Source organism: Henckelia pumila, chromosome 4 (assembly GCF_033568475.1).
Source record: "Henckelia pumila isolate YLH828 chromosome 4, ASM3356847v2, whole genome shotgun sequence".
NCBI lineage: Eukaryota > Viridiplantae > Streptophyta > Magnoliopsida > Lamiales > Gesneriaceae > Henckelia > Henckelia pumila.
Window position 1 is genome coordinate 147112887 of NC_133123.1, and position 72089 is coordinate 147184975.

The window sequence follows — 72089 nt, forward strand, 5'->3', positions numbered from 1 at the left end:
AATTTTTTTTAAAAATATTTCATTGTAAACTTTTACTTATCCAAAATAGTCTTCTATATTTTCATAAATCTCCGTAATGTCTTCCATTTTATAAAAAATTAAATATTTTAAAAATTAAATTTCCAAAGAATACTAATTTTTTTAATTAATATATGAAATATTTTTTTATTTTTTGTAATATAATTTAATAATTATGATAAAATTTTAAATTATTTTTAAATAAAATTCATATTATTATAATTTTTTTTGATAATTTTGACAATAAAAAAATCTTATGATATCAAACACATCAATGTTTTTAACGCGTTTAAAATAAGTTCATCCAAACACTTTAACAGTTATTTTTGTAAATAAGTCATGAAATCTTATAAGCCTTTACACTGCTTTAATAAGTTATTTTTAATAAGATTAATCAAACACCTCTTAGATCAAAACTTTTATCCAAAAATCTATTATTATTATAATAATAATAATAATAATAATAATAATAATGATGATGATGATGATAATAATAATAATCATCATCATGATAATAGTAATAATAATTAATAATAATTCGAACAGTTTATTAATATATATATAAATATAGATATATAATAATTATAATAATAATCATAATAATAATAAAATATATATATATATATATAAAATAAGTAATTTAACGTAAAATGATTAGATCTTTTACCTTACACGTACGTCTTCAATAGAATCTCGTGCGAATTTATTATGAATTAAAAGCCATATTAACAAAAATGTTGAAAAGTGTCGGTCACCGTATTTTGTTAATTTTTTCCACCAAAAAATAATATCATTTTGTGTAATCTTAAAATTCAATTATAGCTTCGATCATATAAATTATAATATCATCACTTTTCATATACATTATCGGTGTGGCACACTATATATATATATATATATATATATATATATATATATATATATATATATATATATTATTTGTTGTTTAAATGCGTTTTCCAAATAATTGTTTTAAATATAATTATTTATTTTGATAATAATTATATATATTTTAAAAAATATGTACTAAAAGTCGAGAGAAAGATATCAGTAAATATATAAATTGAATTTTTTTTATTTATATATAGAATGTTGGAGACAAAATTAGACAAATTACAATGTTATATATGGAATTCGATATTAACTTGTTATGGATTATGCCGGAGTGAACATGACGATAATAGAAATTGCGGAATAAGATAATCAATAAGGACACCAAAGATTTACGTGGTTCACCCAAAATAGGCTACGTCCACGGAGCTGCTGTCAATATTTATAATCGAAGAAATATTACAAGTGTATACAAACATTATATCTCTCACCCGATCCCAACACCCCAGTATTACCGAGAAAAAATATTTCTCTAACTCACACAAGAGAACACTCAAGAAAACCCAAGAAACTCTTTTTTTTAACTCTCTTTTCTTTTGCTCTCTCGCTCTGGGATATCTAAAACTGAGGGGGGAGGAGCTCTATTTATAGAGATCCCCGATACACGTGAATTAAATGCATCCAAACACTATATCTCTCACCCGATCCCAACATCCCAGTATTATCGAGAAAAAATATTTCTCTAACTCACACAAGATAACACTCAAGAAAACCCAAGAAACTCTTTTTCTTAACTCTCTTTTCTTTTGCTCTCTCGCTCTGGGATATCTAAAACTGAGGGGGGAGGAGCTCTATTTATAGAGCTCCCCGATACGCGTGATGCATTTAATTCACTCTCCCATCCTCCACCTGCCATCATCCCATCAGTCTGTCACCTAACAATTCTCCCACTTGAAGACTTGATTTCAAACATGGCTTCACACAGTCAAAGCAGCAGCTCATTCCTCCTCTCTTATGCTTGCAGTCCAACTGAAGTCGAGCATAACTTCAGTTTGTCAATGGTCACCGCCTTTGTGAACACATCAGCCGGATTTTTGCTTCCATGAATCTTCTCAAGCATTAAGATTCCATCTTCCAAAACTGATATGATGAAATGGTACCGAACCTGTATATGCTTCGTCCTAGCATGATAAACAGGATTCTTTGCCAAATGAATAGCACTCTGACTGTCACAGTATAACGTGATATCTTCAAGCTTCTGACCCAACTCCTCAAGGAATGATCTCAACCATATCATCTCCTTGCTAGCTTCTGTCACTGCAACATATTCAGCTTCAGTAGTCGAAAGTGCAACAATCTTTTGCAACTTGGATACCCAGCTTACTGCCGTACCACCCAATGTGAACACATATCCAGTAGTACTCTTCCTGCCGTCTAGGTCACCACCCATGTCGGCATCTACAAAACCTTGTAAGCCTGAATTTGACTTTCTGAAGCACAGAGATGAACTAATAGTACCTTTCAAATATCTGAGAATCCACTTCACTGCTTCCCAGTGTTGTTTCCCTAGATTGCTCATAAATCTGCTCACAACTCCCACTGCATGTGCTATGTCTGGTCTGGTGCACACCATTGCATACATGAGGCTTCCGACAGCAGAGGCATAAGGAACCTTATTCATATAAGCATGCTCCTGCTCCGTCGATGGTGATTGGGCTTTGGTTAGTTTGAAATGACTAGCCAAAGGAGTACTAACCGGTTTAGCTTCATCCATGTTGAATCTGCTAAGCACATTTTTCACGTACTCTGCCTGAGATAACTTCAAAACTCCGTTCACCCTATCTCTTAAGATCCTCATACCAAGAATTTGTTTTGCAGCTCCCAAATCCTTCATTGCAAATTCTTTTGATAACTCTCTCTGAGTTTATCAATATCCTCCAGACACGATCCTGCTATCAACATGTCATCCACATATAGCAGTAGAATGATATAAGAACCATCAATATTTTTCACATAACAACAGTGATCCGCCTGGCACCTCAGGAAACCGTTGTTATTCATGAATCCATCAAACTTCTTGTACCACTGTTTTGGAGCTTGTTTGAGACCGTACAAACTCTTCTGAAGTTTGCATACCATTTTCTCCTTTCCTCGTACTTCAAATACTTGTGACTGCTTCATATAAATTTCTTCATCTAGGTCACCATGAAGAAATGCCATTTTTACATCCAACTGCTCCAGATGTAAGTTTTCATTCGCCACTAATCCAAGTACAGTTCTGATAGTGGTCAGCTTCACCACTGGAGAGAAAATCTCGGTATAATCAATGCCTTCCCGCTGTTGAAAACCTTTCACAACAAGTCTTGCCTTGTACCTCTTGCTACCGTCAACTTCTTCTTTGATCTGGTACACCCACTTGTTGTGTAATGCCTTCTTGCCTTCCGGAAGTTCCGTCAACTTCCACGTCTGATTGGATGACAGTGAATCCATCTCATCTCCCATGGCTAACTCCCACTTGATTGAATCATCATTTTGCATCGCTTCTTCAAAGGTCTCCGGTTCACCTTTATCAGTCAGAAAAAATATAGTGAAGTGCAGGGGAGTATTTCTGAGGTGGTCTGATTGTTCTAGAAGATCTCCTGAGTTCAATTTCCGGAGTTTGTGGGTCATCATCTTGTGCAACAGTTTTTTTATCTTTCAGGTTACTGGTTTCCAACTCATTCACAGGAATATCCATCAATGGTACTTCAACCGTCTTCTTGACTTCAGGACATTTATCTTCGGCTGGAATTTCAGATTTGTCCTTGTACAAAACTTGCTCATTGAAAATGACATCTCTACTCCGAATGATCTTTCGATTTTGTTCATCCCAAAACCGATAACCAAACTCATTTTCTCCATAACCAATAAAGAAACACTTCTTTGATTTCGGATCAAGTTTTGTTCTACTGGCTGAATCAATATGAACATATGAAAGACAACCAAACACTTTCAAGAACAAAAGGTTTACTCCTTTGCCGCTCCAGACCTCCTCCGGTATTCTGCAATCAAGTGGTACCGAAGGTCCTCTGTTGATCAGATACACTGCAGTGTTACCTACATCAGTCCAGAATGATTTCGGCAGTCCAACGTGCAATCTCATGCTCCTGGCTCGCTTATTCAGGGTTCTGTTCATTCTTTCAGCCACACCATTCTGTTGAGGTGTACCAGGAATGGTTTTCTCCATTTTGATCCTGTTCTATACACAATACTTCTTGAACTCAACATCTTCATATTCTCCACCATTGTCAGACCATAAACACTTCACTTTCAATTTGGTCTCATTTTTCACCATGGATTTCCACCTTTTAAAGTTTTCGTAAACATCAGATTTATTTTTCAAAAAATAAACCCAAACCTTTCTGCTCGAATCATCGATGAATGTGACGTAGTATCTTGAGCCTCCAAGGGATGTCACAGGAGATGGTCCCCATACATCAGTATGAATCAACTCCAACTTTGCTGCTTTTGGTTATCTACCACCTTTAAAAAAGCTCACCCTTTTCTGTTTTCCAAGAACACAACTTTCACACAATTTGTGTTCGACAGTTTTTAACTCCGGTAGCTTTCATTTTGATATCAGCATCTTCATTCCCTTCTCACTCATATGTCCAAGTCTACAATGCCATAGACTTGAGTTGGATCCAGCATCCACAGCTGCTAACATGTCTCTGCAACTAGAAGTCATGTAGAGGATTCCAGTTTTCATTCCTCGAGCAATAATCATGGCTCCTTTGCGCACTTTCCAAGAGCCATCACCAAAGGTCACTTTATGGCCTTCGTCATCGAGCTGTCCCACTGAGATCAGATTTCGGGTCAAATTTGGTACATGCCTCACTTTGTTGAGCTTCCAGATGGATCCGTTTGACATTTTCAAACTGATATCACCCATACCAGCTATTTCCAACGGTTTTCCATCTGCCAGGAAAACTTTTCCGTAATTACCAGCATTGTAATTACTGAATACCTCACGATCACCGGTGGTATGAAATGAAGCTCCTGAATCCATAACCCATGAATCAATCGGGCTTTCTGTAGTGACCCGCAATTAATCAAGGTAATTAAGAAAATTAATTAGTAAATTTTGCCTAAAATTATCCGAAGTGGATCGGAAGCTCCGAAGCACAGATCGGAAGCTCCGATCGGGATCGAACGTTCCGTTGGAGGATCGGACGTTCTGATCTGGATAGGGCTGGCGTCATCACCAACGTTAGCAAGATGACGTCACTGCTTATGCATCACGATCGAATGCTCCGTTCACGATCGGACGTTCCGATGAGGGATATTCCAGGCGCCATGAGTAAAGTGATTTAACCCTGATTTTTAAAGTCATGTGCATGCTCATATTTGTATTTATATCATTGCTTCCGTATTGAGCGTAGTCGCTCACGCCCTTTATGTTTCGTGTTTTGGGACACCTTGTGACGAGTCAGGTCTGAGGCTGGACGGTCCCGGTGGTTCTCAGCAGGGTTGAGGTTGCTACCTTGCAGAGGTAGTTTGTTAGGAATTCTGATACCCTAATTTCGATTTGGTTGTATGAAGAATTATACACTGTTTCTATCATCGGTTGTATTCTGCCGATTGGATTTGTTGTACTTTGGAATTATCCGCTATTTAACGCTTTAATTATTGTTGCTTGCGCTAATCGCTCTGATTAGGTAGTGGATCCGGGTAGGGTCACTACATTTATTGGTATCAGAGCGCATTGCAACTGGAAATTAGTAAAGCGGATTTTAAGAGTTGTCTGTTGTTATTGACAGATGGCAGATGATGATTACGAGAGTCAGGCTAGCGGTGGTCGTTGGGGTGATCCACCAAGGAGACATCACCATAGATATCATCATGAAGATCATAGGCATTTTAGTATGAACCGTTTTCTTCAGATGGCTCCTAAGCCATTGGTGGGTGGCGAGGCTCCTGCAGTTGCTGAGGACTGGTTGAAGCGTATGGAGAGTTGTTTTCGGGAGTATCAGTGTACTGAAGCCCAGAAGATGGAGACTTTAGCTTTTGTTCTAGAGGGAAATGCGAAGAGGTGGTGGAGAGCTACTTCTACTCCGTTTATTGCCGCCAGGGGTACCGCTACTTGAGCTGAGTTTAAGTCTTCCTTCGAGAAGAATTACTTTCCTCCAGCTTTGCGTCAGACGAAGGCGAGCGAGTTGCTGAGTTTGCGACAGGGTACTATGACCATTGATGAGTACCAGCAGAAATTCTTTGAGCTTCTTTCTTTCAGTCCCCATATTGCGAGTAGCTCAGAGACGATGCACGATCTATTTCTTCAAGGTCTTAACCCTGACATTCATCAGTTGGTTGTCGTGGACAGAGAGAGGAACTTTGAGAATTTGGTGAACAATTGTCACCAGGCAGAGGACAGTCTGCAGAGGAACAGGACTTTCGGATCTTCTGCATCCAGACCATCTAGCTCTTTGGGTCCAAGGGCCCAGTCTTTTAAGAGACAGGGTGGTACTTCTTCTTCTTCTTCTGGATCTGGCGGTGTTCATCATTTTGGTGATTCACGACGTTGTCGTCAGTGCAAACGGAAGCATCACCCAGGACCGCGTCCTCATATCACTGGTGTTTGTTTTCAGTGCGGCCAGGAGGGTCACATGAAGAGAGATTGTCCCACTTTGGCCGGTACAGTGAGTGGTTCGGGGAGTGTTGGTGGTTCTCAGACCACTATCTATCAGCCACCGCAGTATCAGCAGCATCCTTTGCAGCAGCAGTGTCAGCAGTCGCAGCCATCGCAGCGACATCATTCTCAGTCTTCTTCGAGAGGACAGTCATCGCGCCCGCGTGCTCAGGGGCAGGTGTTTGCGCTGAACCAGGAGCAGGCTCAGGAAGACAGTGAGAACATGATTGCAGGTAGTTTTAGTTTGTGCAGTTTTCCTGCTTATTTTTTGATCGATACCGGTGCTTCGCATTCATTCATATCGGCTCGATTTGTTAAGAGGCATAGATTACCTTTTGTTTCCTTAGACGTCTTGTTAGCGGTTTTGACTCCGATGGGTCAGGAAGTCTTAGCTAAGCGTCTTGTTTTGGGTTGTATTTTGGAATTTGAGGGACATCTGTTGAGCGCTAACCTGATGGTTTTAGCGATGGATGACTTTGATGGTATCATCGGGATTGATCTTCTGACTTCGTATCGAGCGGTAGTGGATTGCTACCAGAGATTTGTCCAGTTTCGCCCCGAGGCTGAGGATGCTTGGTATTTCTATGGTGAGGGAGCGCGACCCCCGATGCCAGTGGTTTCTGCTCTGAAAGCCCGACGTGCTTTAGAGTCTGGCGGGGAAGGCTACCTGATCTATGCGATTGATGCATCCTTAGAGGGTCCGGACATGGAAGAGATACCAGTAGTCAGTGAGTTCCCGGATGTGTTTCCCGACGAGATTCCAGGGTTATCACCTGTGCGAGAGATCGAGTTTGGCATTGACTTGTTGCCAGGGACAGCGCCGATGTCCCAAGCACCATACCGATTAGCTCCATCTGAGATGCGAGAGTTGCAGCAGCAGTTGCAGGATATTCTTGATAAGGGCTACATTCGACCCAGTGTTTCACCTTGGGGAGCCCCGGTTCTATTCGTCAAGAAGAAGGATGGTTCGATGCGTTTGTGCATTGACTATCGTCAGTTGAACAAAGTGACAGTAAAGAACAAGTATCCTCTCCCGCGGATTGACGATCTGTTTGATCAATTGCAGGGTACTTCTGTCTATTCCAAGATCGACTTGCGTTCTGGGTATCATCAGTTGCGAGTTAGAGACGAGGATGTTTCGAAGACAGCATTTCGTACTCGATATGGGCACTATGAGTTCTTAGTGATGTCATTTGGTCTGACGAATGCTCCAGCTGTTTTCATGGATTTGATGAACAGGATTTTCCGAGATCTCTTGGATAAGTTCGTTGTAGTGTTCATCGATGACATCCTTGTGTATTCTCGTAGCATGGATGAGCATGTATTTCATCTTCGTACTGTTTTACAGACCTTGCGAGAGCATCAGTTGTATGCTAAGCTCAGCAAGTGTGACTTCTGGATTGACCGAGTTATGTTCCTTGGTCATGTCATTTCTAGAGATGGAGTATCAGTGGATCCTAGCAAGACAGAGGCTATTCTTAATTGGTCGCGCCCGACGACAGCATCTGAGATTCGTAGTTTCTTGGGTTTGGCCGGATACTACCGTCGATTTGTGGAGAATTTCTCTCAGATAGCCAGGCCTTTGACACAGTTGACGCGAAAGGATGTTTCTTTTGAGTGGTCTTCCGCATGCGAAGACAGTTTTCGTGAGTTGAGACGTCGATTGATGACTGCTCCAGTACTATCCTTGCCAACTGGATCTGGTGGTTTCATAGTCCACACCGATGCTTCTCTTCAGGGTTTGGGGTGTGTGTTGACTCAAAATGGGCATTTGCCTATGCCTCCAGGCAACTAAAGACTCACGAGGGGAATTATCCCGTACATGATCTAGAGCTTGCAGCCATTGTCTTTGCTCTGAAGATATGGCGTCATTATTTGTACGGTGAACGATTCAAGATTTTTACTGATCATAAGAGTTTGAAGTACCCTGTTCACTCAGGCAGAGTTGAACATGCGACAACGCCGTTGGATGGACTTGCTGAAGGAATATGATTGCGAAATCAATTACCATCCAGGATCTTCTAATCCGGTTTCTGATGCGCTTAGTCGCAAGATTTATTTGAGTTCCCTTCGTACCAGTGCAGTGTCACGAATGGTCGAAGAGTGTTGTTCCTTGGGTTTCACTTTCCATCATAAGAAGGAACAACAGGGAGTTCATGTTGCGTCTGTGCTTGCCGAGCCAGCCTTGTATAGACGTATTCGTGAGGCACAGGGTGTTGATCCCAAGATGCAGAGATTAGCCCGATTCACTGAGGGTGAGAATTCAGCTGGTTTCCATTTTCAGGCGGATGGTTTGTTGTGTCTTTCTGGCCGTATGGTTGTGCCTGATGATTCCACACTTAGAGACGAGATCTTATCGCAAGCTCATCATAGTAGGTTCTCAGTACATCCTGGCAGCATGAGGATGTACAAGGATCTACGTACTCGATTTTGGTGGAAAGGAATGAAGCGCAGCGTTTATCAGTTCGTGTCCCGATGTCTTGTGTGTCAGCAGGTCAAGGCAGAGTATCGTCGACCCGGAGGTCTACTTCACAATCTCGATATTCCTGAGTGGAAGTGGGAGCATGTGACGATGGACTTTGTCACCCACTTGCCTATGTCTTCCAGGAATTGCGATGCGATTTGGGTTGTTGTTGACCGATTGTCGAAATCCGCGCATTTCTTACCATATAATCGGGATTTCACCTTCGACAGGATGACACGGCTGTATGTGCAAGAAATTGTCCGTTTTCATGGTATTCCACTGAGTATTGTGAGCGACAGAGATCCTCGTTTCACCTCAAGATTTTGGGGGAGTTTTCAGCGTGCTCTTGGTACCACTTTGAGTTTGAGCACAGCGTATCATCCAGAGACTGATGGACAATCGGAGAGGACTATCCGTACTCTCGAGGACATGCTTCGAACTACCGTAATGGATTTTGGCCCAGCATGGCACGATCATTTGCCATTGGTGGAGTTCGCTTATAACAATAGCTACCATAGCAGCATTGGCATGGCACCATTTGAGGCTCTTTATGGACGTCGTTGTCGTACACCTTTGTTTTAGGACGAGGTTGGTGAGCGGCAGGTGGAGGGTCCTCAGATGATTCAGTAGATTACTGATGCAGTAGAATTGATCCGACGCAGGATTAAGGCATCCCAGGATCGATAGGCTAGCTACGCGAACACTCACCGCAGGCCACTTCATTTTGAAGAAGGAGAGTATGTATTCTTACGTGTATCACCTTTCCGGAAGGTGATGAGGTTTGGTCTCAAGGGTAAGTTGTCACCAAGATTTATTGGTCCATTCAAGATTCTCGAGAAAGTTGGAGACGTGGCTTATCGTCTAGCCTTGCCACCAAATCTTTCGGAGATCCACGATGTGTTCCACGTGTCCTTGTTGAGGCAGTATGTGGCGGACGAGTCGTATATTTTGCATCCGACCGAGGTAAAGGTAGATCGGGATCTATTGTATGTGGAGAAACCCCTGCGGATTCTTGACAGAAAGGACAAGGTACTTCGTAACAAGCGAATACCATTGGTTATGGTACAGTGGCAACGCAGAGGTACAGAGGAAGCTACTTGGGAGTTGGAGAGTCGGATGTTAGCCGAGCACCCCGAGTTGTTTTAAGATTTTGTACTCTGTTGTATCGAATGTATATTGTTCAGTTGTAATAAGAGCATTGATTTTGCGTACTATGTTTTCCTTAAGATGTAATTTCGAGGACGAAATTTCTTAAGTGGGAGAGAATGTAGTGACCCGCAATTAATCAAGGTAATTAAGGAAATTAATTACTAAATTTTTCCTAAAATTATTCGAAGTGGATCGGAAGCTCCGAAGCACAGATCGGAAGCTCCGATCGGGATCGGACGTTCCGTTGGAGGATCGGACGTTCCGATCTGGATAGGGCTGGCGTCATCACCAACGTCAGCAAGATGACGTCACTGCTTACGCACATGAGGTAACATCGGAAGTTCCGATGTCACGATCGGACGCTCCGTTCACGATCGGACATTCCGATGAGGGATCGGACGTTCCGATCGCCGTCTATAAATAAGGGGTCCGAGCCCTCATTCTGTGCACCGATTTCCCCTCCTCTCCTCTAGTTTTCGAATCTTCTTACTTAGATCTACGGAGTTCTAGGCATCCTATTGGGAATTCGGAAGTTGCCTAGCGATCCCGGCGTCGTAGCGGATGTGTGCCTAAGTTTTGAGGCGATTCTACACCAGCGGGCTGACGACGGACGAAGGTATAATTTGGCTTTCTAAAAATATTTTAGAGTATGAAATAGCTTAGTTAAGGCTTTTAGAGCGTTTATTGTAATGCATGGACTTTTGCATGTGTAGACGCAGTAGAGCAGACTTGTAGGCTTTGGACCTAGATGGGTGTGCTAGGAGTTGACCTGCAGTGTTAGAGGTACGTAAGTACTGACCGAGATAGCCGACATGATATTTATACATATGTGTGTGATGCATGATGTATGTGCTGTATTGGCTATGTTTTACTGTTTTTAGCACATGCATATGTTTTTACGGAGACTGCATCGGGTATGATGTGAGTCATGATAGTTTCCATCAATCGAGGCGATTCTTTCTGAGGATTCGTGTCTTGGGAATATATGAGTACCACACGGAGTCGCTCTCTTGCCCGGTACTGTGTATTCCAGGCACCATGAGTAAAGTGATTTAACCCTGATTTTTAAAGTCATGTGCATGCTTATATTTGTATTTATATCATTGCTTCCGTATTGAGCGTAGTCGCTCACGCCCTTTATGTTTCGTGTTTTGGGACACCTTGTGGCGAGTCAGGTCTGAGGCTGGACGGTCCCGGTGGTTCTCAGCAGGGTTGAGGTTGCTACCTTGCAGAGGTAGTTTGTTAGGGATTCTGATACCCTAATTTCGATTTGGTTGTATGAAGAATTATACACTGTTTCTATCATCGGTTGTATTCTGCCGATTGGATTTGTTGTACTTTGGAATTATCCGCTATTTAAAGCTTTAATTATTGTTGCTTGCGCTAATCGCTCTGATTAGATAGTGGATCCGGGTAGGGTCACTACACTTTCCATGGATAGTACTAAGGCATCATGTACATCCTCAGTAACAGCATTTACATTATTCTTGGGTGCTCTGCAGTCCTTTTTTATGTGACCAGTTTCACCATAGCTCCAGCACTTCATTTTCTTTTCAAAGAAATTTTGTCTTTTCCATTCCTTGACTTGGATCTGCCACGCCATCGGTTAGAATTCTTTTCAGCACTTCGGCCCCTACTTCTGTTTTCGAGATTTAGGGCAGATCTCGATGATGTTGCTTCTCCCGAATCCTTCCTGCGAACTTCTTCACCAAGGATTCGATCTCTGACATCATTGAATTGTAACTTTCCCTTTCCAGCAGAATTGCTAACCGTTGCCCGCATCGGCTCCCAAACATTTGGTAAAGACGCCAAAAGAATAAGTGCACGGATCTCATCATCAAATTTGATTTCAACCGATGTTAGCTGTGAAACAATCGTGTTGAATTCATTGATGTGTGCCGCCACCGAAGCACCTTCCTCCATCTTCAAGTTGAATAACTTTTTCATGAGGAACACTTTATTATTTGCTGATGGCTTCTCGTATATGTCCGACAAAATGGACATCATCTCTTCCGTGGTTTTTGCCTCCGCCACGTTGTGTGTCACGTTCTTTGTTAGGGTCAATCGTATTACCCCTGAAAGGATAATTATTCCTTGATATGTTTCCATGTTTTGAAAGATTGTATTAATGTGTTTTGCCTTTCTAGGATTGTTAATTAATATTGTGTTTTCTATCTATATGTTTGATATATTTTAAACTAGGAATTACTTTGATTTGAATTGAGATAATATAATATTCCTAGATTTAAAATATGGTTGATTGGGTTAATTATTTTGTAGGAGATATTATGCACTTATCATAATATATATTTATCTCCTAACTTATCTTTGTTTCCTTATCAATGTAGATTCAAGTTTGAATTAAGGAAACAAGATCAAGCCCTTTTTGGAGATAAAATTGGAAGACATTCACGTTGAATAAATAGGAGAGTAGATCAAAAAGCGTGGTGTGCAGAACGTAGTGCAGAATAGAGCGAGCGAGAGCAGAGAAACACATATACTGCACAAGAGAGAGTTTCACGTCGAAAATTCAGAGACTCATTCATGAGAAATCAAGAGCTCTGAATTACATAAGAAGATTGGAGTTTTCTGTATTGCCGTAAAGCTTTTCGAGAACACTTGAAGATTACACTTGCAAGAGTGTTGATCGAAAGACCTTTTGTGGTTCTCGAATTTTGGCAATCAGGATCAATTCCTTTTGGTTTTATCGTTTTGCTTTTCGTGATTTCCGTTTATGCCTTGAAGGTTTGAGAGCACTGAAGATTGGTGATCGAAGTTGTGTTGCTCTCGTATTTTGGCATCAAGGATCAACTCCTATCTTGGGTTTTCTTGTTCTACTTTCAGTAGACTTTTAAGGGAGTTGTTTTTATTTATTCTTTATTTTCTCACATGATTGAGAAAATTGATTTTTGAAATAATTCACTAGTTTTAGGGTGTGTAAAACTCTTTGATTATTTTCTAGTGAAAGTTTTGCCCTGAGGCGCTGCAAGAGTATTTTATACTCTTGCTTAAATATTTGAGTCTGATTTGTTTGGTTGCTTATCTATTTTATTCATGCTTTCAAAAATTCGGATGCATGTTAATCAAGGTGTTATTGAAAATGTTGTCAACACCTAGTGACAACATCTGAATCTGTTTTATGTGCAGACTTTTATTACTTTAGTACTTGTGCATATTTACTCTTGAGTATTTTTATTGTTGGTTTGCTGTTACTATTCACGTTTTAATATTTCCGCTGCATGTTGTGTAGGATGTTGTCAAGACCTAGTGACAACATCTGATTTTGATAATTTTTATGAACTATGATATCCCTTACAAGTGGTATCAGAGCCTACTCTTGATACACTAAGAGCTGATTCTGGATTATTTTTTCAGGAATATTATGGATTCAACAACAGCAAACTCATTCTTCAAACCTCAAGAAGTATTTGAATCAGATTTGGGATATGACTCGATGTCACTCATCACAAAGAAGTTTGATGATTATCTGAAGAAGATGAGGGAGACAAAGAACATCGATCAGAAACTCAAAGCTCCACTTTTTTCGGCTGCTAACAAAACTCTGAAAATAGGCAGGCCTGATCAATCATCAAGGAAGTTTCCTGATCCTCAAAAGCCTCTACTTATGCTGGAAGGAAAGAAAAAGCCTACTGCAAAGAAGATTGACACGGTGCAATATCATGAATGTCAAGGCTATGGTCATTTTGCCAATGAATGTGCAAACAGGTTTCAGAAATGGATGAACACATCTTTGACTGGTGAATATTCTGAAGAAGGTAAAGAACAGAATGAAGAAGAAAGCCACACATCCCTGACAGCATTGATGGAAAGAAAGAAGCTGATGCAAGTCAATCCTTTAGGTGTTGCCACACCTGGCCGCAACATCACCCAAAGGTCAGTATGTTTAAATTCTTTTACTGCTGATAATGTGAATAATTCTGATGCAGGTGATGAAAGAATGTCTCTGGAAGATGAGCGAATGCAATATGAAGAGTTATATGCTGACTGGGTTGAACGAAATAAGAAGAACACTTTTCTTTCAAGAAAAAATTCTGATTTGAAGGCTGATATATCAAGACTTGAAGTTATGCTGAGTAAGAAGGATCTGGAATTAAGTCAGGTTAAGGATGAACTCATGAAAGCTAAGGCTACACTGACTAAATTCAACTCAAGCACAACCAAGCTTGATTCTTTACTCATGATGAGAAGAGATGGACTAAGTTTTGAAAACAGTAAATTTGAGGTTGGTGAATGTTCAAAAGCTCCTGTGTTTGTCAAAGAAAATAGTTGTCCAGGAAGCTTAACAGAAAAGGTCACAACAACCGATCCTCCAAAACCAAAGCCACAACCTACTGTTCCTATAAAGTCTGGGAGAAAGCGTAAGTTTGTATGTCATTACTGTCATAGACCTGGTCATATCAAACCATACTGTTTTAAGTTGCAGGAAGATTATTGGCAGAGGTCTGCATCTAAGGTGTTGCCTAAGGTGTTGCCAACACCCTCCCACAACATCCCTAAGAACATATCCACCGAAAGAAAGGTTTGGGTACCAAAAGCTGATATTAACTATTATATGATTTATACTGCTTTGAGAACTAATGTTTCAGGTGTTTGGCATTTTGATAGTGGAAGTTCACGTCATATGACAGGTTCAAGACAATTTCTCACAGATTATGTTGAACTGAAAAGTGGGAAAGTGACTTATGAAGGAGGTTCGCAAGGAAATATCGTTGGAAAAGGCACACTGGATGTTGCTGGTTTGCCTAAACTTTGCAATGTGCAAAATGTTGAAGGACTAACTGCAAATTTAATAAGCATTAGCCAGCTTTGTGATGATAATTTGCATGTGCAATTTAATAAGAAATTATGCAAAGTTTTTGATAGCTCTAACATGTGTTTGATGACAGGTACGAGGTCGTTTGATAATTTCTATCAACTTGGAGAGGAGATGACATGTAGACATTCAAAGGTGGATGAATTTAACCTATGGCATCAAAAGTTGAGACATGCAAACTTCAAGAATTTGAAGAACTTAAGTAAGTTTGATGTTGTTAGAGGTATGCCTAATCTAAAATCTGGAATTCCATTTATTTGTGAGACATGTCAAAAAGAAGCAGACCAGGGTCTCACATCAGATGTTGCCAACATCTGAGACAACACTCTGTCTTCAGCTTGTATATATGGACTCGATGGGTTCAATGGATGTGAAAAGCTGTGGAGGTAAGAAATATTCTGTTGTTTGTAGATGATTTTTCACTATATACTTGGATAAGATTTGTGAGAGAAAAATCAGATATATTTGATGTTTTTAAGAAATCGCTCACAAGGATTGTGAATCTTCACAACTTGAAGGTGACCAGAATTCTCACTGATTATGGTAAGGAGTTCGAAAACTTTTTTTTTGAGAATTTATGTGATAAAAAAGGTATTTCTCATGAATTCTCTGCTCCTAAAACTCCACAATAGAATGAAATTGTTGAAAAGAAAAATATAACTTTGCAAGAGATGGCTAGAGTGATGTTAAGTTCTGAAAATATCTCAAAACATTTTTGTGCAGAAGCCTTAATCACAGCACGTCACATTTCAAATAGAGTATATTTGAGGAATGGTTCTACTATGACTTCTTATGAAACATTCATGGGAAAGAGGCCGAACCTTAAGTACTTTCATGTTTTTGGCTGTGTATGTTACGTTTTGAATGATATTGATCATTTTGCAAAGTTTGATGATAAAAGTGACAAGTGTTTGTTCTTAGGTTATTCTTCGGATATTCAAGATTACATGATGTTTAACTTAAGAACTCGGACAATTTTTAAGTCTATCAATGTTGTTTTTGATGACTTTGCAGATCTGAAGAAGAAAACTGTCGAAGATGAAATGTATGATCTGTTTGAAAATTCTGGAAATTTAGATGTTGTCCAAGGTGTTACAACACCTGTGACAACACCTCATACAGAATCTCCAGAAACAAAAATTTGAACAATCCACTGCTGAAAATAAGGATGAAGACAATGAGGTCATTGTAGATGTGCATGGAGATATACAAACCCGAAGGAAAGAAAATGTGGATTATCGAAAGATGTCTGAACTAATTTGCATGAGCTCCACGTTTTCACAGGTAAGATTTTCATGCTTTGTGTCAAACAGTGAACCAAAAAGGTTGGGATTGTATGGATTGTAGCAAGCACCACGTACATGGTATGGAAGATTAACCAAATACTTGCTCAATCTTGGATTCAAAAGATGTGAGATTGATAAGACATTGTTTGTGCAAAAGTCTCAAGGTAATATTCTTATTTGCCAAGTTTATATGGATGACATAATCTTTTGTGCTTCTTGTGAAAAACTTGTTGATGAATTTGTGAAGTGCATGTCGTCTACTTTTGAGATGATTATGGTTGGTGAATTGAATTATTTCTTGGAGTTGCAAGTGAAACAAATGCATGGTGGAATTTTTGTATCTCAAATACAGTATGCTAGAAATCTTATGAAAAAGTATTTGAATGAAAATTGTAAACACATGCGTACACCAATAAGGTCAAGTGAAAAACCGTCGAGGGAAGATGTTGTCGAAGGTATTGACAACACCCTCTACAAAATCATAATTGGAAGTATCTTGTTTTTTGTGCTACTAGGCTAGATATCATGCTTAGTTGAATGTGTACTGTGATAATTCAAGCGTTATTGATATATGCAAAAATCCAGTACAACACTCTCGAACCAAACACATAGATATTTGACATCACTTCATTAGAGATTTGGTCGAGAAAGGCATGATCTGTATTGAGTTTATTAGAACGGATAACCAATTAGCTGATATTTTCACCAAAGCATTGGATTTCGAGAGATTTTTCAGTCGAAGGAAGTCTCTCAGTTTGTGTGCATTATAGACAGAACTGAGATGTTGTCTGGAGTGTTGCCAACACCCTGCGACAACACCTTTTCATGCATGTGCATCTTTAGGTTCATTAGGCATGTTGCATTCATGCATTCATTCTGTTTTGTGATGTGTTGGATACTTTGTAACCATTGACCAGTTTTCACTCAGGATTCTTTGCAAATTGTTTTACAGTTTAATGAGATTTAATTGAAGAAGAGTTCTGACTAAATCACGAAGTAGTGGAGGGATGTTCGTGTATTCCATGATCCTGCCCAAGTGAAAAGTGATTTCGCAAATTCAGAAACTCAAAATAACAAAATGGTTAAAAGAGATAATCTCAATCATCAAATTTGATTGAAAATCAGAAGCAAATGGAAAAAGCTACCTAAAGGGGTCCGTTGAAGATCGTTCCTTTAGTGTGCAAGCTACCACTTCTGTAATAATGAATTTAATGGCTGTCTGATAATAAAATTTTTGAGAATCTTAGGATGTTGCTGGAAGATGTTGCCAACATCGTGGACAACACCTCATTTGTCAACATATTTTTTTTGCATGTGATTGCATTTTATTGCATTGTTACACTCTGTTTTTAGACATAATTAGGACATGCATATTTATTTTATGGTGAATATATATTGCTGAGAAGTTTGAAGTTCGAAATAAGCAAAATTTAGTGATTTGCTCAATCCACTAATATTTTGAATTGATTTTTGATTGAAAGTGTTTTTAGTGGAGTTTATTTCGATGTGGAGTTTCTTTATGGAAATCTTGTGAAAATCAATTGGCTTGAGTTATTGCCTTAATTCGAAAATTTATTGCTATAATGATTTCAAACTCCATTTTAACGTTGGCAATTGTTACTGTTAGGGAACATTAACTGCGACCGAGTGTTAAGAGGTAAAGGGTTTGTGTTTAGATTTGATCTTATCATCAGAATATTTTATGGAAAGAATTTTGATTCACTGATTTTGAAACAGAGATGGGCTACAAATAAGATGTTGAGCCAGATGTTGACAACACCTCTGACAACATCTTAGAGGATGATTTTTTTTGAGATATTTGATGGTCATTGTTACTGCTGTTGATTCATCTTTGATGGTCATTTTTACTGCTGCTGATCCATCCCTTGCATTCTCTGATGAAGGCTCTGAGGAATCTTCCTCAGAAGCAGATGTTTCATCAGATGCTGCTGACATTCTTGCTGATATCTTAGATGAGGAGTATTTGAATATTGTAGAATTTTTTAGAATTCGGAATTTGCTGGCTACTGTCACTGTTATTACACCTTTCTGTAGGAACCCGATGTTGCTGTTTCTGCGGAAGATATTTTTGCAGGTGTTGCTGACACCCTGACAACACCTTAGATGAAAAATACCGAGTAAGCCGATCCTATTCCTTTGTTTTTTTTTTTCTGAGAATGCTGCAAACGATTGGCAACACTATGTCAATTGTGACTTCTTTGAGGACCACACCATTGATTTGAAAGCATATGGCGCACAAAGTCTGGAAAAAATTTTCCAACTCAGAAATATGTTCGCTACTGTGATATATGCTACTCTTTACTTTAGACTTATGGTCTTGGAATTATACTGAAATTTGACTAAAGCTGTGTCGAACCCTCTTTCGCAAAATTTGGGAAAATTCATGTGAGGGTTCATATTTTCGAGTTTAGTCCTACTGTGATTAATGGATTCTTTAACTCACCCTAGGTGGAAAAAGATGTGCAGCCTGCTCTTATAAGATAGCTTATGTTCTTTCAAGACTGCAATCAAGACTTGGACTCCGTCCACAAATTTCACGTTTGTCACCAAACAACAAACTGGTGTGATATTTGCTGTAGGAACTGGAGCAGCTTTGAACTTTGGAAATCTTGTGTTGTACTACAGTTATGCAATATGCAAACTGTGGGTTGGTATCTTACATGCTCATGTTTCCTTATTTGATATTTGTTGTGCTAGTATCTCAATATTTTGAAAACCATGATGATGATCTTTTATCTGCTGTTGTTGAGGTACTGAATCTTGCACCAGCATTACTTAGAGGTAACATGAAATTGGACCTACCTTGGTCAGAAACAGGTGCTGCTGCAGATGCTGTGGCAGATGTTGCCAACACCTCCCCTGCCACTGCCATATTTGTTCCTCCTACTTCAACAACGGGATTCTATCTTTATTCAATCCCAGATGCTGCATGTTGAACAGAAGATTTTACAAGCCAAAGAAGACATTGCTTACTATGAATCTCTTATGTCTTAATATCGAATTTTTCTTGGTGTAGGTACCTCTTCTGGACAAAAAGGGGGAGAAGATAATCTGATGGCTCTAGCTCTGATGGAGAAGATAGTGACTCTGGTTCTGAAGGAGAAGAAGCTAGTTCTGGCAAAGCAAATGATAGATCATCACAGAGCATTAAGTTTAATTTTTTGTGGTTTATTTTGCTCTGCTCTGATTTGTCTTTATGTTTTTGCTCTGATCTGGTTCTAATCAATGTTAGCTTGTTTGATTATGACTCTCTGATTTGTTCTAAGTTTTTTTCTGCCCTGACTTAAGTGTTGTGAGGAGATGTTGGGAATATCCTCGACAACATCTGTGCTTAGACTAAGGGAGAGAATGTATTTTCGTATTCAGGGAGAGAATTGCTATTCAGAGGAGTTGTGATGTGTACTGAATTGATTAAATGTGTTTTGTGATTCACTTTTGAACAGGTATTAAGTATTTTCTGATATCGCTAAGTGTTGTGCTCAGATGTTGCCAACATCCTTGACAACACTCAGAATTGAAAGATCAAATTCAAGGGGAGAACTGATTTGATAAGTTTGAACTCAGGGGGAGTTCTGAGAATTAATATTCAGGGGGTTGCTGAATTGGTTTTAGGTGTTTTGTCTAGAAAGTCAAAAAGGGGGAGATTGAAAAGATAATTATTCCTTGATATATTTCCATGTTTTGAAAGATTGTATTAATGTGTTTTGCCTTTCTAGGATTGTTAATTAATATTGTGTTTTCTATCTATATGTTTGATATATTTTAAACTAGGAATTACTTTGATTTGAATTGAGATAATATAATATTCCTAGATTTAAAATATGGTTGATTGAGTTAATTATTTTGTAGGAGATATTATGCACTTTATCATAATATATATTTATCTCCTAACTTATCTTTGTTTCCTTATCAATGTAGATTCAAGTTTGAATTAAGAAAACAAGATCAAGCCCTTTTTGGAGACAAGGCATCAACGGAAATCACGAAAAGCAAAACGATAAAATCAAAAGGAATTGATCCTGATTGCCGAAATTCGAGAACCACAAAAGGTCTTTCGATCAACACTCTTGCAAGTGTAATCTTCAAGTGTTCTCGAAAAGCTTCACGGAAATACAGAAAACTCCAATCTTATGTAATTCAGAGCTTTTGATTTCTCATGAATGAGTCTCTGCATTTTCGACGTGAAACTCTCTCTTGTGCAGTATATGTGTTTCTCTGCTCTCGCTCGCTCTATTCTGCACTACGTTCTGCACACCACGCTTTTCGATCTGCTCTCCTATTATTCAACGTGAATGTATTTTGAGAGCACTGAAGATTGGTGATCGAAGCTGTGTTGCTCTCGTATTTTGGCATCAAGGATCAACTCCTATCTTGGGTTTTCTTGTTCTACTTTCAGTAGACTTTTAAGGGAGTTATTTTTATTTATTCTTTATTTTCTCACATGATTGAGAAAATTAATTTTTGAAATAATTCACTAGTTTTAGGGTGTGTAAAACTCTTTGATTGTTTTCTAGTGAAAGTTTTGCCCTGAGGCGCTGCAAAAGTATTTTATACTCTTGCTTAAATATTTGAGTCTGATTTGTTTGGTTGCTTATCTATTTTATTCATGCTTTCAAAAATTCGGATGCATGTTAATCAAGGTGTTATTGAAAATGTTGTCAACACCTAGTGACAACATCTGAATCTATTTTATGTGCAGACTTTTATTACTTTAGTGTTTGTGCATATTTACTCTTGAGTATTTTTATTGTTGGTTTGCTGTTACTATTCACGTTTTAATATTTTCGCTGCATGTTGTGTAGGATGTTGTCAACACCTAGTGACAACATCTGATTTTGATAATTTTTATGAACCATGATATCCCTTACAACCCCTAACACTTGTCGGTCAAGAAGCTCTCACTCATCATCCTCCATCTTTTCTGGCTTCACCCCGGATAGAGGTTGATGTAGCTTCTTGCTATACAGATAATCTTTAATCTGTAAGCGCCAGAACGTGAAATCTGTACCGTCGAACTTATTGATTTCAGGTCCCGATCCGTCATTTCCGGCCATCGCTTCTCCTGCCTTAATAAAATTTCAAAAAATCTTTTCTCCAAGGCTCCCGAACACCGTAACCTTGCTTTGATACCAGTTGTTATGGATTATGCCGAAGCGAACATGACGATAATAGAAATTGCGGAATAAAATAATCAATAAGGACACCAAAGATTTACGTGGTTCACCAAAAATAGGCTACGTCCACGGAGCTGCTGCCAATATTTATAATCGGAGAAATATTACAAGTGTATACAAAACACTATATCTCTCACCCGATCCCAACACCCCAGTATTACCGAGAAAAAATATTTCTCTAACTCACACAAGAAAACACTCAAGAAAACCCAAGAAACTCTTTTTCTTAACTCTCTTTTCTTTTGCTCTCTCACTCTCCCATCCTCCACCTGCCATCATCCCATCAGTCTATCACCTAACATAATTAACGTAAGATGTCGCACAAAAATAGTATAAAATAATGTTTAAAAGAGTTTTTAAAAAACATTTTTAAATTTATTTAACAAAAATTGTTAATATAAAGTTGAGAAATACTTTTTAATAACTCTGTTGAACCTTAACTAAATAAAGCGCAGAACTTTGATCGAGAAATAATAAATACAGTTGTAAATATACACACAGCATCATAAGTTGAAATTTATTTGTTTTTAACAACAATGTACATATATTACCTAAAAGTTTGCACTCACTCCATGGTTTGATGTGATATCTCTACTCGTTTTCATAATCAAAGCCATTGTTATTTTATTTGTCATTTTCCTCATTGGAGATCAGCCCAACCAACCAAGGGTGGGATGGCCACAACAACTTCAACATAGTTTCTTATAAGTTAAAATAGAAAGAAATATCATTTTTTTAAATAGTTTGAAATGAAATTTTTATCATTTTTTTGGGAAAACTGTAATTTTGGTTATATTTGTCACTTTGTGATTTTGGTTTTGTATGTTTTTATATATAGTTTTAGTCATGTATGTTCCAATTTTTAGTAATTTTTTTCTTCGAAAATGCTTCACATCATCACTGCATTTGTGTTATTTCAGTGCCATATCGGAAAAATGACTAAATTTATCAAAAAAACCAATATAACGGACTAAAAATAAAATATAAAAATATGGATCACCGAAATCACAAAGTGACAAATATATAAGATAAAAAAAATAAACAATTTGCTCTCTTTTTTATTTTGAAACAATGTAACCAATTTTTGAAATTTAAATGATAAAAGATAATAGATAGAATAGGAAGAGATTTGATGGTAAAAGATAATATAATAAATTCATGTTTATTTTAATAAGATAGAGGGTAATTTAAAGAAATAAAAAAGTTATACCATGATTCCATTCTTTTTTATTTTTATTTTTATCATGACCCCATTCTTGTTAGTAACTAGTATTTTAGTTATCATTTGTATAAATAGTCTTCTACAATTTAAATTTATATAATTTTCCTATTGAAATTTGTTTGTGAGCAAGAAAATTTCTTATTTGGTTGGTATACTGTCATAGACTATCTTATTCATTTCTAATAAAATATTAAAATTACGCACATAGCATAAAAAAATAAAAAATGAAATATTAATTTTAGTTTTAAAAAAAGGGAAAATTGAAGCCGGTGACCTAAATTTGGAGGAAACCACAAATCGCTTTTAGGTGATAGCAAGTACTTCTAATACATGATACAATATGTATCATATCCACATACTGCTTCTCATGAACTTTTAACCCAAAACACACACATAGTTTGTGTGCAATAATATCTAAAAATTAAGAAAAGATATTAAGATTAATAATTAAGATGGTACAGTGATCACGATCATAGTAAAATAAAAAAAAATCAATACATATATATAAGAATTAAATAAAATTAAAGGTTTCATAATATTTTTAATGGTGATATATATATTACTTAGAAAATTTACTTTATATTCTACTTTATGGTGGAGAACTTTAATTTGTTGGAATTTAACAAACCCTTTATATAGTGAACTTTAAACGTTGGGGTGGGGGTGGGGTGCCGGTGCTTGGGAGTAGGGTCACGTTCACCCCCAAACCACATTTTCATGCAACCTCGCATGATCAGGCGCACGTTACCAAGTTCTTGCGTACGTTCTAGAAACGACGATGATGTGTATGTAATTCATCTGATATCATTATTTAAATATGAGATAATTATGTTTCGAGTTCGAAACTCAAATAATCTCTTTCTCAAATAAAATACATATTTGTGTTATTAAAATACATACTTGTGTTCCGGTGACATGTAACTCGTCGTCCATCAAAATCTTTAGTGTCATACTAGATCTTGAATTTTAGGCTCAATTGCAACAATCTTAGGATTGGACGATATTTACATTCTATTTATTTATTTATGCATATTAATTTTTGTCCATAATTGATTTAACAAAGTTCCCGTCATGCTAACATAAATATTAAATAATCATATATTTTTACGTAAAACGCATAAGAACATGATGGAAAGTTAAGATAAAATTTGAATATATAATAAATTTTTAACAGTGTATTTAATTAATTTAATTTTTCCCAAAAATACGTATTTTAGAACCTTTACCTTAATTTATACGTCGTAAATTAGCTAGGTTCTCACGCGACTTTATTCTGAAATAAAAGACGTGTTAACCCCAAAGTCGAAAAGCGTCAACTTTTTTTTGTTCATTTATTCCACCGAAAAATGTAACCTAGTGCTAAAATACTTTTTTACCTAGCTAGCTAGTCGTCCACTATCTTTATGCTAATTAAATTCAATTAATATACACAAAGCACAAATATATTTTATGTCTCACTGATTTTTTTTTATTAATATTTTACAAAATCGTCGTAAACTTATTTTGAATGATAAAAATTTAAATCCACTCACCATGACTTATTAAAATACTGATTTATATTATCTAACACTTCACATGCACAAAAATGGTTGTGATATACATGATAGAAATTTGCTCTTGGAGTAAGTACTAGTAAAGTACTATCGGCTTCATATTTTTAAAAGAATTTATATATGTATATAGTATTAAAAATAACAATATGAGAGAAATAATATATATATATATATATATATATATATATATATATATATATATTCCTACTTATCCAATTTCCTTTATAAATTATAATTTGTCGTGGTATTAATTAAATTTCTTAAACCAAAAAGTCTTCACATGCATGATACTTCGAGGTCAAGTAATTGTGTGCGTGTGTATATCACATCAAACAACGCTATCAATAGTAAATGCCTCCATTTTAATGAATCCAAATGCCAACGATTTATTGATTAATTTAATGCATCGATAATTGTTTTAAAAAAATAAAATTAATCGGAATTATTTTGTACCTAAGTTCACTCATAAAATAAATTTATGAGCTAGCTGGGTAAAACGAGTTTATAACAGAAGAAGATTTGTTTGGTAAATTTCACTAAAGTAATCGAGCATGTATAATTTATCACTCCCGAGTCCCGGGCATAAATGGTGTATATATTTCATCCTTCTCAAAGTATTCAATTCTTCTAAATATATCAGTTAATTCCAGTCAATTTTTTTTATATATGAAATAAAGGACAATATTAAATACTTATAAGTGAAATATGTTTTTCTAAGAATTTTTTTAATTTGTGTGAAAATACATTTATATATACGCATCATATATATTACATATATATATATATATACATCATGTACATTTCAGTTCGAGGATGGAGCCAGAAATTTCATTTAAGGTCGACGAAAATAAATTTTTATCGAACGAGAGGGAACAACATGAGTAAATCATTAAAAAAAAGAACAGTTGTTACAAATGTGGAAGGACGGGTGCAATCACCGGTCCTCCATTGACTCCGTCCGTGTTTAATCTTACAAGCATCCACGGTAAAAACTTATACGAGCAAACATCCATACATTCACGTAATAAATGTGATGAAAGAGTACGTTTTTGGAGACGATTTCATGTGTACTCACATGAATGCTCATGGAATATCAATTATGCGCATACATTATCTTTTATATATATATATATATATATGTTTCTAAAGAATTATAAATTTAATCTAAAGATTAATGTTATTTTATCCTAAAACAACTGTCATCCTTGCATAATATGGTGGTTTGTTCCTTCTTTTCTTTATTTTTTTTAATTTTTTGGATCCAATATTATTCGCTGTAGACTGTAGTGAGCAGTATTTGATTGGGGGCCCGGTTGACTCGCGTTCCTTCGACGGCAAGTCATTGCAGCAGCCAAGTGGCCATTCTAAGCACATTCTGTGTTAGTTTAAGACTTATTTTGGAATATTATGAAAACGGGAATTGTGGTACACTACTAAATTCAGGAGGAGTCGTCCCACCAGAAACTCAAGTACTCGGTCTTTCCTATTTTTCATCCACAAAACAGAAAGAACAAAATTATTATTTGTTACGATAAACGTATCTGAAAAGCGTTTTGTTTAAGTTGTTATACGATTCAAAACATTAAATCTTATTCGTTATCATTAGCTATAACGTTCCGGTAAAAAAATAAAAAAATATGAGTTTGATTTTGTAATAATCATAGAATAACGGACATTAATGTTACATGTACACGGAGAATTACACGTTGGGTTACACAATGAATTTGAAATTACATGATTATTCTACGTGCATTTTTGAAAAAAATTTTCTAAATAAAGTGCAAGGATAATCATATAATTTCAAGTTTATTGTGTAACCCAACGTGTAACCCTTCTTGTACTTATAACATTACCCATAAATAACACACACAATTTATAATTTTCCAATTTAAATCGAAATAAAAAAAAGGGGGGTGGGGTTAGAAAATTGATTTCATACACACGAAAATAGGATGAAGCTAAAAACATGGGGCATTCAGGTTGACCCGATTTGTTCTCCCACTCTCTAATGTGGACCCCACGCCGCCACCTCGTACTTCTCTCTAAATTCTATCCACGACACCTTCTCAAATCCCCAAACTACCCCATCATTCCACCAAACATGGAGGACCCATTGTCGCCATTTCACCTCCTACTGTTACACCATTTTTTTGGCTCGAATCCGACGTGGCACACCCACCTCTCCAGAATCCACTTTCCACCGATATTATATATATAAATATATTATATGTCTATATTTGTGTCTTCCATTTTCTTGAGGGGTTCTTTAATGGTGATTTGATTGCCTTTTGCATTAATCATTAAGAATAATATTCTGTAGAAAAAAAGGAAACTAGATACCCTTTTTGATTTTCGAGTTTATATATATGTAAGTGATCTTTTATCTTGATTCCCTTCACTCGAACCAGCTTCTTTTCTTTTCAGTCTTGTTTATTCTTGGCGTATATTTTAGGCATTTGATATATACAACACGATATATAGATTACACATACACAGAGATATTTTGATCATTTTCGAGGAAGAGAGAAGAGGGAGCTTCTGAAGAAAAAGAAAATGTTGGACGGGTTGTTGAAAAGCAAGTTTTATTCCAGATGGTAAATTTGATTTTTCTTGGATTTGTTTTTGTTTTTTTAATTTTTTTGCAATGATTTTGGGTTTGTTTTTTTGATTAATAATGCTTTTTTCTTGGTGGGTTTTTTTTTGTTTTTTGTGTTCTTGAATATAGTAAGTCGGATATTAAGCAGACGAGGACTCGAATTGAGCTGATAAAGAAGAAGAGAAACGCAATGCAGAAATATTTGAGGAATGATATTGCTGATCTTCTTAAAAATGGATTGGATACTGACGCCTATGGAAGGGTAATTTATTTAATTTTTCATATTTGTTTAATTAATCCGGATTATGCGTGTTTTTTTTTAATTTATTTAATGAATTTTCTATTATTGGAAAATGGATTTTCAAGAATTTATTGCTTTGAATTTTTGTTTTTTTTATGTTCATATTCTGTTTCTTGGTTAATTATGTAAATTATTACGTTTCTTGAGGGAAAATCTTGGAAGGGTCTCTTGTAGATTTCCATCCAACATGGGATAAGGTGGGATGCAAGAAATTTCATTGGATTTTTAGCAGATTTAAGTTTCGATGAAGATTTGAATATTTGAGCTGTAAAATCTATGATTTACAGAAATATTATACTTTCTTGCTCGGATCATGCTTTTTAATGGCAGAATATCATATAAAGCGAGCTCGAATTTTATGCATAAATCTTTTTATATAACTTTGTGTTTCTCCCTAAGATTCATTGAAAGGATTTCTTGACATTTTGTTGATCTTGAAACAGGCTGAAGGACTTCTAAAAGAGTTGAATCGGTCCAGCTGTTTCGAATTCGTCGATCAATGTTGTGTAAACATAGCTAATAATCTTGGAGCCATGGATAAACAGAGGTATGATCTCCAGTGTAGATATCTACGAAACATGATAAACGTTATCGCCTACGAATTCGTCTGAAACTTCTTGTTCTATGTTCATAGGGAATGTCCACAAGAGTGCAGGGGAGCTGTAGCTTCTTTGATGTTTGCAGCAGCAAGATTTGCTGAGCTGCCGGAGTTGAGGCAACTTCGATCCTTGTTCTCCGAGAGATACGCAAATTCGCTGGATTTTTATGTCGACAAACAGGTATAGTCTCTGGTGAATAGAAACTCTGTCAAATTAAAAGTTGCGTTTCGGTCACTTGAATTTTATCCAAGAGTCTGATTTTTCTTGTGTAGTTTATGGAGAACTTGAAATCGAGCCATCCGTCGAAAGAAACGAAGCTTGAATTATTGCAAGAAATTGCCGCGGAATCAGGCGTGGAATGGAGCTCAAAAGCTCTGGAAAACAAGTTGTATCATGAAACTGCTGGTAAAAAGGTAAGAGCTGAGTCATGTTTACACACATTTTAAACACAAACTAGGCCTAAAGATTAATTTTTTTGCAAAATTTTCAACTATCTTACAGGATGCTGCTGATGATTTGAAGGATAAACCGTATGTTTGGCGCGATAGGAAGGAAGGTTCGGTTCTAAAGAGCGAATCGAGGAGCAGGTCAGATTATGTACGCTGGAACCCTGAGAGGAAAGATGGCCTTTCTGGTTATGAGCAGAAATACACAAGTGAAGGTGTTCCTATCAAGGACATTCAAGTGGATACTATAGTAAGAAATAAGACGTATAGGTATAGCCAACCCGAATCTCCGGTTCCGAATGAAGAGAAACATGAAGAAAAGCCTCTCAAGTACGGGTCAATCCCTCCTCCATATATCAAATCCGATGTGAAGAAGAAGACGACGATGGAGGAGAAGGCGGAACCTAAAGAAGCAGATGATCAAGAATATCCCACTGTCAAAGCTAAGCCAGCGCCCAAATCTGTGAGGCGCCGGCCCCTCAAGCCCCCACCAGCACACCAGAACGAGGAAAACTCGAAAGAAACAACAAACAAAGAACAAGCAGTGGCACAGGGCCAAAGAGTTTTGAAATTCTTAGACGATGGCAACAGCAGCAACAACAACGACGAACCAGACGAAGAAGAAAAGATGATGGATAGCCTTTTACTTCATTACAGCAGGAAAAAATCACCCCGTGGAACCGTCAAGTCGGACTCAAACATCAAGCCACCACCAAACAGGGTGTCGTCTCTCCCCGGTGAAGTCATGAGCCCAATTGGTGAGCCCCATAAAGGACACGCTAGGGCGTTTTCGTTACAGCCAGAGATGTTGAACGGAAACGGGCATGTGCATCCTAAACTTCCGGACTACGACGACTTTGTTGCCAGATTAGCATCTCTTAGAGGGAAGTGAAAGCATATACTTGTTCCATCTCAGTACTTTTATTTGATAATTCTTCATTATCAAATTTCTCTTCACATTCATAGTGGAATATATGGCTATGTACACCAGCTTTTTATGGTTACTCCATGATAACATACATACATACTTGATTGTGATGTAGTATATAATTCTTACCACTTTACCATATTCCTGTATAATTCTTTAGCAATTACGGTACTAAATTACGATAGTGTTTGCAATATCTAAAAATAAGTGTTTATGAAGATTCTTTGAATAAATTTGTTAATAAAATTTCCATAATTACTTATTTTTTGAGGTTGCAAATACTATCTGCATTCGCTAACAAATTCTGCAAATGTCGAATTTCATGCATCGCGTCGTAATGACACTGATTTTAACTATTTTCGAGAATCATGTATGTTTTCTTATAACATTAACCAAACAGTGGTTGTTTAATAGGCTACATAGAAGATGATTTTACAACATTCTATCATGTTGAAAGATGTAAAGATGTAGATTTAGGATCGGAACACTATTTAATTGATATATTTAGAAAAAAAGAATACTAATTTTTCGCATACTAGAAAGATGGAGATTTAGGATCGAAGATATATGTCTCGTTTGGTTTCAAAAGCTAGATCAAAAAAATAATTTTTTTTAAAAAAATATTTTTTTAATTAATAAGGTGTTTGGATGACCATTTAAGTGTTTAAAAAAAACCCACTTTAAATCAAAATTAAAGCTTTTTTAAAAACAAAAAATTATAACTTAAAAAACACTTTTTTAAAAAAATTTCTATGGAATCTAAACGAACTCATAATTTGATTGATATATATTAGAAAAAAGAATATCAATTCTTGGCACGTGATTACTCACGTTTTTCAATTAAATTATAAATTACTGATTTTTTTGAAACATTTAAATGTTAATAATCATTATCAAATTTAAAATAATATATAAGATACGAGTAAAAAAATATTTAAGTAATTTCAAAAACTCAAATTGTTTGGGTTTTGTAATTTTTTAAAATTAAGTCTTATGAATTATGATATTTAAAGATGTTGCATCATAAATATGTTATGATCAAATTAGTTATAAAAATATAATGGAAATGGGGTCCACCATTTGGTTGTAGCGGATCGACCCGTTACCCGAGATCCAGTAGCTATCTGGATTCTGGAGCTTCTCACTCTCAGCAGACAGTGAGATGACAGGCGGAGGTGGAGGATCGCCGGAGAGTCTCCGATTCAAGAAGGCGGCGGCGAGTCGGAGGAGGAACAGGTGATGAGTGAGGTTCACCTGGGCTGTCCTCCGAACCACTCCGGTCCCCATATCTCCCATTTTACAGTCTCACTTCCACCTCGTAAGGGTATTTCCCCCTCCTTTCTTCGGCTTAATTCCATGGATTTGTTGTACTGAACTCAGTATATGATTTTTCAAGAACCCTTTCTATATACGAAGCAGTAAAATCTGTAGTAGCTCATGTAGGACAATTTGATTGCTGTATGTTATTGTTTTGTACAGACACTAATTAATCGGGTGGGTGACTTGAAATATGGGAGGAGGCTGTTTAATGTAGAGATAGTTGCATTTTCTAAAAATTTATGCACAAAGTTTAATTATTTTTTTTTTGAGTAAATCCACCTTGTATCGAAATGTCTCTCTGTTCATGAACTTTACTACAAGACTGGAAATTTAGCGGTTATATATATAGAAAGATAACGTTTCTTTATATGTTAACTGATGTAGCAGTTGAATGGATTGGAGATGGTTGGGGTACAATGGGGGCAAAAGTTTGTGAAGTTGATGAAGATGGTGATTTAATTCTCCCTCGGCAGACTCAGCAGACCGGTAAGTGTTCTTCAACTGTTTGAATTGTATAGGTTTCATCACATCTGTGTCTTTTGATAGCTTTTATTAATTTTCTGTCATATTGTATTACTATTTTGAACGTATCAGAGAAGTACTCACCTTGTATACCAACTGTGCCGTAAGAATGTGTGAGTTTTCTTTTTGTTCATGTGTACGTTTGAGGCTGGTTGATCTTTAGATCCTCTCAGCTAGTCTCATATGGTATCCTCAGTTTAAAAGTTGTATTCTCCATGTAAATTGAGCTATGTTTAATTTGAACAGGAGAAGCCATTTTTGATCCCTTGTTTTAACAAAGCACTAGACTTGATTCTTAATATGAAATGAAAGTTATGTCAATTCCTATATAGGCTTGGCTGCAGTTCAATGATTTTCTTAGGTTGTGGTTTGGTGTTAAGCAAGTTTCAATATTCAAATAAAGAGGTGGGGCCCACGCGTTGATTAAAGAAATCAACAACCTCCCATCCCACATTGAAAGTTTGAAGAAAGAAGAATGATTATAAATAGAGTCATCTTCCTTCAGTTATTGCATCCCAAAATCAAAAGTCTTTTAGCTTTGATAAAAAAGAGAGTACATAGAAAAAAATAGTGTATTTTTTTTTGAGTATGGGTGCGAGTTAGAGAAATTATTTTCTCGGTATACTTGGGTTGGGAGTGAGAAATATTGAGTGTGTTGGTGTGATACACTTATTGTAATATTTCTTCTAGTTATAAAAGTTGCAGTGCTCCGTGGACTTAAAACAAATTATTGGGAAAATTGAAACAAAGAAGCTGAGAAATTTGTTGAGAAATGCTTTTTCTTTAATTCTCAGATCGGGGGAACGCTTCTTTTGTCATCACCATTCAACCTTTTGTCATCACCATTCAACATCATGTTACCTCATCTATCCCAAGTGTTGGTCTCCAGGTATTGACATCTGTTTCACCTTCTCGGAATGCTCCAATACCTTCAGTTCAAACGAACTTTTCTATATTTACCCTCTTTAAGAAGATGTTACCATGTTTTGGTAGTGATGTTTCATTCTTTTTTTAAATTTCACTGGATTTATCTCTTATTTTTCTTCTCAACACCAACAAGCTATACAGAAAGCTTCTGTATAAGTCTGTGTGCTATTGTTGCAGTTTTTTCCTCCATCAGGTCTGGGGAGCAGACTTGGTGTTGGCCGACTTTGTGTTGCATATGATGTATAATTCGTCCAAGTTTGATGGAATAGTTGCCATAGATCTTGGAGCCGGCACAGGTAAAGTTGTTTATGCCTGGTTTATGGGTTTGTTGAATCATTTCATGGTTATGTGATAAGTGTTCTGATTTTTGCCAAAGGACAGTAACTAGCAATCAATAGAACCAGCAAGCTTTAACCGGTTATGTATTCTCACTGTGGTTCTTGTATGAAAGGATTTTCTTTCGCTTTTTCGAACAGGTTTGATCGGCATGCTACTTGCACGTGCTGCTAACACAGTCTTCATAACGGGTGAACTTTACCCCAAGACTGAAGCTTTTTCCACAATCTCTGTGCCGCCGTAGCTACTACACATCTTCGGTTCCATAAACCTTGAATTATGTCTTCACTAGTCAGTCCCTTTTTCAGTTCCATTCCAATCCAAACCCATCAAAAGTAACTCGGAGGGATCACTCTTCCTTTAATTTCACTGTTTCAGTTATACATAGGCCAAAAAGAAGGTAGCTTTTCTCGCCCTAGTGTTCCTTTGTACGTTTAAATTGATGTGGATTTGTTCATAGATTTTCTTCTTTATTTTGAGTACAGTGTTGATTTCTATGACTTGCATAAACTGGTTCCTTATGTCGAGGCTTGGTCATGGCAAAATGCTGTTGTTGAAGAAAAAAAAATTGATCGAAGAGGGTAAAGATTTCACTGATACTTTGATTATTTTGCAACACATACCTGTATACACATTGGGTGCTGGTAGCAAGGAAGAGTACTTGAAGTTTGATGTAAAAAATACATCTTTTGAAGTGCATTGGACTGAACGAGGTGGTGAAGTTTCATATCATGGCCCCGGTCAGGTATGTGATACTGTATGTGTCTACATTCGGTGGAAGCTTTACTTGATCCCTCAATGTAGTGGGATCTTAAAGCTTAGCACTATGGCCCAAATGCTCAAGGTATTGAAATTTTGTAGCTTACTTGAATATGATCCTGAAAAACAAAGTTGTTTGATAGGTAACATTAGTACCAAGCAAATGATTAAGAGGGTGTTTGACAGAACTTAAAAGCTCTTTCAAACATCTTATAAGTTGTTTTAGAACTTTTAAGCTCTGAAATTTTGTTTGGTAAAAATTTTTAAAAATAGCTTATAAGCTGTCAAAATAAGCTGTTTTTAAAAAAGTAAGGGAGATGATATTTTTTCAAAAAGATATTTTTTAAATAATTTTCTTCACCGAAATATCCCTCATTATTTTTATTAATTCCACTCTTATCCTTCACATATTTTAATTTATTTTTTTTCATTTTTTCTAAATGTAAATATAAAATAGATTTAAATATATATAAGTTTAATTTTTATTTATAAAAGTGCAATACTACTTTGTTTGTTATATATATAACTATTCATATTACATAAATTCAAATTTCAATTATTACTTGTTTTTGTTGTTGGGCTTTAAACAACACTCAAATACCCAATCTTATTATAGTCCAGTCCAATTTCCTAAATCAACGAGAAAACCGATGTTTTGCCAACACCCAGCTTCATCTTCATCGTTTCTCTGTTTCGAACGGACGAGAATTCGAATATAGGTAAATATTTTTCATTTTGCGAAAATAAATTCATGAAATGATTGATTTCCTTGAGATTTTATTCAGTTTTGTGTTTTCTACTGATTTCTTTGGAGATTTTATAAGTATTGAGATTCCTGCTAATTTATTGGCGGCCATAAAGTTTAATGGAAAATGACCTAACTCGATTTAGTTCCAGTGGCTTTGATTTGCTAATAGATTACATCTGAGCATACATTTTGTGGCTATATAATATTTGCATTGCCTCAAAAAGAAGAAGTTGGGGAGCTGCTTTCCATTTGCTTTGAGTGAAGCTATTATGCATTTGATATTGTCTTGCTTGAGGTCTCTTTAGGTGATAGATAAATTGGATTTTAGCATTAACATGAAATGCAGATTTAGATATTTTATCTGGTTATCAATCTTGCATTACCTCACAAAGAAAAAAGAGTTAGGCTACTGCTTTGTGTTTGAATCGAATGAAGCTATTGCATTTTTTTAAATAATCTTCTTTGATCTCTTGATTTGATAGATAGTATGGATTTCAGCATTGCTGCACAATGTGACACTCGGGATTGCTGTCTTAAATCGAACAAATTTTAAATAAAATTTTAGATGAACCGTTTTACTATTTTAAATTTACCTTGTGTCCCTATGACGTTATAATATGTTTAATACTATAGACTGAGTTAACCACGGTTTCTACGCCCCAAGACTGAAGCTTTTTCCACAATCTATGTGCCGCCGCAGCTACTGCACATCTTCGGTTCCATAAACCTTGAATTATGCCTTCACGAGTCAGTCCCTTTTTGAGTTCCATTCCGATCCAAACCCATCAAAAGTAAATCGGAGGGATCACTCTTCCTTTAATTTCACCGTTTCAGTGTTTCATAGTCCAAAAAGAAGGTAGCTTTTCTCGCCCTACTGTTCCTTTGTACGGTTAAATTGATGTGGATTTGTTCATAGATTCTCTTCTTTATTTTGAGTACAATGTTCATTTCTATGACTTGCATAAAGAACTGGTTCCTTATGTCGAAGCTTGGTCATGGCAAACTGCTGTTGTTGAAGAAAAAAAATCATTTATTGAAGAGGGTAAAGATTTCACTGATACTTTGATTATTTTGCAACACAAACCTGTATACACATTGGGTGCTGGTAGCAAGGAAGAGTACTTAAAGTTTGATGTAAAAAATACATCTTTTGAAGTGCATCGGACTGAAAGAGGTGGTGAAGTTACATATCATGGCCCTGGTCAGGTATATGATACTGTATGTGTCTACATTAAGTGGAAGCTTTACTTGATCCCTCAATGTAGTGGGATCTTCAAGCTTAGAACTATGGCCCAAATGCACAAGGGTATTGAAATTTTGTGGTTTACTTGAATATGATCCTGAAAAACAAAGTTGTTTGATTGAAAATGATTGTTTGGGGTCTAAATTTGATGTTATTGTAACTATGATAATGTCGATGTTCATGTTCATGATGTTTATGTTTTGTTCCGAATCTTTCATGTTCTTGTTGTGTTGTAGTAGCTGGTCGTGTACCCTATAACTAATCTCCGCACTACGACATGGATGCTCATCAGTATCTTGGGACGCACGTAAAGAAGTGGTCATCCGTGCTCTTTCCTCGACATTACGAATCAAGGGCTTAACTGGTATTTGGGTTGGTACGTCTAAAACTTATTTTGTGCCTGGAACTGGAACAGTCTCTTTGCTACTCATGAATCAGATTCCGAATTCCTCCAAATAAAATTTCACGCTAGAATTCATATCAGCACTTACTATCCTTTTTTTGCCCCTCTATTTGACATAGCAATATAGCATTATTGAATCTTGATAACTTGAAATTACATAAATCCATTTTGTGCATTCTGTCATATCTCTTTAGCGCTTCCTATTTTTAACTCCCTTTTGGATCCTTCAGGGAACCAAAAGTTAACAGCCATCGGTATAAAAATATCAAAACAGATAGCTATCATGGCTTGGCGTTGAATATCACCACAGATATAAAACACTTTTAGCAGGTAGTAATACATCAATCAAATGTGTATTGTGTATTTTTATATCTTTCTACATCTTTTGTATAGCTTTTAGACTTATTGTTGATATGGTTGAATATATTTTCAATAAAAAAAAACTTACGCGTAAAAAAACTCACTGATCATTTACAATTAAAAAAATAATATTTTTGGCATAAAAAAGAATATTATTTCATTAATAACTCAAATAGGAGATATGTCTAAAAAAATTGATCTGTGAGACCTTCGCATAAGAATTTTTGTCATAAAAAAATATTTATAAACTTTTCTTTCCTGGATTTTAAAAATTGGCCCATAAGTTGAACGCTTCACCCTTCAAAATGCGAAAGCGTCACAGCTAAATAGCAACCCTAACCCAAATTATCTATGTTTTGAGTTTCATTAAGAACGCAGATTATTTCACGATCAATTCTTTGTCCGTGTAATTGTTTTTTGAAGCATAATTAGTTGATGGATGATATAAGTTTTTGTGGATTATTGCAGCTGAGGCAGGATGGGGATCATCGAGAGGATCAAAGAAATTGAAGCTGAGATGCCCCGAACGCATAAAAATAAAGCAACAGGTTTTTTTTTTTTACACTTTCTCTTATCTGGATTTTTTTACTATGTCATCGGTGGTTCGAGTTTGAGGTTACTGAGCTTGATTTGCATTCGGATTATATAGTCTCTGTTCTTTATTTTCCGGTTGCTTGATTTGGTATTTATTATAAGTATGGTGACTTAGTTCCTTAAAAATCAAAACGTTATTCTGACGAGGTACTGTAACCATACATAATACCACTTGGTTCAGCTAAAAGCTATGATTGCGAAGCTGAGGACACAATTGTTGGAGGCGCCGAAAGTATGTGACTTCTTGATTTGTATATCAGTATCTTAGTTTTCAAAAAAAAATTGCTACTAAAATTATTTGTTTGGGTCGCTTGATTAAGTTTTGCAAGCCACGTTCTGATTGTTGTTCATTATGGATCAGGGTTCAAATGGAGCCAGGGAGGGTTTTGAAGTTGCAAATTTTGGCTAGGGACGCATTGAACTTATAGGCTTTCCCAGGTTTGTTTTCTCAGTACTTTAGGTATGTTGGTGTTGGAAAAGTGAAAGAAAAAGACAATTGCTAGAGTTTCTGAATCTAAAAGGTAAGATTCTGCAGATTTAGCAAATATAAGAAACACTAATCAATCATCATAATTTAACATAACAAGAGTTTAGGGAAACACTAATCATTAATCACTCATCAGCATAATAAGAGTTTAGCAAAGATAAAGAAATACTAATTAATCAATATGAGTAGAAACAGAAGAACCAGCAGGAATCATAAAGATAAGAAACACTAATTAATCATCTGAGTAGACGAGGCAGCAAGAATCATTATCATATCAGCAGACGCCATAAGAAGCAGCCGGAGGCATATCATATCTTATCATCAGCACCAAACGCAGACGGAGAAGAAGCAGCAGGAATCATATCAGACGCAAGGGAGAAACTTTCAAAACGTGTATCAAAATAATCCGAGGGCCTTTCCTTCATTATTAACTCAGTCGGCCAATTTGTTCCAGACTTCTTCCTTAAATAGTTGAGAAAAAGGAATAAAAAAACTGTTGGAGGCAAATTGTTCACAAACATCGTCAGTAGGCTGAGAAAAAAGAAGGCAAACCTGCCCCGACAAGCATCCCGGAATGGTCGCCAACTCCGGAGTCCATACAAGACTGGAGCAAGAGTTCTCGGCGAGATCGGGTTCCTCTGTAGAATGAATCAGGAATTTCTTTTGAGTAATGGTCATTCTATCGATCACCAGTCTACCAGAAGAGTTTTCTACATTGATAGTCTCCAAATCAGTAATGATATTGATAATTTCTTTGGCATACCGGAAATAGAGTCTTGAATGATTAACCGCATCGATAGTATGCTGTTGGAAAACAGGGTCGGCTGAGACGCTCTGTTCAGGGTCTACGGCCAATTATTTGAAGAATTTGCTCTTAATCAGCCTCTTAGCAAACAAGAGGAGAAACCCATAACTGTGGCAAGTCCATTTGCACAGAGAGTCTTCACCTTGGGAAGGGTTGTCGTCGTCTTTGAACTCCATCGTTACCACTTTGATAGTGGAAAAATTCTCAACGAATTGCAGCATTCCTGTTGGCCATGTCGAAACAGTATTAGGGCCGACGGCGGCACAACAGGGGAGTTTCAGCCTCAAGTGTTTGGTATCAGCAATCAGTCTCGTGACTTCTCGAACTCAAAGAAGACACGCAAAGGGACTTTGCATCACATTTACTCAGAATGAGATAAAGTATTTCGTCGGAAAGAACGCCATGGGAAGCCATTCTAGAGGGGGAAAACTTCTGATAGTGAATGATATATATATATATATATATATATATATATAGGAGAAAGAAACACCGGCCGACGAAAGCCGAACAAAAAATTGCTTTCCGTTGCAACGACACCTGTCGTCGTCGAATTTCTTTGAGGATTATTTCGAAACACCGGCCGACATGTGTCGTTGCAACGAAAAGCAATTTTTTGTTCGGCTTTCGTCGCCGGTGTTTCTTTCTCCTATATATATATATATCACTCACTATCAGAAGTTTTTCACCTCTAGAATGGATTTCCATGGCGCTCTTCCCGGAAATACTCTATCTCATTCTGAGTAAATGTGATGCAAAGTCCATCTACGTGTCTTCTCTGAGTTCGAAAGAAGTCACGGGACTGGTTGCTGATACCAAACACTTGAGGCTGAAACTCCCCTGTTGTGCCGTCGTCGGCCCTGATATTGTTCTGACATGACCAACAGGAATGCTGCAATTCGTTGAGAATTTCTCCAATATCAAAGTGGTAACGATGGAGTTCAAAGACGACGACAACCCTTCCCAGGGTGAAGACTCTCTGTGCAAATGGACTTCCACAGTTCTGGGTTTCTCCTCTTGTTTGTTAAGACGCTGATTAAGAGCAAATTCTTCAAAGAATTAGGCGTAGACCCTGAACAGAGCGTCTCAGCCGACCCTGTTTTCCAACAGCTTACAATTGATGCGGTTAATCATTTCCAGACTCTATCTCCGGTATGCCAAAGATATTATCAATATCATTCCTGATTTGGACACTATCAATGTAGAAGACTCTTCTGGTAGACTGGTGATCGATACAATGACCATCACTCAAAAAAAATTTCAAATTCATTCTACAGAGGAACCCGATCTCGTCGAGAACTCTCGTTTCAGTCTTGTATGGACTCCGGAGCTGGCGACCGTTCCGGGATGCATGTCGGGGCAGGTTTGCCTTCTTTTTTCTCAGCCTACTGGCGATGTTTGTGAACAATTTGCCTCCAACAGTTTCTCTATTCCTTTTTCTCAACTATTTGAGGAAGAAGTCTGAAACAAATTGGCTGAGTTAATAATGAAGGAAAGACCCTCGGATTATTTTGATACATGTTTTGAAAGTTTCTCGCTTGCGTCTGATATAATTCCTGCTGCTTCTGGTGCTCCGACCACCGAGATTGAAATTTGTGTCATATGATATATCGTTGGATTCACATTTTCGAGACGATCCTACCGTAAAAATTTCAAGGCAATCAAAGTTGTTTTTGGCACAGGGTGCACGTGGAACCCCACGAACCCCAGGGTTCGTGGGATCAAATCTATATATATATATATATATTATTTCCTTCATATTGTTATTATATATATATATTTTTTTAAAATATAAAGCCAATAGTCGTGGGTATATTTGTCGGTTTCTGATAGACGTTTTTTTAATGATATTATATGTTTATTCATTAAGTTTTATTTTTTAAAGCTAACAACTATAAAGCAATAACATATGTTATATATTTATTGAAAAACGTAAAATATTTATAATGTTACAAACGGTAGGATCAAGAGTTTTGTGTTTTACTAAAAACTATAATTGATGGTAATTGTGTAACGCAAATCTTTAAGATCGTATCACATTTCAAACAAATACATATTTCAGTTGTTCAACCGAAGAGGAAAATTATTGCACCCAAACAATCACCTTATCAACAATTGTGCTTTCAATTAATGTGAATCGAAACTATAGTCTTGACTCTGATATTAATTGTATGACCGAATAAGTATCGCTTTACCTCCATTTATAGTTGATGGTAACAATACGATTCATATATCTTAAATATTACAAAATCTCAAGCATCATGTTTCGATTGCTCTTAGAGACTATTATTGCATCCCAGCTTAAACAATTTATGTTAAATGGTAATTTTACTTATATTGATTTTTAAGGAAAAAAACAGTAATTTTTTGAAGAAAAATGATTTTTTGATTTATTAAATTGTCCAAATTTGAGTTTTAGTCCATTGAGTTGTCAAATTTGGTTATGGTGCACTCACATTTAATTTTCAATTATTGTTTGTCCAATTGATGACTTGATATTTGACAATTCAACAATATTTGATCTCACTTCAGCATTTTTACGTCATATCAGTATTTTTTTATTATAAGTTAGTATTTTTCAATGGGCCTCTGACCCAATTAGACCTAAAATAACCGAATTAAAATTTAGCGTATCAAAAATAAACTTTGTAAACTTAGTGGACCAAAAATCATAATACTAAATAAGTTAGTGAACAAAAAAAAAACTATTTTTCTTTTATTTAAAAGCTTTTATTTAGATATGAAAGTTGGTCTTTCATTGATAAAATAAATAAAAATTACGTATTATTTTTTCTCTGATAAACCATGTTAATTATAAGACAATTGTTGTAGATTAACTTGCTACAGTAATTTTTTTCAGATAAGTGATTTTTTATTCATTAACTTATCTAAATTTGAGTTTTAGTTAATTGATTTGTCAAATTTGGTTTTGGTGCACTAAAATTTAATTTTTGACTATTGTTAGTTCAAAAATTTTAATTAATAACTTTTTTTAACTCAAGACATGAATTAAATGTTAACAATTAATAAAAATAATTAATTACTCTAGACCAATCTATAAAATGAAAGGAAAAACCAAAAAATACATTGAAAATAACAAAAATATTTAATTAATATTATGTAAGATAAAAAATGATAAATTAAAAAATTCACAATTAAAACTTATATATTTATAATTTTATATTTATAATTTTATTATTATTATTAATTAATTAATTAATTAATAACTTTTTTTTTAATTTAAGACATGAATTAAATGTTAACAATTAATAAAAAAAAATTAATTACTCTACATTAATCTAGAAAATGAAAGGGTAAACCAAAAAATACATTGGAAATGACAAAAATATTTAATTAATATTATGTAAGATAAATATGGGCAAATTAGAAAATTAACAATTGAAACTTATATATTTATAATAGTAATAGATAATAAATAATAGATAATAGTAATAGATAATAGATAATAGATAATAGATAGATTATTTCCCTCATATCGTTATTTTAAACATTATATATATAATTTTTTTAAAAATATGAAGCCAATAGTCCTTCTCCAAGTTTCTAATTTTTTGCATCATAAATATCGCAAATATTTTTTTTTTGCATGACGTGTCAAAGATAGATAACTTAAATCAGTATCTGAACAAGTCATTGTGAGTCCATTTAATTAAAATGATTTTACGTTTTGCAAATTATTAATAAGAAAATTATCCGGATTGACATGTCCCTTCTAGTAATAGAAAGATCAACACAGATATGCAAGCTTTCAATAGGCTCGAAGGCAGGTCAAAAGAGGCTGCATCAGCACACAAACCTTCCTGCATTTGTCAAATAATATTCAGAACTTGCCTTTTATAAGAAGATTGATTTGTTTTTTCAAATCTGGAAAACGTAATAGGAAAAAACAATGATATAGTCATACCTAGTTATGAGCTTCATAAAAAATGAGGATGCTGTTATTCCAATCAATGGTTAGTGATTTTCTCTTTCTACATTCAATAAGATGTCAACAGCTTTCTGCAACTCCCTCGACAGGGCGAAGTGCAAATTCAGCTTTTATCAACTGCCTCTTATAAATATTAATAATATTTAAAACGAGTAAACCTACGAGCTTCTCCCAAGATTGACCAAGTCCTCTATGTCAATTGGATCATCTCCAAGACTTGAATTATTCTTCAAAATTTTTGTAAACAACAGAGAGGGAATTATATAATGTATGTCCATAATTTACGCAATACAAGGAAGCGCACCAAAATATTATAATATGGACATCAACAACAGAACACATAATCACAATGGTCAGCATCAAAATGTTCAATTATACTCTGTCAGCCACAAATTTAAAAGGCCAAGAGATATATGCAATACGAGGAAGCATACTAAAATATTATAATATGGACATAAACAACTAAACACAGAATCACAATGGTCAAATCAAAATGTTCAATATATACTATATCAGCCACAAATTTTAAAGGCAAAGAAATTTAACTTTGTGCAACATTTGCACATCAGTAACAGTTTGATCGCTGTAAATGTCATTCTCATTCAATTCATTCCTTCTCGATTTCATCAATAACTAAAATTGCTTCGTTTTCTAAAAATAACTTACTGACAACTTTCCGAAGCCTTGGCATGTAAAGGCAGCTTAAAATTCATATTCATGGTAGCGAAGCATGTCTTTAACTACTTCAAAATATCACACATACCTGTAACACGTGAAAAGTGAGCACAATATCTTTTGGTACGTTTTTTGCATAGGGCATGACAGGCATTTGTTTGCGTCATTCCATGAAGTTGACTTACTTCGTCATGAATGCACAATTGCTCTCGAGATCCCAACACCACCATTTTGGGTCTGAACTTCATTGAGTTTAATCTAAGTTAGTTCACCATATCTATAGAGATGTAAATGTCATTCCCCAAAAATCATGAGAACTGGTATCAGTTGAAATGAACCAGAACATATCACAAACTGTCTCAAATGTCTAACAGTCACATGGTATGAATATGAACTACAGTGGAATATATACAAAGTAACAAAGTGAGCACGATATTACTGTTGCATTGTTATCTGACATGAGATGCATGATATTACTTTTCATGATTTGTATGCGACATTGGCATAACATGTTGAGCATGTGTATTCGTTAGAGATAGCCTGGTGTTTCTAGGGTTGCTAAACCCTAGGGTTATCTTTGTACGATCGGGTACCGTGTGACACCCACTGAATCGACGAAGCAGTGTGTGCGATTTTACCCTGGATGGTGATGGTCCAAGGTCATAGCTCAGTATGTGTGGAACCCACTGTATCTTTGGAGTAGGGGTGCAAACAAACCGAATCGAGCCGAATAATGATAAAATTTTAAGGCTCGAATTCGGCTCAATAAGAGTATATTCGAGTTCGAGCTCGATTCGAAGTTCGATAATTTCAAATATTTTGGCTCGAGCTCGGCTCGAAATAAAGTTTGAGTTCGAGTTTGGTTCGAAATATTCGAACCTATTCGGATATTATGGTTTCAAAAGCTCGAAATGTTCGAAAAAGTTTAAAATGTATATATATTTTTATATAATTATATTATATTAATTAAATATTAAGGCTCGCGAACTATTCGCGAACTATCGAACAGAATAATTTTGGCTCGAGCTCGGCTCGAAAAAAAGTTCGAACATGTTCGAATTCGGCTCGAGTTCGATAAGCTCGAATACGAATCAAATATTTATCGAGCGGGCTCGTAAAGCTCACGAACAGGTTTGGTTCGTTTGCACCCCTACTTTGGAGCAGCATGCACATACTAGGGCGACTGTGTTCTGAGCATGATGTTTTGGATCTTGATCCCAGTGTACCCGAGCATATTTCATGTTGCATGCATCATATCAACTTGTGTACACGTACTTTTCGTTTTGGGCGTTAGTGCTCACGTCCCTACTTTTATCTCGGACATCTCATTCGAAGGGACAGGTTTGCAAGAGTACCAAGAGCGAGATCAGTGTTTGATCAGTGACAAGGGCATTGGTAGCAGAAGTCACTAGAGGTTTCTAGTTTAATACTCTATTTCGGTATTTATTCTTCGATTGAGTTGTATTATTTTTGTTGTTGTTTAAGTTTAATAGCATGCCTAAAGTCTCTATTAGTAGTTGATTTTGGAGCGGGTCACTACAAACTTTCTACAGGAATTCAAGGAAAAGTACATCATCCAAGTAATACTTAACACCCGAGAATGCGAATTCATGGAATCAGTACAAGGTTCTATGAGAGTGGCCCAAAACGAGCCTGAATTTCACTGCTTTATTCATTATGCTCCCCACTACAAGGAAGATGAGGTATGAAAGACAAAGAAATTTTTCCAAGGACTCAATCTCGATTTTCGTTGGAAAACCTTGTCTACCAAAGCAATGAATTATATCTCTGTTGTTAACCAAGCACTGCGTGTAGAGGCAAATATCAAACTGCGAGCCAAAAGAGAGAAAGGAGAAAGAAACCACGGGGTTCCGAACTCCATCAAAATAAGAAGTTAAAAAATAAATTCCAAAAGAGAGACACAACTAGACTAGCATGACAAAACCCCAAGAAAAAAGCTCCGAGAAAACCCAGATTCCAACTACCATGAGAAATGCGGATATTGTGGTAACCTTCACGAGGAAAAATGCTGGAAGAAACAAGGAAAATGTGTGGTCTGTGGAAGTGATCAACATCGCATTTAGGACTGCCCAAAAAAAAAGACAAAAATACGAAGTTCAACCTACACTGAAACCAAAAATTCCACCTCGAGCTTACGCACTCATTGGGAAGGAAGATGACGTCAACCTTGCAATAGAATAGTTATAACGCGACACCCAAAGTGAGCATAAATTTTATTTAACTTTGTACGAATAAAGTATTTTTGAACGATAAATAAAAATTTTACTAATTACACGTCCTAAAATTATGATGATAGTGTCGGGAAAGAAATCTACCGAAAGATTCGGGATTTCCTATCACGTTGGGAATCTGGGAACAAGATTATTTTAAGAGGGGATATTGTAAAACCCCAAAAATTATTTTTGAGGTGTTTAGTCAAAATTTATTTAGTGGATTTGAATAATAATAATAATAATAATAATAATAATAATAATAATAATAACATTACTTCATTTATTATAATAGATAAATATTCATATATGAAAAAAAAAGTAAAAAAATAATTTAAAATACTTTAATAAGATAAACTAATAAAATACATTTAAAAAATAAAAAAATAAAAACATTTGTATAGCACATTGTTTGACACTTGCTTAGTTTTTTTTTTTTTTTTTTTGACGCAATAGGATAAACATATATTAATAAGTTAAGTCCGGTATAATATCATTCGAAATAACAGTAGGAGAGGGAGCAAATCTACCTACTAAATCAGACATAGAAGCAGTCTCCCTAATTAAAGCATGGACAGCCTGATTCGCTGATCGTCTGACAAAAACATAATTACAAGATGAAACATCTCGAGCGAGAAGTTTGCAGTTTTCTATGATGACACTTGCTTAGTTTATTCATTAACAAGTGTCAAAAAAACTAATTAAAAACCAAAGAAAGACAAGTGTCCCTGCTTTGTGGCCCCTCTACTCTTATAAATACCTCCATTTTGCTGCATTTCATCAGAATGTTTACTAATAATTGGTGAGAAATAGGCTGCTAGCTAGTGTATGAAATTTATAGAGAAACAAATAAAGAGAAAATAGAAGAAAAATACCCAAATTTTGTCCAAAAATTCCCAAAGTTTTACACAACACTCGTTTCTTACTCAGAAGTCATCGTGTTCTAAAGGTTTAACAAGATCATGATCCAAATCATTCCAAAAAAAATCGGATTTCTTAAGAGAACACATTCTAGAAAATTTTTCAGAAAATCAGCTTCAAGGTAGCAATTTTTGCTTGTTTTTCTCATTATTCTTGAACTAATTTTGTTTCGGTCACAACATAAAAATTATTCAAATTTTTTCTAGTATACCAATATGCCGGACGACATCCCAAATGTTGTCGGAAATACTATTTTTAGACGTCCAAATCAAGCTTGATCATCATTCTGGCTTTTCGAAATCTGGACAAAATCAGTTTGGAATTTCAAACGGTATTCAATATAAAAGTTGTAGATCATCAAAAGTTACATTTACCTGACAAATCCCGGCCGTGCGTGGCCACCAGAACAGCCACATGCGCCTCTACAAAGGCGTGTGAGTTTCACGCCCGCGTCGGCCCGTTCCAGTGGTTCTTGGTGGCCGAAGCTTTAAGCATTATTTTAGATATTTGTCCAAATTATAAAAATGAGTTTTAAAAGATTCCAACACACATTACCGGCCGTAGCCGGTGTAAAATCACTCAAATTATGTTTATAGAAATTTACATTGGTTCGGGCTCATCGACTGGTCCAGAATAATAAGTTATTGAGGTGAGATACACTATCGATTTCTTCAATTACAGTTCTTTTGGCATTTGACACGGAACAACATGACTTCGGCCCAGAAATGTGAGTTCACCTTGGCTCGTAAATGATTGATTGTACGAATCCTACTTGAGTACGTGGGGAAAGGTGCTACACCGATTGTTGGTGCATGGGAGCCACATCTTTAGCCTACGATATTCACTTCACAATACTGAACAGTCACTGCATTTCACTTTATAAAATACTTTGTACTGATACGTTATTACTGATACATGACATCTCATATTGAAATACTACACTGATATCGTTTTTCTTGTTATAAATGTATAAAACCATTTTATTCCATCACAAAGTCTTTAAAGACTTAACCTCTATTTTTTTATTGTAAATTTCAAATACATGGTACATGACCTTGAGTAAGAACAAAATTATGGAAAAAAAAATGTTGGTTTAGCACAATCGTGATGAAATGAGTTCATGTGATTGTATTAGTATTTTGGGTACATTTGCGTAAGTTAAGAATTGTATAAACTTCCGTCACTGCAAGTTTAATGTACAAATTTTATTGCAAGAAGGGGCTCACACTGGATCCAAAGTGGGTTACGGATTAAAGGAGTCAGCCCACCAAAAAATAAAATTCATAAAATTCATAAAATTAATTGAATATATCATTTCATAAATTAAAATTTCTAAAACAACTGCAATAAAATTAATATTTATTGATATCATTTCTAAAACCGATAATTGATATCTCACACATGTGTATAATTAATATTGCAGTGTTAACGCGGAAATCAATGAGTCATTAAATGTACGATTAGGATAATATCGTTACTATATATAGGTTGAACTCTATCATTCATACTTATTATAGCTAATAAGCTAAAGCAACATACGTTAAAAAAATTGTCAAAGGTTTCACTAAAATACATACATACCATAATTTATTATTATTTTTTTTTAAAAAAAACCTTCTCCTTCTAAACCTGTGGGCCACCCATTTAAACCCAACTTTAAATGTGTTGATAAATTTTCAACTCAACCCAGCTAAATCATTTGGGGTGATGTGACAGATTAACTCGACGAATCCAACTCAAATTGACGACTCTATGAGTCACGTCTTAGGCTTAAATCTTCTAACTTGAAATCTTAATTTTTGAAAACAACAATGTTGATTAAATTTCTCTTTTGTCTTTAACATTCAAAATGAGGTAACCCAACATGCTCTTCTCATTATTATGAAATGGAAGTTTCCCCATCGACCCGACCCTGAACGTTGGTAAGAATGTGGAGAAGAACCAAAACAAAATGGTTCCAAAAAGTCAAAATGTTTTATATTTTAATAAATTTGATATTTTGAAATTAAAATTTTATAAAAGTTTTCATGCTCCAAAATTACTAGAGTCAAGCTTGAGCTCGTAGTACACTGCACAATCAACACCCAATGAAATTTCTTGGCTCCGTTCCTGATCAAAATGAGACTTGAGCTCGAGAACTACTTGAACTCAATTTGCTTCATCATAGTCGAGCTCAAGTAGAGGTAGATGGTGTATCAAGCAAAGGCCGCCCCATCGTTTTAACCAAACAATACGGGCAAAGAGGTGTATCAAGAGAGACCAAGAAACATATTAGCAGAAGACAGCAAAATACTCTTCTACTTCCCAGCATTTCTATAGCACAATTAGATGGACTAAGACAATGTTTGCAACCTTTAAAAATAAGTGATTATGTATTTTTTTCTTAATAATTTGTTTAAAAAAATTAATAATCACTTATTTTTAAAAGTTGCAAACAATACCTAAACCTGCATTTTCTAACGCTTTTTTCACTTCGAGCGCCCACATTATATTTAGTCGTTTTTGGGTACTAAACTACTAATGTTACCCTTCAGCTATTAATATTTCTCACATTCTCATACTATTACAAGAACACGACATTATCATACTACTCTACAGTCAAGTTTGGATTAATTCATGGATGAGATTTCGTTATCACGGAGGTGTTGTAATAGTATGAGAATGTGAGAAATCTTACAGGCATAACTTAATCTTTCAAACATCTTATAAGTTGTTTTAGAGCTTTTCAGCTCTGAAATTTTGTTTGATAAAAATTTTAAAAACAGCTTATAAACTATCAAAATAAGCTGTTTTTAAAAAAGTAAGGAAGAGAATATCTTTTTCAAAAAATCCTTTTTTAATAATTTTTTTCACCAAAATATCCCTCATTATTTTTATTAATTCCTCTCTTATCCTTCACATAATTTAATTTATTTTTTTCATTTTTCCTAAATGTAAATATAAAATAGATTTAAATATATATAAGTTTAATTTTTATTTATAAAAGTGCAAAACTACTTCGTTTGTTATATATATAACTATTCATATTACATTAATAGTATTATATTTTTTTGTCAAACACATCAATATCTTTAAGTTGTTTAAATAAATATAATATGTGGGCATTTCACACATCGACGGTTTAGTACATGCCACCCGCAGGGTAGTACCCTGCGGGTGACGTGTAACCACATGATTGGTCAAAATCAGTGGGCCTCAGAGCCGCCACGTCACCCGCAAGGCACTACCCTGCGGGTAGCGTCTACTCAACCCACATCGACATCGAAGGTCGGTTTAAATCAGAGCAAAGGTCGAACTAAAAATCCGTTAAATAAGATATAATATTCGATCCTAGCACAACCTGATAAACGACATTGACTACACTACTCTATGTAATACCATTTGCAGAAACAAAGTTGCTGAGATAATTGTCCCTCCGAGAAGGCAATATCGAAGAATTAACCGCCTCTTACTGGAATTAAGCGAAATGAAGCTGTGGTGTATAATCCCTTCTAAGATAGATTGACCATCAAGAAAATACACCTGAAATTAATTTCACAAAGAAACAAAGACTTAGAAAGTATTCACGACGATCTGAAACCGGATTCGTTCTTACTCGTTATCTAGCCATATGTAGCATGCATCAAAATGAAAAATTGCTGACCAAAAGGGAACCATAGTTATATATTATCAGATATACAATAAAATATATATGGTAATTAGAACACACCGGCAAGCTGTTGAGAAGAGCGAGCAACATAGAGACGTGGAAGGAGGAAGTGAAAAATCTTTCCAACGTATTTGGAAGATATGCAGCAAATTCGGCATACCACCGAGGTTGGTATGAAGTCAGATGGATTGAGCGTGCCATGAAGTTTACATCGCCTACAAATACATAGGTTTGAAAGCAACTTCTTTCCAGACTGATAGAATCGGCGGCGTCTGAATTTTGTCCAACATTAGAATCTGTGGCATCTGAATTTCGTCCAACATTCTGACAATCTAAGCTTGAAAATGTGATCTCGACCCATTGCTGACCTGGGCGCTGCACTGGAGCAAAGCAAGATTCAACCTGTTCCCACAAGTTTTACAGGCCATATATACACATTATATACAAAAACTACTATAGATGACCAATGTTAATTAAGGTAAAGATAGATATTTTATTTTACCTCAGAACAAACACAACCACTTTTATTTGTTGTTGGAGTTTCCATCTTACTGTATGCACATTTTTTAAACTTTAAAACATCCTTAGCATCCAAACACTGAATACTTTCCCATCTTTTCGGAAGATTGATAACAGGTTTGTTATTGTCATACTCGCTCGAATCCAGACATGGGGCAGATACAAATGTGGTAAGTTCGTTTGGACATTTTGTTTCACTCCCTTTGCCAAGAGAGTGAGTGATTTCTTGACTTAAAGAATGAGGAACACAGTACCCTTTATGGCCATCTACTATTTCTTGCCCCGAGCTGAGCAATTTACTCTGCTCAGTCAGCAACATAACGATGTGCTTCCACTCTTCTGTTGTATGGATGTGGGTATCATCCAAAGAAACTATTACATCACGAGGGGAAAGATAACCGGACAACGGAGAAGACACAGCCACATCCATTACCTATAAAAGATTAACAAGTAAAATTCAGTTTGACAAACACAACCATGGGGCGAGAAACTAGAAATTACTAGTGTTTGATACCATGGGATGTTCACCATAAGTGTAAAATGGGCTCAAAATATACGGAAGAAGGAACAACACGAAGGTGCAAAATGCACAAAACTGCACAAGATGATGGTGAGGCATATCAGTTGATTAGTGCCATATATGATTTCCCAAAACAAATCAATCTGATATATACGAACAAATATGGTTTGGGCACCCACCACTGCATTGTGCCAAATTCCAGCACAGTATATTCGTAGGGAAGCCACCGCAGGTAATGCCTGTAATGATGCATAATTGAAAGCCACCAGTGCCCCTGGAAAAAACACTGCCCAAAAGATGGCAATATACTCTATGTGCACTCCCTCACTGCAGCCCATAGAAGAAGTCACACTTACATTAACTGTTGTGAGATTGATTCTCTATCTCATTATTCAACTAATACATCAACCGGTACGAATGTGGATAACAAGACAGCTGGAAGAATAACATTACAGAAACAGTCTGCATCATTTATGATATCTTTTGTCAGTAAAGCTAGATAAAAAAAACAAGTGCCCTTCTAGCTACAAGGATTCCCAGGGGCTCTATGTCGTGCATGAACAGTACTACACTGCTACTTCTGTAACAATCAGTACATATACTTTGCAATTTGCATTGTGAAATAATAAATGCCAACAAGAATAACGATAAATAAATGGTCTGAGAAATCCCACGATGAAACATTAACCTTCATGGATACTGCTCGAATTGCATAATGAAGCAACATATAGTCCACTTTCTGGACTAAATTCTATATCGCAACCCCAAAGCCATGTCTCACAAACACACACAATATCAATCGGAGATCGTGATATCACTAATGACTAACTATCACTAATTCACTACAGCATTGAGATAATTGCCACTTCTAGAGTCATTTTTTTTAGAGTAGATGGAGATGGCATGGTAACAGTGAAATCAACTATGCATATTAGTCGATAAAAATAACAAATACAAAGTTAATTTCTCGAAATTTAGTGGGCATATGAAGGTGCTGTATTGCTGTTAAGAGGAAGAAGGAAAATTTTAACCTCGCTGCAGCAAGTGCGTGCCCAAACTCATGGACAAGAACTGATACAATGGAAGATACACACAAGTACACAAAGCTCCGGAACGAAATGTTCGGACCTGTAAACTGCAAAGGAATAAGAAAGTAACATAACCATCAAGTAGTAGAAGCAACAACACAAGCACAAGGTTCATTTTTCAGGATCTACTCCTCTTGGAAAACCAATAATATGAAACTTCAGTAGCCATTAATCTCAATGGCCACATGGATCAGTTTGAATACAAATAGCACTTAGCTTAAAACGAATATTTTATTAAATAGAGTTTATAAGTGTTTTCTTTTTTTCCAAAAACAGAGGCAGAAGCAGTTATGTGTTTGAGTCAAATAGTGACAAAATGTCTTTTTGCTTCTTAAAGAGACGCTGAAGCTTAAGAACCAGAGCCACATTTCGAGCTAAACGTTTTGAAACACTTCTTTTATAACAGATTCTTTATTCAAACATGAATTTTAAAATAATTTTTTTTTAACAAACAATTCTGCTGAAAATATTGTTTCCCAATCGGAATTCTCTAACCGAAGGCACTCATTGTAAAGGCACAGTGCAAATTGCAAATCACACAAGTTGGGATGCGCGACAAGGAACTCAGCCCTTCGACTCATACCAACTTATTACAATTAATTTAACACATACTTAGAGTTGGCATACATCGTATGAATGCCCAACCATAGCTGCAAATAATAGTACCTCAACATCTGATATCAACACAGATAACACAATGTCGCAATCATATATAAATGGGTAATCAAAATTCAACCCACAACACTCTTTGAAGTGAATAATCAATGTCAGCATATTACCGTCCATATACAACGCTAAGCATTTTATCTACGAACCATCGGGAAATAACGGGTAAGATCAAAGCAAAACATTTAACACCACTGTTGACTGTACTGACCAAAAAGGGAAGTCCAAAGAAAGTATTCCCTCGGTAAACAAGCAGTGCACCCAACTCATAAAGAAGGACCTGAAAATAAGAATAAAAATAAAAATCAACCTTAAAAAAGGGAACAATTTAATATATTGGTCTCCTTTAGTGTCTAATTCAGTCAAAAGTATATTTTTTATTTTGGTCAAAGGTCTCAAAATTTAAAACAATGAGACTCGCTGTTATTGCTCCCGCCTGGTTTAATTCAGTCGAAAGGTGTCATGCTGTTTTTTAATATTTTGGACAAAGGGTCTTAAATTAAAACAACTCGCTGTTGTTGCTCCCACCTGGTTTAATTCAATCAAAGGGCTCATGTTTAAGGTCTCAATTTAAAACCATGAGACTCGCTGTTATTGCTTCTTTTTTTTTTTTCTCAAAGTATCTCAATTTAACACAATGAGACTCGTTATTGCACCCACCTGATTTCGAGAGTTTTTACCACTACACCATTACAATTCTTATTCATTATTACTGATAAAAATAATACATATACCAAACCGAAAACCAGTCGACATGACATGAAAACCAGTCGGTACCAGTCCCCATGAACGATAAATCAGTCAACATGAAGTGAAAATCTATTGACAACAGTCTATATGAACTGAAAATCAGTCAAACTCCGTTTACTCAGTCAACATCAGTAGAAAATCGGTCAACACTAGCCCACAAACTAAAATTCAGTCTACATCAACTGAGGAACAGTCGAGAACCAGTCCACGTGAAATGAAAATCAGTGAAAACCATTCTAAAAATTATTACAATACAAAATATTCAACAAAAAAATGTGCAGAACATCAAACAGTAAACTTGCACGCCAATCAATATTTTAATCGATTGGTAATATAGTATTTTTAAACCGAGGCCTAAATTTTGAAATATATCGCCATTGTTCCTAAAAAAACAGTATCCAGAACAAAGTAGAGCTACGAAGCCACTAACCACTGTAACTCCAACAAGGGTTGCCACACCAAACCCAATTCCAATGGTGAACCACACTCCAAACCATCTGTCACCATTCCAAAAAGCGACACAATTTCTATATCACAATACTCATAACATGCATTAATACACAGCAGTTAAGAAACCTAAATTAAAGCATCCCAACTCCAACCTAGAGTATCGCCGACCGAAATGGAAAAGGGGTTCATTGAGGATCAAAAACTTGAAATCGCAAAACCTAAAAAATATCAAATAATCAGAAACAATGGCGTTAAATTACAAGTAAACGAAACCATTGCTAGTGTGGTTAATTACTCACCAGCAAGAGACGGTGTTGGAGAGTTGGCAAATGGAAGAGTGTAAAGGCAGCACCGTCGGATTGCTCCGCCCTCTTCTCCGTCGGCGGCCATCCATCATCGCCCCCGTATAGTTGGATGATGAAAAATTAAACCTTAAGATAAATCAATTTGTTATAAATCAATGTCAAATGAAAAGAGAAACAAAGAGAGATATTGATTACCAAAAGAGAAAAATTGATTTTTTTCTTAAAACAAGACCTTTTATTGTTTCAAATATGAATTTTTTTATAAATCAACTTTAAAAAAGAAGTTATTTGCACCAAACACCCCTTTGAAATATTAAAAATGCGCACTTCTATGCTGTGAAATTTTAATAAGCATCTTCAACTTTAACCTTTTAAAAAATTAGAACACTCGCCCCTTCAGATGAGTGATTGTTATGCACGCGCCCCTCATGCAACTGGACAAATATTTTGATATTTTTTTTTGCACCAAATATCCCTGTGAAATATTAAAAATGCATATTTGATCCCCGTGAAAATAATTTTTAAATATATTCAACACATAATACACAATTTTTATTAAAATCTAATTATAAAATATTTAGCAAACACTTTTTGTTTTATTATTTTTATTTTTAAATTTATTATGATTATATAATTATTTTCTAAAAAATATTATTATTTTATCTTATTATCATTATTTTATTAATCCTTCTTCTTGTTTTCAACTTTTTCATTAAACATGCATTCATAAACAAGTATTTAAATAATTTCAAATACCAAAATATTGAACTAAACCGATAAGTTCAAACATATTGCTTTTTCGATTTAGGACTATATATTATTGAACCAAAATTTAAATTTTTCGAGAATATACATTGCACAATTTGTAATAAATAATTAAAAAATTACATGCTTATATAATTCTAAATCAAAAAGGTAACATTCATGAACTTATCATTTGGTTCAATATTTTGGTATTTTTAGATATTTAAATCCTTATTTATGAATCATGTTTAATGAAAAAGTTGAAAACACGGAGTGATTTGATAAAATAACGATAACAAGTAATAATTTTTTTAGAAATAACTTAATTAAAATTTTAAATTAAAAAATAAAAATAAATAAAATTAAAAATATTTGAAAAATATTTTATAATTAGATCTTAATAAATATTGTGTATTATTATTTAATGCAAATTCTGCAATGCATTTTAAAAAATTTAGATTTTGGTTCAAAAATCTATAATCCTAAATTGAAAAGTAATATGCATGAAATTGTCGTTTTGATTTAATATTTTGGTACTTTTAGGTACTTAAATCTCGTTTATGAATGTATTTTTAGTTGAGAAGTTGGAAACAAGAAAAAAAATTAATAAAATAATGATAACAAGATAAAATAATAATATTTTTAGAAAATAATTATATAATCATAATAAATTAAAAATTAAAAATAAAATTAATAAAACGAAAAAGTGTTTGCTAAATGTTTTATAATTAGATTTTAATAAAAATTGTGTATTATGAGTTGAATAGATTTAAAAATTATTTTCACAAGGGTCAAATATGCATTTTTAATATTTCACAGGGGTATTTGGTGCAAAAAAAATATCAAAATCTTTGCCCAGTAGCATGAGGGGCGAGTGCGCAACAATCATTAATCTGAAGGGGCGAGTGTGCTAATTTTTTAAAAGGTCATGGTTGAAGATGCCTATTAAAATTTCACAGGGAAGAATTGTGCATTTTCAATATTTCAGAAGGATGTTTTGTGCAAATAACTCTTTAAAAAAGTGATTTCAATCTATTTAATCAAAAACAAAATTATTTCAATTTTTACTTTAAAAAGTGATTTTAAAAACCAACTTTAAAAAGCACTTATTTTAAAAAAAAAAATTTTGAAAGCAAACTCGCTCATTATTTCCACGGACAATATCGATTTGGCAATATCACATGGAACAATAAAGGTCTAATGGCTTACGGACCCCTGTAAAAGTTCTAATTAGCTGAAAACCCCCTATGTAAAAAAATAGCCTAAAATTTCCTCCAACTTTTAAAACTTTGGCACACGTCATCCTTGCGACTGGTGTTGTGAGTACACGCGTTGTAGCTACGAATTTTTATTGAATTTTGGTACTTTTTGCACATGGTTTGACTTAATTGCCCTTTATCTTTCTCTTTTGTTTATTCTTCTTTCTTTCACCACCACAAGGTCGATGTTTTGGTTGTATTATAATAGAAAATTGAAATTCAAGGCAGCAATGGAATCTCACAGCAAATGCAGAAAATCAACCACGAAGCCCAACTTGGATTTAAAGTATCCGAACACACCACCTTGTTTCTGCAAGATTTCGGCTGATATTTGGATTGTGGTTATTGAAAAAAAAAAAATTCAAAAGAATGTTATATTATAGTTGTGTAATGAATCATTGTGATTTTGTAGTAACTCGTCGCCAAATTAAGTTAATCAATCGTGTGATTATGTTTAATTGATTAAAATATGATTAAGGGATTCTCAAATGACTTCTTTCCTATTTCAGAAAAAGGAATAAATTATCACTGTGATAATTTGATGAAGAAGTCTAGAACAATTTGACTGAGTGAATGAAAGGCCTCGGATTCTTTTTGTACATGTTTTGAAAGTTTCTCCCTTGCGTCTGATATGAGTCATATTGCTGCTTCTCCGTCTGCGTTTGGTGCTGATGATACGATATGATATGGCTTTGCTAAACTAACTCTTGTTATGCTGATGAGTACTGATGAATGATTAGTGTTTTTTATCATTGCTAAACTCTTGTTATGTTAAACTATGATGAATGATTAGTGTTTTTTATAGTTGCTAAACTCTTGTTGTGTTAAACTATGAAGATTTATTAGTGTTTCTTATATTTACTAAATCTGTAGTCATTATTTTAAGTTAAATATTATATATATAATTTTTTAAAAAAATATGAAGCCAATAGTCCTTCTCCAAGTTTCTAATTTTTTGCATCATAAATATCACAATTTTTTTTTTTTTTTTTTCATTTCGTGCTAAGATAGATAAAATAAATCAGTATCTGAACAAGTCATTGTGAGTCCATTAAATTAAAATGAGTTTACGTTTTGCAAAATATTAATAAGAAAATAATAAGTTAGACACAAAAATATATTTGTCCTTTGTGTATGTTGATCGAATTTAATCTATTTCTACTATATAAGTATGAATGATGAACAAAGTTTTTGCATTGTATATTTATTATATTGTCCAAAAAATATGAATGATTGGTATTAATTGCATGGACATAGATGGAAAAATAGTATAAAATTAATTAGGTAAAATTTTGGGATATTGAATTTGTGGAAATCAATTTATTGCTTAGTCATTTAATTGGTTTATTTATTTAATGATTGTCATCATATTCATAAATTCATTCATTTAAAATATATTATATAAGTATGAATGATGGACAAAGTTTTTGCATTGTGTATTACTATATTGTCCAAAAAATATGAATGATTGGTATTAATTGCATGGACATAGATGGAAAAATAGTATAAAATTAATTAGGTAAAATTTTGGGATATTGAATTTGTGGAAATCAATTTATTGCTTAGTCATTTAATTGGTTTATTTATTTAATGATTGTCATCATATTCATAAATTCATTCATTTAAAATATATTATATAAGTATGAATGATGGACAAAGTTTTTGCATTGTGTATTACTATATTGTCCAAAAAATATGAATGATTGGTATTAATTGCATGGACATAGATGGAAAAATAGTATAAAATTTATGGACAATTTTGGGATATTGAATTTGTGAAAATCAATGTATTGCTTAGTCATTTAATTGATTCATTTATTTAATGGTTGTCATAATATTCATAAATTCATTAATTTAAAACAATAAGAAGAAGAAAATTATAAACACAAAACATTTTTACCGTCTTTTTTTTCTTATAGACTATTTTTAAAATTTCTAAATGTATAATCGATCTTATTTTTATTAATTATGTGTAACGCCCGGAATTATTTAATTTTAATTCGAGAATATTTAATTTGGGAATATTGGGAGTTTTGATTTAAATTCTAATATTCTTAAATTATTTAGGATTGAAATTGAATGAAATGAAAAATTGAGGACCAAATTGCAATTAGTGAAGACTTGAGGGGCCAAAGTGCAAAATTCTTATGTTTAGTGGGACACTTGTTATTCTGAAAGGTATTCACGTGTTTGGTACAACATTTCATCAGAAATTGAGAGGAAGAAACCGAGAGTGCAAAGGAAAGGAACCCGAGTTTCATTCTTCATCTTCAAATTGCAATATCTTGAGTTCCGATTATCCAAATTCGATTCCGAAAAGTGTTTTGGAATCCTTGCGACGAGGCCTTTGAATTGATGTAAGTTTTCTTTTGATTCTTCATGGTTTGAGAATTCGAAAATGGCAGAGATCATATTTGTGTATGAATTGGTGTTGTTGAACTTCTATGTTGTGTTCTATTGAAGTCGAGTTGAAGACGGTTGTTGTATCAATTTTGTATGAATTTCCAGCACTTAATTTGAAATGCTTAACATCTGATATGCTGGTTTTGAGTAATATACAGCTGATATATGATGTATATGGTTATAGAATTGATTTAGTTGAGTTTCGGGATGCCGAATTATACCGTTACGCCGTCAAACTTGTGAATTGAAGCTGTTTTGCTTGCTTATGTTTGAGCTGCCATTGAAATGAGTTAAAGCTGATATGTCCTTGGTAAATATGCTGTGATTTCAGTTCATAAATAGGGGACGTCAATTTGAGAAGTCCGACTTCGAAACCGATAAAAGAAAGAACAAGATTTGAACAGCTAGAAGACACCTTAAACATCACATTTGAAAGGTAAAAATGGACTACTATTTGAATGGGATTAAAACTCGAGATGGTTTGTATCGAGTTCCCTAAATCACATACTTAATTGATTACTTGCTTTTGTATGACTTGTGGAATGAGTTTATGATATTAATGGATATTGATGTTATATGTTGCATTCATATTGAGAAACCAATTACTTGATTTTGAAATGAACGGAAACGTTCAATTAGACGATTTGAGGGATTATATATGTATGGCCTGGGTGGTTGACTTAGCCTAGCGTCTGAATTGCATATATAGTGGCTTCAAAGTCTAGAGAAGCAAGATAAGTAGCCCCACCTCGATCGGGAGAGTCGGTGATTTAGTTACGATATCTTTTTCTCGGGATCCCAACCGATGAAATGATAGAATTCTTTGGCGAACCCTGTTTTAAAGCATGCATTGTATTTTATTTTATATCATGAGTTTCATATCTATAATTTGATATGCATGTTAGTTGCTTTTACTGGGAAAATATGTTTCTCACCGGGGTTATCCGGCTATTGTTGTGTTGTATGTGTCATGGCAATAGGCGGGAGTGGAACAGGGCAGAAGCGAACTTGAAGAACAGAGAATGAGGGATTAGCGTGATGATCCGGTATAGATGTTGAGTTGCTGTCACTTATTTGATAAGATCAAGAGTTATGTTGTATAGTTGTTAGACTTGAATCTTGTCTACTTTACAATATAAGTTGATCCTATGTTAGAGTTGGAGTTGTTTAGTTTTGAGACTTGAACTTGTATCTAGAAGGGATACTATCCTTGTTTGTATAACACTTGATCTTGATGTATTTCCTTTTCAATGACATGTTGTATTTTATGTTATTGCCTTGTTAATACCTCTTGGAACTTGCTTGATGGTTATTACCCTTAGTAGAGATGATATAATGAACCTTGAATAGCCTTGACAGCAGCTGTGTGTGTGCAGGAAGTTTCTGGCCGTTTGGCCTGCGCACGGGCGAGCCCTTGCTCGCACGCGCACAGGCCAAGCCCAAGGGGGCTCTGCCCCATTGAACTGCGCACGCGCGAGGGGCGAACCCCGCGCGCGCGCAGGCCATTTATATAAAAAAAAAATTTCTTTTCTTTGTTTGGTTTAGGATTTTGATATTTATCCTTGACTATTGAATGTTGTTGTATTAATTGAGATTAAGAACCGGGTCTTCACAACAGGTGGTATCAGAGCGAGAAAATTCTGGACTGAGTTAGATAGCGAGTGGGTGTAGATCGAGTCATCTTCCTTGCTTACTTATTTTGTTATGCTATGATTTAATTACATGTTGTAAATGCTAGCATGTTTTACTTTCAAGTATTTGATTACATGATGTTGTATTTATTTTATTTGAAAGTATGATTTACGATAGTTAAAGACGCATGCTTACTGGAATATCTGAAACGATTAGAGGCATGTGTTCTGTTGTTTTATGACATGCTACCTGATTATCTGAATTGATTGGAAGCATGTTTTATATGAGTACCATGATTATTTATTTAAGATTGAATCAGAACCGAGTCTTGATCAGAGGTAAGATGATCAGAGGAGGACTGATATCGATTTGATGATTGTGATATTCTAACCATTTTGATAATCAGATATGTCTCGATGATCTGGACGACCACCTCTTAGACCGCAAGCTCCTACTCCTCTGCCAGAACAGATAGTTGTAGCACCGACAGTGCCACAAACTACAGAAATTCCTAGCAATGAAAAAGGAAGTACCTCTCGATATATGACAGATATGACTGCTACTCCAATGGAAAAATTGCTGAAATGGTTTCAATCCTACAAGCCGCCAACCCTAAAAGGTACTGAGAATGCAGTTGAATGTGAAGGATGGCTTGATGATATGGAAATGTTATTTGATTCACTTGATTATGGTAATGAACGAAGAGTCAGACTGATAGGGCACCAGTTGCATGAGGTTGCGAAGAGTTGGTGGTTCACAACCAAGAAAGCTTTGGAGCGTAGAGGAACTGTACTCACCTGGAATGTTTTCAAAACTGAGTTTTACCAACGCTTCTTTCCGGTGTCTTACCGCAAAGACAAGGGTGCTGAATTTGCTAATCTAAAGCAGGGAAATTTAAACATTGAAGAATATGTTGCAAAATTTTCTACCTTGCTATGTTTTGCTCCACATGTTGCTGAGAGTGACGAGGCAATGGCTGATCGGTTCATTAATGGACTGAATCTAGACGTATTTACTTTGGTAAATACAAGGCGACCGAATACTTTTGCTGAGGCCTTGAATAATGCCAAAGGAGCGGAAGCTGGTTTGATACAACATCGAGGAGCTTCGTATGCCACTCAGCCTCAGAGGCAGTCACAACCTCCAGTTCAGGCTCCACAACAATCGTCTCGATTTGAAAGTGGTGGTAGTAGCAGTGGTAAGAAAGGATATTTGCAAGCTCGAGGGAAACAGTTTAAAAAGTCAGGGAGTAGTTCATCTAGTTCCAGTGGCTCAAAACTGAAGTCAGGAATGTTTTGTAGCAGTTGTGGTGGAAGTCATCCAACTGATCAATGCCAAGGTGTATCTGGGAGGTTCCATATATGCCATCAGACTGGCCATTTTGCGAGGGTGTGTCCTCAGAGAGGTGTTGGACAATCACGAGGTACCGAGTCGTCACGATCAGTGACTCAACCTACGAGGCAAGCCTCTTATGTTCATTCCTTCCAACCATCACATCCACCGCAACAGACACGGCCAGGAGGGAGTCAGACAGGTAGTCAGCCTTCGAGACAACAGGCTCATGTCTTTGCACTGACGGAAGAACAGGCACAGGGAGCACCAGATGATGTGATTGCAGGTAACTGTTCTCTTTATGGTTATCGTGCCTATGTATTGATAGATATTGGTGCATCTCATACGTTTATCTCTGAACGATTTGTATCATTACATGCTTTGCCTCTTGAATCATTACCTGTAGTAGTATCTGTCTCTTCACCTTTGGGGAGAGGTCTTATATCCATGCAGATAGTTAAGAATTGTTTGCTACAGTTTGATGGTAATGGGATAGAGATAGACTGTATTGTGCTTGGTTTGTCTGATTTTGATTGCATTATCGGGATTGATATGCTAACCAAGTACAGAGCTACCGTAGACTGTTTTCAGAAAGTGGTGAGGTTCAGACCCGAGATGGCTGGAGAATGGAAATTCTATGGTAAGGGTTCTCGTGCTAAGATTCCTCTGATTTGGGTATTATCTATGACTCGACTTTTGCAGAAAGGAGCCGAGGGATTTATTGTCTATACAGTTGATGTTCTGAAAAATAGCCCGAACCTGGCTGATTTGCCAGTGGTTAGTGAATTTGTGGACGTTTTTCCTAATGAAATTTCGGGATTACCTCCGTATCGTGAGATAGATTTCAGCATAAAACTGATGCCAGGTACTGTACCGATTTCTAAAGCACCTTATCGAATGACACCAGTAGAGTTAAAAGAATTGAAAGAACAATTGGAAGATTTACTGGCCAAGGGATACATTCGACCTAGTGTTTCTCCTTGGGGTGCTCCAGTATTATTTGTTAGAAAGAAAGACGGTTCCATGAGACTTTGTTTCGACTACCGGCAACTGAACAAGGCAACGGTAAAGAACAAATACCCTTTGCCTCGTATTGATGATTTATTTGATCAATTGCAGGGTTCTTTTGTGTATTCCAAGATCGATCTGAGATCTGGATACCATCAGCTGAGAGTTAGAGATTCTGATATTCCGAAAACTGCTTTCAGAACCAGGTATGGCCACTATGAGTTTATAGTTATGCCGTTTGGTCTGACGAATGCTCCAGCTGTGTTTATGGCTTTGATGAACCGTGTTTTTCAGAAATATCTTGATGACTTTGTGATAATATTTATTGATGATATTCTGATATATTCAAAGAATCTGATTGATAATTCTAAGCATTTGAGAACTGTGTTAAAGACTTTGAGAGCCGAGAAATTGTATGCTAAACTATCGAAATGTGAGTTTTGGCTGAAACAGGTTGTTTTTCTTGGACATATCATATCCGGAGATGGTATATCTGTTGATCCAAGTAAAGTCGAGGTAGTGATCAATTGGTCTAGACCTACATCTGTTCCTAAGATACGTAGTTTCATGGGTTTGACTGGGTATTATCGCCGTTTTATTAAAGATTTTTCTAGCATTGCGAAACCGATTACTCAGTTAACTCAGAAGAATACTCCATTTATCTGGTCTGAAGCTTGTGAATCCAGTTTTCTTGAGTTGAAGAAATGATTGACCAGTGCACCAGTCTTGACGATTCCCTCAGGTACTGGTTGTTTCACTGTGTATTGTGATGCATCTCGTCGAGGCTTGGGATGTGTATTGATGCAGAGAGGGCATGTGATTGCTTATGCCTCGAGACAGTTGAAGCCTCATGAGACCAGATATCCGATTCATGATCTTGAATTGGCCGCCATTGTATTTGCTTTGAAGATTTGGCGACATTATCTGTACGTGGAACAGTTTGAGATTTATTTTGATCACAAGAGTCTGAAATATTTGTTTTCACAGTCAGAATTGAATATGAGACAGCGCAGATGGCTTGATTTGCTTAAAGATTTTGATTGTGAGATTAAATACTACCCAGGAAAATCTAATGCAGCTGCTGATGCACTGAGTCGAAAGGTATGTTCCTTGTCTTTATCGACGATTGGTGTATCAAATTTGATTGAAGAATGTTGTATTTCTGGATTAGTATTTGACATAAATTTTCAGCCTCTTCGACTTTATCACATTCAAGTTGAACCAGCGTTATTGTTGCGAATTAAAGATGCTCAGAAACTTGATCAGAATGTGCAGAATTCGATTGAGAAAGTCCGATCAGGGAATGTATCTGAATATCAGGTTCGAGATGATCTTTTATATGTAAACAATCACCTTGTAGTGCCTGATATTCCTGATGTGCGACAACAACTACTGAAAGAGGCGCATTGTAGCCATTATAGCATTCATCCTGGTGGTAGGAAGATGTACAATGATCTCAAGGCTCAATATTGGTGGAAACAAATGAAGGCAGATATCACTGATTTTGTGTCTCGGTGTCTTAATTGTCAACAAGTGAAGGCTGAAAGAAAGAAACCACCTGGTTTATTGGAGAGTTTATCAGTGCCTGAATGGAAATGAGATCATATTTCCATGGACTTCATGACAAAGTTACCTTGAACTTCCCGAGGTTGCGATGCTATCTGGGTGATTATCGATAGATTGACGAAATCAACATGTTTTATTCCTTATCGCTTGACATATAGACACGATCAGATGGCAGAGATTTATGTCCGAGAAGTTGTCAGATTACATGGAGTGCAGAAGTCTATTGTATCAGATCGTGATCATCGATTTACATCTCACTTCTGGCACAGCTTACAGAATGCTTTAGGTACTCAGCTACACTTGAGCACAGCTTATCATCCACAGACAGACGGACAGTCTGAGCGTACCATTCAGACTTTGGAGGATATGTTGAGAGCTGTAGTGCTTGATTTTGGCACGAGTTGGCAAGATTCACTACCACTTTATGAATTCTCGTACAACAACAGCTATCAATCGAGTATTGAAATGGCTCCATTTGAAGCTTTGTATGATAGAAAGTGTCGATCTCCTCTTTACTGGGATGATATTTCAGAGGTACCTGATATTGGACCTGACATGATTCGGGATATGACTGAACAAGTGAAAGTTATTCATAGAAGAATGAAGACAGCTTAGGACAGACAAGCGAAGTATGCCAATGTTCGACGTCGACCTTTGTCTTTTGAACAGGGGGATAGGGTGTTTCTGAAGATTTCTCCGTTCAGAGGCACTGTATGATTTGGAAAACGAGGGAAGTTGTCTCCACGTTATATTGGTCCGTATGAAATTCTTAAGAAAATAGGCAATCTTGCCTACCGATTAGCTCTTCCTCCATCCTTATCTGGAATACATGATGTCTTTCATGTATCGATACTTCGGAAATATCTAGCTGATGAATCTCATGTGCTTCAATCTGATGAGGCTGAACTCGACGAAACCTTGAGTTATTTTGAAAAGCCAATTCAGATTCTTGATCGTAAAGAGAAACAACTTCGAACGAAGATTATTCCGCTTGTGAAGGTTCAGTGGAGTCGTCATGGTATTGAAGAAGCAACCTGGGAGACGGAATCGGACATGAGGCAACGATTTCCTGATATGTTTCAATGATGTGAGTTCTCCTTTAGTCTTTCTGTTATCTGATATATCTTATGTGCTGTTAGTACTTGAGATTTCGAGGACGAAATCGTGTCTTAGTGGGGGAGAATTGTAATGCCCGAAATTATTTAATTTTAATTCGAGAATATTTAATTTGGGAATATTGGGAGTTTTGATTTAAATTCTAATATTCTTAAATTATTTAGGATTGAAATTGTAGCGACCCAACCCGGATCCACTACCTAATCAGAGTTATAGTAAAAGCGCACGCAATAAAAGCTTAAAGCGTAAAGAGCGGATAATTAAAATACAACAAATCCAATCGGCAGAATACAACCGACGATAACACGAGTGTATAAGTACTGTTATACAACCAAATCGAAGGTTCAGGGTAAATAAATCCCTATCCTCTACAACCTCGCACTCTCCAAAGCTCAATCCTGTTGAGAGCCGCCTGGACCGTCCAGCCTCAAACCTGCCCCGCCACAAGGTACACAATACCCAAACACAGGGGCGTGAGCGACAACGCTCAATACGAAAGCAATGATATAAATACAGATATGCGCACACAATATGATTTAAAACTCAAGTGAAAACACTTGCTCATGACGCCGAGAATATACAGTACCGACTAGAGAGCTACTCCGCGGGGTACTCGTATATTCTATATCAGGGCTGAGCCAACCCCATCCTGACCCGAATCCAAAACAGGATACAAGCCTCATATGGAAACTGTCATACCTGACTCGATTCCAAAATGAGATCATTGTTCCCTATGGAGACTGTCAATGACTTACATCTCTCCGGATGCAGTCACATGTAAAATCATGTATGTGCTAAGACGGTAAAACATGCTAAAACACGATAAAGCATATAGCACATACTCATGCAACATACAAGAAAATATATCATGCCGGCTATCTCGGTCAGTACTTACGTACCTCTAACACTGCTGGTCAAACCTAGCTCCACTGGTCTAGACTCCAAGCCTACTAGTCCAGTCTACTTGCTACTACAATGCAAATATCCATGCATCAACAATTTAAGCTCTAAAAGTCTTAACTAAGCTAATGCATACTCCTAAATATTTTTAGGGTGCCAAAGCTATACCTGCGTCCGTCGTTAGCCATTTGCTGTAGATAGCCTCAAAACTAGGACGTAGCTCCGCGACGACGTCTAGATCACTAAGCCACTTCCGGATTCCCCGTAGAATGCCTAGATCTCCCTAGATCTGAGTTAGAAGGCTTAGGAATCAGAGAGAAGAGAGGAATTTGGTGCGAGAAAATGAATTCTCGGACCCTCTATTTATAGACAGCGTTCGGAGCCTCCGAACCTGGTTCGGAACGTCCGAACTCGATCGGAACCACCTTCAGAGCTTCCGATCGCTCAATATTACGTCAGCCATGATGTCACGTTGCTGACATAAGCGATGACATGTGCCCTGGTCCAGATCGGAGCTTCCGATCTCGCCGACGGAGCGTCCGATCTCGATCGGAGCCTCCGATCCTGGCACGGAGCTTCCGATTCACTTCGGATCCTCCGAACTCCTCTTCGGATCGTACGATCCTGCTGAACCAATTAAACTAATTTGAGTTCTCTGAATCCATTTCTGAAGTCCGTTACCTCAACAGGAACTTACTTAATCATGTTTTACTTAATCTAAATATGATCACGTGATTAATTACTCATTAATCACTAATTAGAAATGCGGGTTACTACATTCTCCTCCACTTAAGAAATTTTGTTCTCGAAATTTAAGTCTTAGAGGAAAACATAAATAGCCAACCAAACGTTTTTTATTACAACTGAACAAGTATAACTCGATACAAAGAAGTACAAAATCTCAAAATAACTCGGGGTGCTCGGCTAACATCCGACTCTCCAACTCCCAAGTAGCTTCCTCTGTACCTCTGCGCTGCCACTGTACCATTACCAATGGTATACGCTTGTTATGAAGTACCTTGTCCTTCCTGTCAAGAATCCGTAGGGGTTTCTCCACATACGATAGATCCCGATCTACCTTTACCTCGGTCGGATGCAAGATATGCAACTCGTCCGCCACATACTGCCTCAACAAGGACACGTGGAACACATCGTGGATCTCCGAAAGATCGGGTGGCCAGACCAGACGATAAGCCACATCCCCAATCTTCTCGAGAATCTCGAAAGGACCAATAAATCTAGGTGTCAGCTTACCCTTGCGACCAAACCTCATCACCTTCCGAAAAGGTGACACACACAAGAAAACGTATTCCCCTACCTCAAAATAAAGTGGCCTACGGTGAGTGTTCGCGTAGCTAGCCTGTCGATCCTGGGCTGCCTTAATCCTGCGTCGGATCAACTCTACTGCATCAATTATCTGCTAAATCAACTGAGGACCCTCTACCTGACGCTCGCCAACCTCGTGAAAGAGTTGATGCCCCGCTAGCCAACTTGTGGCTAAGGGCTTTGAGAGTCTCTTTTTGTAAACAATCTTTGTTTAATATAATATACGTTCTTTAAATGATGTTCACTTTATCTTATTATTATATAATGATATACTATTGTTATTTTGATAAAGACCTTGAATATACTAAAGTAAGATGAGATAGTGAATATAGAGAGATCACTGTCATGAAACACATCTTATGTTCACTGTATATTCTAAACAGTTCCTAGTCAATTGAGCCGTCCACAAATAAAGATAAGGATCGCTCGAGATTGAGACTAACATTTGCAATGCCGAGTACCACGTTTCATTGGTATGGAACATAGAGATGTTCGAAGCATGCAAATGGATATTCATATGATGAATGATCGAACTACCCTATTCGGACTTTCCAAGTGGTTATCACTTATCGAGTGGATATAGTCCGCGGTTTTGGTTGTACACCATTAGTCCTTATTACTTAAAACATCATTGAGACTCTATATGCTAGTACTGTGCTTTGACTCGTTTACCGACTCTATTAGGGTCATCAGGTGTCTGGATTGGGTACAGTTACGACACATATAGGAGTCGATGTTTTGTTGTCAAGGATTCACCGCACACTTGCGAGTGTGGATATCCTATGCAATCTGAGGAGATATTAGTGTGACGAATCTCTGGCCAGAGTACATGATGTGTTTTAAGAAATGGTTTCTTAGTAGCACATGCGATGTCACTATTTGATCTTCATGATGTATTGAATAGTTATCGAATCTCGAATGACTCTCGATTTACCAATGGTTGTTGATTCGATCGGGATATATGGATGAAGGGACCGTACTGTACGCTAACCAAAATCTATTGGTTCTTGCAGGCACTATCAGTGATACCTAGGGAATCATGGGGCGATGTTGCTAGGCGCTCTTACCATGATTCGATGGGCAAGTCGGAAATTGTTGTTCCGAGTCACAAGGAGTTGTGAGCCCACGGCTAGCTGTATCCCTGAACCATTGAGGGTCACACAAGTAATGGATTTTTAATCCCCGTTGAGATAATTAAATTTAAAAATTTAAATTTAGTGGATAAAGAAGTAGGACTTCTTATTTAAAAGTAGAGGGAGTAAGATTTCCTGAAATAACATATTGATGGACATTTTTGGAAACCACTGAATTCGGATTCAGAAAATTTGTCTTGACTTTAAAATATGCAGAAATGGTTTCTGTGCACATTGGTGAAATTGGTTTATCAATCTGAGTCACGATGAATTTTATATTAATTTCTGAACATGCGGGCTTTGCTTGTCAGGCTTGAACTTATGACTAATGGGCCCTAAGCTGTTAGCAGCCCACATTATAAATAAGTTATTGCAGTACAGAAATTGACACAAGAAGGCATAAAAATTTTCGAAAACCCTAGGGTTCTCTCTCTAGGTGGCCGCCGCCCCTCTCCCTCTCTGTCATCAAAAATCCAGCCTGTAATTTTCGAAATTGCAGTTTGGTTTAACAGATCAAATCTGTTAATTTCTCTTCGTAGAAACTTCTGATAGACTTTCTAGTGCAGTCTATCAGAGGGATTAAATCTCCGTTCGTGGACCTGATTGAAAAAACGTTCGTTCATCAGTTCCTGGGATATACAACAAGAGCAGATTAATCTGTTGGTGTCCATAATCTCGCTTCGAGATTTTAAGGTAAAATTTACATTGTTTAAATTTTATGTTATCAATTTTAATCGTAGGAATTTGATACCCATGATATGGAATTGTTCCATATAAAATTTTAAAACTTTCGCTGCAACGGGTATCATTTTTTTTTCGATCCGAAGAACGACCGTGTTCCAACAGTGGTATCAGAGCCAGGTTGCTCTCGGATCATACGATTAAAATTTTATCAAAATTGTACCATGCCTCAATTTTCAAAACTGAAAAAAAAAAAAAATTTTTTTTTGGGGGGTTGGGGGGGGGGGTGGGGGGGGGGGGGGGCGGGGGCGCTGCCAGCGGCCCGAAAGGGCAGCGGGCTGCCGCCGCCTGGCGCGCAGCAAAGGCCCAGCGCGCAATTGGGCCGCAGGTGGCGGCCCAGTGGCCCAGCAGCTGGGCTAGGCAACTGTTGCCCTGGCCCAGCAGCTGGGCTAGGGCAACTGTTGCCCTAGCCCAGCGCTCGGCTGGGCCGAAAGCTAGGCTGGGCTATGGCCCAGCCTAGCAGGGCAGGGCGGGCTGCCCGGGATTGTCCCGGGCAGCCCCAAATTTTTTTTAAATTTTTTTTTTATTTTATAATTTTAGAAATTATAATTTTTAGACCAATTGAAAATTTTTTGGATTAGTCCATGAGGCAATGTGTCAAAATTGTTTGAGCCCAAAATTTTAAGAAAATTAATTTTTGGATAAATTTTGAATTTTGGAAATTTATAAATTTAATCCAATAAATTAAATCTTTAAATTAATTATTTTGGTACAATTGATAATAAAATATGATTTTATATATGAAATAAGATTTTATATATAAAATATGATTTTATGAATAAATTAGATAAAATATGATTTTATATATAAAATAAGATTTTATGTATGAAATATGATTTTATCTATTTAAATTTATTGCCATTGCATGTTATCCAATGAATTAATTTTGAATTAAATATTGGATAAGGATGATCGATTGCCATGACCAATGTTATAGGTGTATGTTAGGTTGTTTACATTTGGCTTTATTATTGATTGTTGGGTTTTATTAATGGGCCTGGTTTATGGCCCAATTTGATTTTATCATTTGTAATAAAAGTGGGCCTGGTTTATGGCCCGTTCCCACCCCTATAATGTATCTCTTTATTTGTCATAGTAATTTATTGTAAATTCACTAGAAATAGTGGGAGATTTTGAAGATGGATGTAACGCCCCGATTTTTTTATCTTAATCGACTTTATTTGAGGTAACAGGAGATTGCAGAGTTCAAGATCCGACTTGATTTTGATCAGGGTCCTTTTTGCAAAATTTGGATTTTTGAGGGACTAAAATGCAAATATCGATTTTATTAGATATTTAAAGGGGTTTGACTCATCCCTTTCACTCCATCTTCTTCCCCAAACGCCTCCCTCCTCCATTGTTGAAGAAAACATTTCTTTCAAGCTTTGGGATTTCAGTCCGAGCTCGATTTGTCCGTTGGAAATTATTTCTGAAGGCAGATTAGCGATCACGGCTGAGAGAGCTTCGTTCTATCATAAGTTTTTCTACGATCAGGATCTTTCTAGTTTTTGGATGTTGTTAGAATCGTTCTAGATTCGAGTATGTTGATCTTGACAGAGTTCTAATCGTTTATTATCTGTCGGTTTTAAAATAGAACGACGTTCGGAATTGTTATGAATTTTTGAAGGGATTTTCGAAAAAGTGAGTTTTGTGATTTGTTGGAATTGGATTGTTTTAGTTGAATGTTGATTGATATGAGTTGCTTAGAGTGATATTATGCTGTCTGCATTTCCGGTTTGATCAGATTATAGCCGTTATGCCACCGGTTTGAGTTTTGGATTGTCAATCGGTTCGATTTGTTTGATCCAAGTCTTTGATTGAGTTGTATGTTAATCTTGAGCCTTTATTACTGCTTGTACAGATTTTTTGAAGGCCGTTGAGTTGCGAGGTTTCAGGACTTGAAACTCTTTGAAGATTGTAGCCGGTATAGTATCGGTTTCTTATTTATCGATTGAGAAAGTTTGATTGAATCTTGATTGAGGAATCGTTGTTGTTTCCAAGTTTGGAGCATCGACGTTGTTGAAAGAGGTATAAGATGACTTAGATTGGAATGGAACGTGTTACTCGAATCCGACTTGATTCGAGTGTTTCAAAGAATCACATACTTGCATGTTATTTGATTATTTGAATTAATTGAGTTATGTTTTGAATTGCATTCATCTTGAACATGAATCCTTGATTTGAGTAGCGGGCAGGACGGCCCTTTTGATGATAGACGTTTTGGGGATTATATTGTGAGTGGCCTGGGTGTAGCCGTTTCACCTAGTGCTAGCATACTCCTTATAGTTGCACCAAAGTCTAGAGGATGGAGATACGTAGCACCACCTCGATCGGGAGAGTCGGTGAGTTGTTTACGTAATCTCGTCCTCGAGATCCCAAAAGCAAAAGCAGAAATGTTTTGATTATCCGACTTGATAATCCCAGATTTTAAAGACATGCATTGCATTTATGCATATGAATTGAGTTTTAAACATGCTTGTGGAATTTGCAGGGTAGATAATTGATTAATTGGAAGTCGATGTATTTCGTTTGAGATACTTATTTGATATTGTATGTTTGTCTCTTTTACTGGGAATATTATTCTCACCGGATTATCCGGCTATTGTCTTGTCTTTGTATGTGTGCTTGGCAACAGGTGGGGCAGGACCGAGTCAGAGTAGACCTGGTTAACGTCAAGAGCAAGAGATAGAAGTGAGACTCGTATAGAAGTCGAATCAGCATGTCAATCTAGTTTATGTTTTGCGAACATGTTTTGTCATTCGAACTTCTCGTTTTGTATTGTAAGCAAGAATCGATGTAGGTACTACCGAATCGGATGTTTTTTTTCTTCCCTAAACTTTTCTTGTATTGTTATTGGCTTTTCAGATACTTTAAATGCAAGTGTTTAGGTTTGGTTGGATTTATTTTTCGGTGCCTTGGATTTCTGGGTGAGAGGACGGCGCGGGCGCGCGGCCTTTTGGCGAGGTATGGGCGCGGGCGCGCTGGTTTTGGCGAGGCGAGGGCGCGGGCGCGCTGGCTTCGGCGCGGGCCTGCGGTCGTTTTCCAAAAAAAAAAAAAAAATTATTGTGATCGCTTCAATTCTTGGTTTCTTGTATGTTTAATTTTTGTTTACTCCGAGAATAGTGGTTTAGAAACGAGGTCTCACATTAAGTGGTATCAGAGCGATAAGATTCTTGGACTGAATTTAGAAGTGAGCGGGGTAGATCGAGTCCGCATGAATTGATTTCTCGCATGTGATTGAGTTATTTAAATTGATTTATTTAAATAACATGCGAGCATGCTTTATTGTTGAGGATTATTTGAATTACATGACCTTGTGATTTGAATTGTAAAGCATGAATTATTTGAGATATGAACTGTATTTCACCTGTATCCAGAATTCTGAGAGATTACAAGGTCACCGATTGCAGCGATTGAGATATCATGTGTCCTAACCTTTGATTATCAGATGGGTCCTCGACGAGTTATTAACAGGAACCCATCGCCAGATATTCCTGCTACTGAGCAAGCTAGTACTGAAACTGTTGAGATGGATGCTACAGCGACGCCTATGGAAACCTTGCTGAAGAGGTTTCAGTCGTTCAATCCGCCGTTGTTGATGGGTACAGAAAATCCAGT

General features: G+C 36.1%; 3 protein-coding genes across 19 annotated transcripts; 2 read left to right on the top strand and 1 right to left on the bottom strand.

Annotated features, from left to right (window-relative positions):
• The first annotated feature begins 26476 nt into the window (after positions 1–26476).
• Positions 26477–29201, top strand: LOC140865412 (uncharacterized). 2 transcript variants are annotated; one of them, XM_073270052.1, is made up of 7 exons: positions 26477–26585; positions 26699–26811; positions 26943–27075; positions 27558–27661; positions 27749–27893; positions 27986–28126; positions 28215–29201. In XM_073270052.1, the coding sequence occupies exons 2-7, from the start codon at positions 26771–26773 to the stop codon at positions 29049–29051; spliced, it is 1401 nt and encodes a 466-aa protein (XP_073126153.1). In that variant the 5' UTR covers positions 26477–26585; positions 26699–26770; the 3' UTR covers positions 29052–29201. The 2 variants fall into 2 exon arrangements, with proteins under 2 accessions (XP_073126153.1, XP_073126152.1); XM_073270051.1 differs by having other exon boundaries at positions 26480–26585; positions 26670–26811.
• A 963-nt stretch (positions 29202–30164) lies between these two features.
• LOC140865837 (uncharacterized) lies at positions 30165–36866 on the top strand. Of its 14 annotated transcripts, none has more exons than XM_073270634.1 (13): positions 30165–30411; positions 30795–30893; positions 31724–31818; positions 32034–32152; positions 32333–32592; positions 32678–32937; positions 33568–33670; positions 34333–34905; positions 35179–35318; positions 35576–35675; positions 36174–36253; positions 36481–36531; positions 36661–36866. In XM_073270634.1, exons 1-4 carry the CDS (start codon positions 30327–30329, stop codon positions 32100–32102), a joined length of 348 nt encoding a protein of 115 aa, XP_073126735.1. In that variant the 5' UTR covers positions 30165–30326; the 3' UTR covers positions 32103–32152; positions 32333–32592; positions 32678–32937; positions 33568–33670; positions 34333–34905; positions 35179–35318; positions 35576–35675; positions 36174–36253; positions 36481–36531; positions 36661–36866. The 14 variants fall into 14 exon arrangements, 11 of the variants coding, with proteins under 11 accessions (XP_073126735.1, XP_073126737.1, XP_073126732.1 ...); XM_073270636.1 differs by having other exon boundaries at positions 34400–34905; XM_073270631.1 differs by having other exon boundaries at positions 33573–33670; positions 34809–34905.
• Positions 36867–48652: 11786 nt separating this feature from the next.
• Positions 48653–53479, bottom strand: LOC140863396 (membrane-bound transcription factor site-2 protease homolog). 3 transcript variants are annotated; one of them, XM_073266794.1, is made up of 10 exons: positions 53306–53479; positions 53159–53224; positions 52987–53053; positions 52018–52086; positions 51084–51187; positions 50232–50379; positions 50047–50127; positions 49516–49965; positions 49074–49388; positions 48653–48886 (listed from the first exon to the last, which is right to left on the bottom strand). In XM_073266794.1, the coding sequence occupies exons 1-10, from the start codon at positions 53401–53403 to the stop codon at positions 48722–48724; spliced, it is 1563 nt and encodes a 520-aa protein (XP_073122895.1). In that variant the 5' UTR covers positions 53404–53479; the 3' UTR covers positions 48653–48721. The 3 variants fall into 3 exon arrangements, with proteins under 3 accessions (XP_073122895.1, XP_073122894.1, XP_073122896.1); XM_073266793.1 differs by having other exon boundaries at positions 49074–49415; positions 53306–53475; XM_073266795.1 differs by lacking the exon at positions 51084–51187 and having other exon boundaries at positions 49074–49415; positions 53306–53443.
• Between the last annotated feature and the right edge of the window lie 18610 nt (positions 53480–72089).

Bases quoted from the DNA above. Each gene is read 5' to 3' on its own strand.
- LOC140865412 (XM_073270052.1), top strand. From the start codon at position 26,771: ATGTTGGACGGGTTGTTGAAAAGCAAGTTTTATTCCAGATG. The intron at 27,662-27,748 runs GTATGATCTCCA...CTATGTTCATAG, and splicing joins GGAGCCATGGATAAACAGAG to GGAATGTCCACAAGAGTGCA. The intron at 28,127-28,214 runs GTAAGAGCTGAG...ACTATCTTACAG, and splicing joins ATGAAACTGCTGGTAAAAAG to GATGCTGCTGATGATTTGAA.
- LOC140865837 (XM_073270629.1), top strand. From the start codon at position 32,689: ATGACTTGCATAAACTGGTTCCTTATGTCGAGGCTTGGTCATGGCAAA. The intron at 32,938-33,572 runs GTATGTGATACT...ATTATAGTCCAG, and splicing joins CATATCATGGCCCCGGTCAG to TCCAATTTCCTAAATCAACG. The intron at 33,671-34,808 runs GTAAATATTTTT...GGGTGCTGGTAG, and splicing joins GGACGAGAATTCGAATATAG to CAAGGAAGAGTACTTAAAGT.
- LOC140863396 (XM_073266793.1), bottom strand. From the start codon at position 53,403: ATGATGGATGGCCGCCGACGGAGAAGAGGGCGGAGCAATCCGACGGTG. The intron at 52,087-52,986 runs GTTAGTGGCTTC...TCTTATTTTCAG, and splicing joins CCCTTGTTGGAGTTACAGTG to GTCCTTCTTTATGAGTTGGG. The intron at 49,966-50,046 runs GTATCAAACACT...AATCTTTTATAG, and splicing joins CTTATGGTGAACATCCCATG to GTAATGGATGTGGCTGTGTC.